The sequence below is a fragment of the Cyprinus carpio genome, unplaced genomic scaffold (genome assembly GCF_018340385.1).
Source record: "Cyprinus carpio isolate SPL01 unplaced genomic scaffold, ASM1834038v1 S000006678, whole genome shotgun sequence".
In the NCBI taxonomy this organism is placed as follows: domain Eukaryota; kingdom Metazoa; phylum Chordata; class Actinopteri; order Cypriniformes; family Cyprinidae; genus Cyprinus; species Cyprinus carpio.
In genome coordinates, this window is record NW_024879296.1 from 571,726 (window position 1) to 643,814 (window position 72,089).

At 37.6% G+C, this 72,089-nt stretch overlaps 1 protein-coding gene, 1 long non-coding RNA gene and 1 pseudogene across 2 annotated transcripts in view; 1 reads left to right on the forward strand and 2 right to left on the reverse strand.

The window, feature by feature from the left end:
• The window catches only part of LOC109079414 (E3 ubiquitin-protein ligase TRIM35-like), an 11,864-nt gene extending 9,317 nt beyond the window's left edge, over positions 1 to 2,547 (reverse strand). Inside the window, exon 1 of the mRNA XM_042755363.1 lies at positions 1,928 to 2,547. Coding sequence (XP_042611297.1) covers positions 1,928 to 2,323 — 396 coding nt within the window. The 5' untranslated portion in view covers positions 2,324 to 2,547. The remainder of the gene's footprint in view (positions 1 to 1,927) is intronic.
• A 17,481-nt stretch (positions 2,548 to 20,028) lies between these two features.
• Positions 20,029 to 22,373, forward strand: LOC122144457 (annotated as a pseudogene).
• A 749-nt stretch (positions 22,374 to 23,122) lies between these two features.
• LOC122144453 lies at positions 23,123 to 28,950 on the reverse strand. Its single transcript, XR_006159719.1, has 3 exons — positions 28,888 to 28,950; positions 23,455 to 23,535; positions 23,123 to 23,366 (listed from the first exon to the last, which is right to left on the reverse strand). It is a non-coding gene; the product is annotated as an uncharacterized LOC122144453 (long non-coding RNA).
• Positions 28,951 to 72,089: the final 43,139 nt, after the last annotated feature.

Sequence of the window (72,089 nt, forward strand, 5' to 3'; positions counted from 1 at the left end):
ATCTCAAGGAGTTTATAAGTTGAAACGGTAAAACGTCACAGTGCATGTTAAATAGCCTAAATGAACTTGTATAGTATCCGAAGACTTGAGTGCATGTTAGCATAAAACTAACAATATATTTTGATTTTTATTTTAAATGAACAATTCCTGTATAAAATGTGACAGCAACCTTTATATCAAACATTTTGAAATCATCCATTTTTAGATGCAATGGAAAAATAAAGCTGGATAAAAACATACACGGAAAACACGCTAAAAAATAAATTACATTTGTGAGAGTTGCATTTTATTACAATCAGAAATAATAACGGCAGGCCTAATAATGCTATAGACTAATGTACCAACAGGACATTTTTAGTTCCCTTCACTTTACAACAAATCCTTTAAATGTAAAAAAAATTATCAGAACATAACAAGAATTACAAATATATAATTCTTATGGATAAATATAATTGCAGCAGGCTATATAATAATATAGGCTTATAAACAACAACGAAAATAATAATAATTAAAAATAATTTAAAGCTATACAAAAGGTTGGACTTTTCTCTCTCATTCGGGACAAATCCAAACATGTTGCCCATTTGAAGCTAAACTCTTATTCATTAGGTCAAATAGGCTTTGGATTTCACACGTGTTTCAGTATCGGCGAAAAAAAAAATCATAATTAGCAAAATTATGCCAAAGTGGCCCGCTGCTCGCGCCGCATGGCTCGGTGAACAACTGCTGTTTCCAATGAAAATGTGCGCGTGAGGAACCAGCGCGATCAAAGTCACAATTCACAATTATTGGTCACACAGTAAAGGCATAATTCAAAAATGCAAAGTGTTAGGAGTTTGAAAAATCAAGAATTATAACAAAATCAAGAATAATGATTTAAAAATGCTGGACCGTTCTCATTTCGCTCTGCAAATGGAACCTGAAGATTATTATTATTATTATTTTTAAACCAAGAATGAACCGAAATTAAAACATTTTAATCCGCATATATATATATATATATATATATATATATATATATATATATATATATATATATATATATATAATGACTGTTTAAGAACAATAGCATGCATAAGAGCCTTTGTGTAAAGGCCTTTCTTTATTTTTTTGATGAGTAGACTGTAGCCTAAGACTATACTATTTTTTTAATGGCTTTTAAGGATGTTATAATGTATATTATAATGTTATTGTTGTTTAACGTCTCCCTTTCATTTTACAATTACATTCAGTTCGCAATCCGTCCCTTTGCACCACCTGGCGGTAGTTTCGCGAATGAATTTAACACGCGACTGATTTGCAGTTAACGCCGCGGCCCTGCGGCGGTATTACCCATTTTGGATGTCTACCTACTGTATATCCCCCATCCAGATTACTTCTGTTTTTTGTGTACATATCATACTAAATGTATTCCTTAATTAAAATGAATAAGCACAACTAAAGTTTTGGAGTGGCCTCATCAAAGTTTTTAATCGAACCCAATTGAGATAATGTGGCAGGGCCTTAAACAGGCAGTTTATGCTTGAAAATACTTTCAGTGTGACTGAACTAAATCAATTCTGCAAAAGACAGTGGACCAAAGTCCAACACAGAGCTTTGACAGACTGAGCTTGTTATCACAAAATATTTGGCTGCAGTTATTGCTGCTGAAGGTGGGGCGATTTTTTTTTATCACGTGACGGATGTTACAACTGGTATTCAGTGTTTACTGAGGTTGACATTGTTTTCTGTTGCGTTTATTTTGAAGATCTTACACTGTTTAGTATGAGACAAAAACAGAATAAATCAGGATAGACTTTTTCACAGCACGGTAACATGAAGTTGAGTAAAATGGCAGAGAGAAATATTGAGTGCATGAATGTGATGTTATTTGTGTTTATGAATAATTATTTTTCTTTACGTGCAAAACAAGACACATTTGTTGTACCTTATATGATGAAACCGCTTCACTGATGGGTCTGAATTTATGATTATCATGTTGTTTTTTTCTGATGCACACTAAACACACCGGCTGTTTGTCCTCCAGACAGAAGAGTTTGAGTTTCTCGCTGTGTAAACGGCAGATCTCCTCAGATCCTGATGAACACCTCTCATTTCTCTCCTTCAGGAACGACTCACATAAGTTTTTTAATGCAAGATTATATGGTGGTTCTTCTCTTGAGGATCTTCTCCTGCAGATGGGACACTCCTGAGTTTCCTTGGTTCTCCAGAACTGTTGAAGACACTCTTTACAGAAACTGTGACTACATGATAAAATAACAGGAGTCTTGAAGATTTCACAGCACACAGGACAAATATAATCATCTTCAGCTGATGAAGCCATTCTCACTGTTTGAGCTCCAGTGCTCTGAACTTTACTTTCCCTTTTTTTGAATGATGGTTTCAAAAATGAATCAGCATTAGTATCACAAAGATCTGCTATCTGTTCAGAAACAAATGTTTCAAAATTCCTTATTTAAAACATTTTTCTTCATCCTCCACCGATCCTTGATTCTTTATAGCTTCTGTTAAGACACGGAAGCCAGTTTGACTGAAGAATGTAATGAGATTCTCTTCCTAGAAAGTGCTGTAAGAGGGTGGAGCTTATGATCACATGGGTGTGCTGAAACAAGTCAAAGAACAACATAGGCATTTCTTCAGGTTAAAGTTTAACAAAATGCATTTGACATTAAACAGCACTGACACTAGTATAATATAATCTAAAAAACATTGGGTCAACACATGACATGGGAGAATACAAATATTCATACACTCAGGGCACTTTTATTTTTGTTTTATTTATTGCTATTCATGGCAAAATCCCTAGTGTCAAATTATCACTGTAAGTTTATAGCTCCACACTCAAGGGGCATTGACATGACACAACATTTTCAACTTAAAAACTGAAATCTTTTTTATGGGTTTTTACTGCTCATTTACATGTCAGCAGTATTTTGGAGGGCCATAAAAAAGGTTTTTTGAAAAGATTTTTTGAAAGTGATAACATCATGTTCTCCATGTAAACAACAAAAATGTGAAGTTATGAAAATGGTGATGTTATGTGCATGCATATTATTTATTCAGTCTATAGACCCTTTTCTCCAGAGAAATAAGTGGGCAGCCATCTTTATAATATTGTCTCTGAACTTAAGTTTTTGCGGTGGCTAAACAGTTAGTCAAGTGGATTTATTAATTGTAATGTAAACTAAATTTATCAAGAGCATAGCAATGTCTAAAGCAGATGACTTAAGCCATTTGAATTACGGGGGCACATTGTAATACCCATGTCAAATACACAAATGTGTGCCCGCATAAACCACATAAACATGCTCTCTCTCACACACACAGTCATACATATTTCATTAAATAAAATAAACATTACTTAAACAGTAACACATTATTATTGTTTTTTTTTGTTTGTTTGTTTTTTTTTCCTTTAATCACAAATGTATATGCAAATATGCATATTACATTGAATTTTTTCAGCTAGTAACTGGTCCACATGCCTTTTCCAGCTGAGGTGACCATCAGCGATTTCAACAGTTTAAGACACTGGCCCAGTTTGTGTAATACAACTGCTTGTAGCCATTTGACACCCTTTTCGTAGTTACAAGCTAGCACTTTGTCTCCAGGTCTGAAACAACGTTTTGCTTTTCGACGTCATTCCACATGAATGTTTTGTTGTGTTCGAATGGTCTGTTTTTTGTTTTCTGAGGTTGTTTTCTGTCTTTTGTCTTTTATCGTCACCAGTCATGTTTATTACTTCCTATTCTCTAAGAAATACACGTGAGATGGGAGTGAGTGTACAACCAGTCAATACTGCTGACCTTGTTTGATTCAGACACAGCTATGCAGATAGATAAACTCCTCGACAATTGACAGGTGTGATGTCCTTTTATTGACGTATCCTTCAATTACCGACAGAGTGAAACTACAAAGGTATTTTGGTATTTGGGTATTTTGCGGTCCTCACTGCCGAAGAGGTAGGACAGATTATCCGTGCACCAAACGATTTGGTCAATCATCATATTTGTGTCTGATGTGATTGTGACGATTTTGTATTTGTATCACACCCACTAATGTCTTTTTTTTTTCTTTTTTTTTTGGTTCGAGTCAAGGCTGAGTGTGCCGAGGAGGAGGCTAGTCACCTACGTGAACACATTTGCTGTGAGTTTTGAGCACCACAGGTTTTAAGCACCTTGTCCCATTTTGTTTGCCGTGCACACATAACTGGTTAAGAGCATAATTGTTTACAGCTAGCTTGCCACCCCTAAAGTAAGCTTTAGCCTTGCAGTTTCTGTTCTTTTTGTACAGTACAGTATTTTTCTTTTGTGATGTTTAGTTTGGTGTGATTCAGTGTTTTGAATGAGGCATGTCTGGAGGAATGTTCTTAACATTCTGATGTTATTAGTATTGTCCTAATAAATTTGCCAGTGATTTATACTATGATTAAAAGATGCCAGTGGGATATATTTCGTTTTTAAATAAAATTATTCATTTGTTTATTGGATGAAGCGACTGGGTCTTTTCACTGCACCACTGAACCTGGGTTCCTTTCATATTTCCTTGGGTGCAATTCCCAAGGTGGCGTAGTCAGTGCTATCTGGATTTAGTTATACTAAAGAGAAAAATACCACTCCGGTCACACAAGTGATGAAGGATTTTGAAAGTCAGTGTTGAGCACTACTGTAAGGTTAACCCTGCATGGTGTAAATGTTTGAAAATGATTAACAGTTAAAAAATAAACATAATTTATTTTGAGAAAACTATCATCAAAACATATACTAACAGACACAGGGTCATGGTAATTGAAATTGTTTAGAAAATTATAACTTTTAGAAAATAGTAATTTTAAATATTTAATTTTTTTTTTTTACATATTAAATTTCCAAAGTATGGTTATTGAAATAGTTACACAACTTATTACATTTTAAATAGAGTAACTTGTAATTCCATGAAAATCAGATAGTTTCTTTATAAGACACTTTCTCATGATAGCTTATATCTCATAATGAGACACTTTCTTTTAATAATGCAATACTTTTATATAATAATCAGATACTTTCTCAAAATAATTAAATACGTTCTTATAATGAGATGAAAATCATCTCATTGTTACAAAATGTATCTTTATTATGAGATATTAAGTCATCATTATGAGAATGTTTAAGACCACATTGAGCCATGACAAATGAGGGAGGCAACGAGAACAAAAGCAAATTAAAAATATTTAATCAAACAAAATAAACACCACTACAAAAAACATTTCGTTTAGAAAATCCACATAAATAAAGAAAAAGCTACATAATTAACACAATATACACTCCAAAATACAGGCCTGCAAACTACCCAAACTTAAACTAATACATAGAGCAAACGAATAATAAATAACTAAAGCAACAACCCAAAATAACAGACGACAAAGGAGTAACAAAAAACAACTGAAGTCAAACATCCATCACCTTTTATCATTCTCTGCAGGTGTTTCACATCATGATTAGCTCAAAGTCCCCCCCAACACTCATAATAATACGGGCCCAGAGGCACGTCACACACCCCCCATTAAAAGATAAACCCCTATACAACACACAAACGAAAAATTAAAACATAATTCCAATAGGGTACATCCCAACCTCCTAACTAAACATCACAAACTACCTAAAGCCTATCTAGTCTTCAGTGACTTGCCCAGCTCGGGGCGGCTTTAAAGACTAAACTCAGTATCCTCAACAATCCCATAATCAGGACTGCCAAAGCACACTGAAGTGTACCCCCACTCAGGATTACCACCCAAAACAAAAACAAGCCCCACCCCCCCTAATCTAAACTGGGATGTACACGTACCAAAAAAAAGACAAATCTTTACTAGACTAACTCCCAAATAACTCCGATGTCACAGCATCTTCCAAAATACACTCATCTCCCCCTAACACTCATCCACCTCGGCACCTAGGAGAAGAGACAGGTAGGAGAAAAAACAAAAAAAACAGAAGACACAGCCTCATAGCCACACATTATAATGTTGATAGTGCATCCTCAATCACTTTTTCGGTACCCTTGATGTGTCTTATGTCAAGATGATACCCTTGTAGGAAGATACACCATCTCATGAGTCGCTGGTTTGGATTCTGCAAGGAATGAAGGAATGTTAGAGGGTTGTGATCTGTAAAGATCACCAATGGTCCTACACCTGAACCCACATAAACTTCAAAATGGATCAATGCCCAAATCAGAGCTAATGCTTCTTTCTCAATAACTGAATAGTTAAGTTGATAAGCATTAAACTTTCTAGAGAAGTACCCCACCACACGGACGACACCATCCTCTGAGGCCTGCAGTAACACAGCTCCAGCTCCCACATTACTAGCGTCAACTTTCAATTTAAAGGGTTTATCTAGTCTAGGTGCTACCAAAATTGGAGACACAGTGAGAAAAGACTTAATATCCTCAAATCCTCTCTGACACACAGAAGTCCACTCAAATCTAATCTTATCTCGAAGCAGGTTGGTAAGAGGAGCTGCCACAGTAGAAAAGTTCTGACAGAACCCCCTATAAAACCCAACCATCCCAAGAAACCTCATCAACTCTTTTTTTAGTTGTAGGAGTAGGAAATTAATCAATTGCAGCCACTTTAGCTCCAACAGGACATACATGACCCTGACCTACAACCTTGCCAAGATAGATTACAGTGGCCTTAGCAAATTCACACTTGCTCAAATTAACAATAAGGTTAGCCCCAACCAGACGATCAAACAAAGCTCTAAGTCGACTAAGATGTTCTAACCAAGTGTCACTATAGACAACTACATCGTCTAGATAAACTGCACAACCTTCCAGGCCAGAAATAACTTGATTCATTAATCGTTGAAACGTAGCTGGAGCGTTTCTCAGGGCAAAACTCATAACCTTATAGGAAAATAGGCCTGACGGAGTAACAAATGCAGAGATCTCTTGGGCTCTAGCTGTTAAAGGCACCTGCCAATAACCCTTTAGCAGATCAAATTTGCTAACATAAGTGGCAGACCCAACCTGGTCAATGCAATCTTCAATTCATGGCAAAGGGAAGGAATCAGGTTTAGTTAGTGCATTTACCTTACTGTAGTCTGTACAAAATCTAAAAGAGCTGTTAGCTTTTCTAACCAGAATACACGGAGATGCCCAGCTGGAATAAGAAGGCTCCACTAACCCATTTTTTAACAAACACTCAACCTCATCCTATAGATGTCGCTTTTTCTCCAACGGACCACGGTAATAGTGTTGAAGAACAGGTTTTTCGCCGCCCACATCAATATCATGTTCGATTAAATTTGTCTGTGTGGGAGTAACTGGGAAAAGATAGAAATACTCATTTATTAAAACAGTCACATCAGAGGATTGAACCTCAGGGAGATGCTTCAACATCACACCCAAATTTTTAAGTGCTTCTGTGTTTTCCAAACAGCCTTGTGTAACAAATTCACCCGGATCTAGACCCTCATCATCGGAAACAGGCACCGCCTGAATGGCTCTTAAAGACGTTTCCACCCTTGCGCCAACCACAAGCACAGGTTTCACTTGGAATCCGTCTGGAGTCTCCGAACTCAAAATAGAATTAGCATCCTCTTGGGTAGCATCTTTAACAGCATCACGTACATAATAGGGTTTCAATAAATTCACATGGCAAACACGAGCCTTCTTCCTCCTATCCGGAGTTTCAATCAAATAGTTCAAGTCCGAAACCTGACGCAACACAGTATAAGGGCTGACAAATTTCGCTTGAAAAGGAGAACCCACAACTGGCACTAAAGCAAGTACCTGGTCACCAGACTTAAATATTCGAACCTCTGCCCAACGGTCAAATAACCGCTTCATTCTATCTTGTGCATGCCCCAAATTCGCTTTTGCCTGTGCACAGGATTCATACAATCTCCTATGAAAATCACTTACATAATTTAACAAATTCTTCAGTGGATTGACATCCTTCAAATCCTCAGACAAAAGTGACATTGGACTACGTACCGAATGTCCAAACACAAGCTCATTTGGACTAAACCCTGTGCTTTCCCTGACGCTTCCCTAGCGGACATAAGAAGCCAGGGCAAACCGTCTTCCCAATCACCCTTCATGTGCATGCAATAAGATCTTAGCAACAACTTCAGTGTCTGGTGGAAGCGTTCTAGCGCCCCCTGACTTTGAGCATGATAAGCGCTAGCTTTCTGATGTTTAACATGCAACTGCTTTAATATTTTAGCAAATATTTTCGAAGTAAAATTTGATCCTTGGTCCGTTTGTATGACCTTAGGAATTCCAAACAGAGCAATGAATTGCGTTAAGGCTTTTAAAGTGGTATTTGTAGTAATTGAGCATAACGAACAGGCAGCTGGAAACCTGGTTGTTTGGCACATTATCGTAAGCAAATATTCACAACCTGCCTTAGACTTGGGTAATGGGCCCACACAATCCACAATTAAATGTTCAAATGGCTGGCTTACCACGGGAATAGGAAAAAGTAGTGCTGGTCTCAGAATCTGATTGGGTTTTCCAGTCAATTGACAAGTAGGGCAGGTTTTAATGTGTGCAGAAATGTCTCGTTTAAGCTTGGACCAAAAAAACTTTTTAAAATTAATTGATACGTTTTTTTAACCCCCAAATGTCCTGAAGTATCATGAGCGGTCTTCAAAACAAGATCACAGAGAATTTTTGGAACAACAATCTGAACAATTGGGTCTCCTACAAAATCTTTACCATGGGGCACCCACTTTCTGACTAATATTTCTCCATCCAGATAATACCCTGACGCTGTATCTTGCAGGACATCTGGAGACAGAAGCCTCTCAAACAAATCAACAAGCGAGGCATCTGCCTGTTGTTCTCTCACCAAATCACTACGTGAGATAGTCAAAACTGATGGTATTTTAGTCAGTGTCTTACCATCTCCCTTAACATCTGACGGAGTCCCAGACAAAGATTTACTCCCAGCACGAGTCACAACAGAAGATACAAATACTTCTGAAAAATTCTGGGCATTTTTATCTTCTGACCCCTCTGAAATCAATAAAGAGGGAGACACTATCAAAGCTGGGGAACAAGCGGACCACACTCTACCTCCAGCTAAATTGTTCCCAAGAATAATGTCTACACCTACCATTGGTAAACAGGGATGTACCCCAAGTGTTACCTCTCCCTGAACCAAATCCGAAACTATCATCACTTTATGTAGAGGAACGGATACTACATTCAGTCCTATTCCTCTAATCAAAACATTGCTTCCAGTATAAGATTCACTGGAAAAAGACTGGACATTTTCAAAGATAAACGATTCCGTCGCACCAGTGTCTCTCAGGATTTTTACTTGTTTTTTTCTCTTTAGAACCTATTAATGAGACACAACCCTCTGTAATAAAAGGAGAAAAACTAGAATTCAAGGTTTCGCAGTCATTTTCAATGGCTGATTCGAACGATGGATGAATGGATGTTACTAGTCCAACACACCATCACACTTAACACCGGCGTACCACAGGGCTGTGTGCTGAGTCCATTCCTCTACTCCCTCTACACCCACGACTGCAAGCCTGTGCATGGATCCAACTCCATCATTAAGTTTGAAGACGACACCCACGGTGATTGGCCTCATCAGTGACAATGATGAGACTGCCTACAGGGAAGAGGTACAGCACCTGGCCACATGGTGCGCTGACAATAACCTGCTCCTTAACACCAGTAAGACAAAGGAGCTCATTGTGGACTTCAGGAAGAAGAAAGGAAGCACGCATGACCCCATCCACATTAACGGGATGGTTGTTGAACGTGTCTCCAGCTTCAAGTTCCTGGGAACCACCATCACGGAGGACCTGTCCTGGACCACAAACACCTCCAGCCTGGTCAAGAAGGCTCACCAACACCTCTTCTTCCTCAGAACACTGAAGAAGAACCAACTGTCTTCAGCCATAGAGGTAAACTTTTACCGGTGTGCGATCGAGAGCATCCTGACCAGTTGTATTACAGTCTGGTATGGGAACTGCTCAGTTGCTGACCGCAAGGCACTGCAGAGGGTGCTGAAAACTGCCCAACACATCACAGGGACACCACTTCCTGCTATTGAGGACATCCAGAGGAAACGCTGTCTACGTCGAGCTCGCAGCATTCTTAAGGACTCCTCACCCTGACCATGGACTGTTTAACATCCTGCCCTCTGGGAGGCGCTTCAGGAGCCTCCGGACAAGGACCAGCAGATTTAGGAACAGCTTTTTCCCTACAGCTGTCTCCTTGCTGAACTCTGCCCTCTGACACCCCCCACACCATACACACAGACTCCTCCCCCACTTCATCACTACATCTGACCGATTTATTTATTTATTTATTTATTTATTTACAACAAGCAAAAAACAATAAACTTGCTATTACTTGCACTACTGTCTGTTCACCCAGAAACACTGAATAATTCATTTGCACAAATATTTTCCATGCACTTTACTGACCATTGCAATAGTGTAATTATGTTCATATGTTCATAGTTCTGCCTATAGTGTACATACACTTTCACATATTCCATCTGTATAGTATGTTCATAGTACACCTATCTCTATATCATGCTGATAGTATTTAAAATCTGTAAATTATGTCCATAATACTTATCTGTATAGTTATTGTACATATTGAAGACCTTGTATATTCTGTACTTACTGCTTATTACACTTCTGGTTAGATGCTAACTGCATTTCGTTGCCTTGTACCTTACATGTGCAGTGACAATAAAGTTGAATCTAATCTAATCTAATCTAGTCCTACTGATTTTGCTCCCAAAACCACATTTTGGGGCTTTCGATTTCCTGATGAATATTGAACTTTGGCTTTTAACATTGGACATTCATTTTTCCAATGTCCTTTAGCCTGGCAATAATTGCATGCATCAACTAATTTAATGTCCCCAGGTGAATGTAACGATCTTCCTCTAAACCAGGGATAGGCAACTCTGGTCCTGGAGGGCCACTATCCTGCAGAGTTTAGCTTCAGCCCTCATAAAAACTCACCTGCCTGTATCTATCTAGTAATCCTGAAAACACTGATTGCCTTGTTCAGGTGTGTTTAATTATGGTTGGAGCTAAACTCTGCACGACAGTGGCCCTCCAGGACCGGAGTTGCCTATCCCTGCTCTAAACATACCAGGACTTTCTCTACTCTTATCATGTACAACCCAATCCGGTTTTTGTCTAATTTCTCTAAATGCCTTCTGTCCAAACTGATTTTTGTGAATTAAAGCATATTCATCTGCAAGGACTGCAGCATCATATGCCGTACGAGCTTTAGTCTCAGTTACATAAGTAGCGATACGGGGTGGCACTGAATTTTTAAAGTGCTCTAACAATACCAACTCTTTTAAATCACTTAAAGTTTCGACATTAGAAGCAGAACACCAGCGATTAAAATGAGTTTGAATTTCTCTCACAAATTCCACATGCGTTTGTCTTTCAGATTTTTGCCAACCTCTAAATCGCTGTCTATATACTTCTGGTACCAATTCATAAGCTTTCAAAACCGCTGATTTAACACATTCATACGTTTCCACATCCTGAGTACTTAACGAAGAAAAAAACTCCTGAGCTCTTCCCGTGAAAACGCATTGCAATAGCAAAACACGCTCAGAATCATACCAACGTCTAGTACCCGCTACTCGCTCAAACAGTGAAAAAAAGCAATCAGTTTCACTTTCATCAAACTTGGGCACAAGTTTTAAATGTGACAACATCAAAATCAAGCAAATCCTGGTCACTACCTTCACCAGAAGATCTTCTGGCTCCTCTAGAAATTTTCCCAGCATTTATCAAATCCAATTTATAACGCTCAAGCTCCAATCTCTTGTTTTCAATATCATGTCTTGCTTCAATTTTTTGCTGTTCAATTTTTTCCTTAAACTTCATTTCTATCAAAAGTAAATCCTTTTGTTGCTCATAAGTCAAATACATTCTGCTAGTCTGAACAGTAGACACTGTCTGTTTTTCTTCAAGAACATTCTGTTCTTTCAAAGCAGCGGTCAAGAATGATTTTAAATTTTCCTTTAACCGTTTAATCAGCAACAGAAAGCACAACATTATAATGACTCGCAAGCACCAACAACTGATCTTTTGAAAACTCATTTAAAAGATCTTCCGATGGATTAAGAATGAACTCTTCAATATTGGAAGTTAACTTTTCTGCTACCCCTAAAAAAAATTAGCAAACAAACGAAACTAATTCCTAAGCAAAACAACAACAACAAAAAACAACAAAAACTGATAAATGCATATTTTTGTACACATACAATCAGATTATTCAGTTAATTTGTAACTTACCACATTCGTCTCTTCTACATTCCAATCAATACACAACAGCAACTATATTACCTTTCACAATAAGTTTCCCAAATTCAAAATATAACCAAAACCATAGGCTTATTCTCTAATCAGTTGTTACTCGAAGTCTCCCAAACAAACTAAACAGCGCACGCTGAACACTCGCTCACAGAGTCGGAGATAATAACAAACCGGTGTTCGGCTGGACGAGCCCCCATATTTGTCACGGGCAAATGAGGGAGGCAACGAGAACAAAAGCACATTAAAAATATATATTTAATCAAACATAACAAAATAAACACCACTACGAAAAAACATTTCGTTTAAAAAAATCCACATAAATAAAAAATAAGCTACATAATTAACACAAAATATACACTCCAAAATACAGGCCTGCAAACTACCCAAACTTAAACTAATACATGGAGCAAACGAATAATAAATAACTAAAGCAACAACCCAAAATAACAGACGCCAAAGGAGTAACAAAAAACAACTGAAGTCAAACATCCATCACCTTTTATCATTCTCTGCAGGTGTTTCACATCATGATTAGCTCAAAGCCCCCCCAACACTCATTATAATAATAAGGGCCCAGAGGCACGTCACAAGATGTAAAGTTGTTTTTATGAGTAGGTATTATTATGAGAAAGTATCTCATTATTAAAAGAAATTGTCTCATTTTGTAAGTATCATTATATGAGATATGAAGGCATTATTACGAGAACATTTCTCATTATGAGATGCAACAATTAACTATTTTCTCATAATTATGTCTCACAATAATGTTAACATTTTGAAGCAGATACCAGGCAAACAACAAAATGTCCTTTAATATAATACACTCGATGCAGTGGTTAGGAAACTAATTTAGAAGAGACTTAACTGCGTTGGCATTTTGAAGAATGTAGTTTGATATAATAAACTCGATGTTTTGTATGAAAGAATAAAGAAGAGAACTGAATGAACCTCTCCTCACGTGGATCACGCTGATCTGGTTTCTCCACTGCATGGATCCTCTTGTGTCGCTTCAGGTAGTGTTTAATAGTGAAACTCTTCCCACACTGATCACAAGTGAACGGTTTCTCTCCAGTATGAATTCTCATATGGCTCATAAAATTTCCTTTTAGTGCAAAACTCTTCCCACACTGATCACATGTGTGCGGTTTCTCTCCAGTGTGGATCCTCTCATGTGTTTTCAGATTTGTTGACCGACTGAATTCCTCTGTCGCAGTGTGAACACTTGTAAGGTTTTTCTCCAGTATGAATCATCTGATGCAGTTTAAAATAGATCGCTTTCGTAAAAGTCTTGTCACACTCAAAGCACATGTAGTGGTCACATCATTATGTCTTTTTTTGATGTTCTTTCAGACGTTGTAGAAGTGAAAAACTCTTTCCACACAAAGAACATGAATGTGGCTTCTCCTTTGTATGAACTCTCAGGTGTGTCTTCAGGTATGAAGCCCACAGAAACATTTTGCCGCACTGATCACGTGTAAGGTTTCTCTCTTGTGTGAATCCTCATGTGAAGAGGAAGATATGATGAATGCGTGAAACTCTTCCCACACTGATCGCATGCATACAGCCTTTGTCCCGTGTTGAACCTCATGTGCCCCGTAAGATGTTGTTTCTGTGTGAAGCTCTTCCCGCACTGATCACATGTGTAAGGTTTCTCTCTAGAATGAACTCTCAAGTAAACATTAAGACTTTGTTTGTTTGTGAAACTCTTCTCACACTGATCACATGCATATGACTTCTCTCCAGTGTGGTTTCTCATGTGTCTTTGAAGGTGTGATTTTTGTGTGAAACTCTTCCCGCACTGATCACATGTGTAAGGTTTCTCTCTAAAATGAACTCTCAAGTAAACATTAAGACTTTGGGCCTCCTTTTTGTGCAAAACTTTTCCCACATAGAACACAAGTGTACGGTCTCTCTCCAGTGTGAACTCTCATGTGAACTTTTAATTTATGGCCTCCTTTTTGTGCAAAACTTTTCTCCACTTCACTCAGTTCGTAACTCTCCTCGCTCTCTTCCATCAGATCTGAGTTGAAAGGAAAAAAAGGCAGAATTTTATTTTCAGTACATCAAAATAATTCAAAGAGAGAAATATGAAGTGAAAGAACATAAAAGTGAGCGTTGATGTAACTGCTATAAAATATTACGATGATTTTGATGCCTTTTAATAATTATTTATACATCCCTGAAACTTTCCATGAACAAGGTACATTGATTTTCCAGTTATTTTTAAAACATTATAGGCAGTGTGCAAAGTAATTTTATTGCAATTAGGTATTTATCTGACTCTATTTTATCACCACCTTGAACCTAGGTTGGAAAACTATTGATTATTGGTCATTTATATAATAATATAAGTAGATTTTTGATTACTCTGTTTAACTCATTAATTTATATTTTACTCGTTCATTTGAATTCCAGTGTCAATTAGTCTCTCACGCCGGACATTAACAAGGATCTCACGGTCACAAACTAGTATGATTATTAGTCTGATGTTATGACTAATACTATTTAATAAACAATATTAATTTAAATAGTAGTTCCATATCACAACTTTTGCTTGCTATTATTTTATTAAATCATCTCAATCCATTGTCTCAGTTTTTAAATGAACTGTACAGTGCTGATCAAATTCATCAACCCTGTTACCAAAGTTACCTTTGTGAGAAGAAGAATCTCTTTAACTATGAATAACTGCTATAATTTATGAGAAATACAACTTCATCAGTAACTATCTATCAGATTTTGCTTAAGTCATTACTTGATACATTTTAGTATTTACTGTTTATTGAGAAAAAAAATAAACTATACTGAGAAATCTATTAAAATGTGGTTAAAATGATTGCAAAAATTGTGCTAAAGTAATATTTAGTTTGACCTGATGTTGACAACGAAAATGGAAATTTCTGAAACCTCCCCTTGACCATTTGTTGAAAACCAAAAATAAAGAAAAAAAATCTACCCATTTCATATTTTAACGTTTTACCTAAATCTGATTAAAGTTCTTCAGCATCATGAAATGAATGTGAAATCAAGAATAAACACCAACCTGTTAGTTCTTAAGTATCTTCAGTGTGTTTGATTCTGCAGGGTTCTGGATCTCTCATCTTCTTTCTGTCCTCTTTAATAAACTCAGTCTTTGCAGATTCCTGCTCTTCCTGATGCTTTGATGCTCATCTGCACTTGTAACTGATGGGAATATTCCAGCATTTATTGGTGAACTGCTGGGGGAGGAGCTTCACTAGTGATTTGATTGATGTGGGAGGAGCTTCACTGAAGGTAAATTGAAGCATGGGAGGAGCTGATCTGCCAAAATAAAAAAATATATATAATTTACTGAGATCGCTTTCACAACACAATATAAATAATGTAACTATTGTATTATGTATTGTAAATAACTTATTTTTCTCTCTTATCAAATCTCATATCGCATCAGAAAGGCATTTATTTTCAACAAAAATGAAGGAAATAATTGAAAAGTTGAAAATAAAGTGTTGGATAGAGTTAGGGTAGGTGTAGGGAGGGCTTTATTGTCACAAACAATTTGCCATCCATTTAATAATTTGAATTAGAACTAATTTACACTAGTTTTCAATACATTATTACTGCATACTGTTTTATAATGTACTACACTGAGGTGCAGATAATTGCCACTGTTTGCAGTAATTAGTAGAAATAGCAGAACATCCTGCTATTTTAACATAGTATAGAATCTATAGCTATTTGCACTTAGTGTAAATAGTTTATTGCTAAGAAAATACTGCTATTTACACTAAGTACAAACAGCTTTATTTATCAGCAATAAATGAGGTGAGAACAGGAGAACTATTGAGATGAAATAAAGAGTCTTTTCAGCAGCTCTGTTAATATTGATGAGCCTCAGATCAACACTCATTCAACAAGACATTCAGGATCATCAGCAGATCATCTCACTTGATTCTGAGTGCTTGCTGCTAGAAACTGTTTATTTGAGTCAGGATGACAAACGTCTATAAAAGTGTTTGACTGAAAGACAATTCTGTTCTTTCTAACAATGTGACATGGATAAAACATCAGTAATACAAAACACTAATTACACACAGGTAAATAACTATCCTACAAGAGCCTAACATGTCCATATTCATCTTAATAAAGTTTGGTTTACTAATAACTACATTAATTGTAATAAAGAAGGGTAATTAGTTCATTAACATTTTACAGTTTTTTTCTACAGAAACTAACACTGATCATAAAACTTTTAAAAAATAAAGAGCATCAGCAATATAATGTTCCATGTCAAACTTCATTAATATTTATCTATATTCACATTTATGAAAAGATTTGAAATTTCCAACATTCATTACTCATTACAGGGACAATAAAGTGTTTAGAATATCCATTCTATATATTTCAGTTTTAACATGGAAATATAATCTGCCTAAAATAAATGTCAAAGGAAAAATTAAGGTAATGGCCATGGATTATTAATATTTTTCTTTCTTGTTTTCTTGTAATCACGACTTAATTATCTTGTGATCTCGAAATAAGTTGTTTTTAGATTTTTTATTTTTTTATTTGTTGTTTTCTTGTGATCACGACTTTACTATGATTGTTTGATCTACTGTTGCTGTAGTAATGAATGCAACTTTGGGATGTTTGAAAAGGGTGTGTGTGTATGTGTGTGTTTTCCACAAAGAAATATAGAAAATACAAATTAGCATATATTCTCTGCATATAAATCACATTTCTTATCAACATACATTTAATGATTAATTAAAAAATAAGGAAAAGATGCACATTACAAATACATCATTGAAATGTGTTCTACTGTTGATAAACACAACATCCCTGCCTAGTTAAGAATTAACCATGTCTCATGTAGTAGGACTGATAAAGATATAGGTGCAAACAGAATACAGTGACGTCAACCTTAATAAGCAGTTATTTTATGACACAGAACTGTGATGAGTTATGAGTCATGCAGCAACTTAACGATACATAAAATAATCATACTGATTCAAACACTTAACATTTATGAATTAATTAAATGTCAGTAATGAACAATACTGCACTAATTATATCAATCACAAATAAGGTCCTTATTCTGTCCCAAACGTGTCCCAGTCAGCAAATTTCCTTTGGTTCAGAATTGGATCTGGCCCACATCAACAGCTTAAGTGTGACCCACATTAGTATGTGTTTGCTGACCCAGAACTGGTCCACACCTTTTTAGCCAGAACTTAACCAAAAAAGTGTCATGTCCCAACCAGAAGTGAGCAAAATCATATATATATATATATATATATATATATATATATATATATATATATATATATATATATTAAAAAAACAAAACAAAAAAAAAAAAAAAAAAAAAAAAAAACATTGCTGATATATGAACCTTGTGGTATTCTTGTATGGCTGAGTTCTGTAAAGGGCTGATAGACCAAAAGCCATTATTCAACCATATTTACACCACACCTATTTTTTTATTTAAAATACCCAGAAAATGTTAAACATGCAAATTGATTCACTGTCTTTTTTTATTTCAATTTTAATAACAGAAGTACAATACACAACATAACGGAAGTGTGCCTTGTTGTTAATGTCAAATGAGTGAATAAATGCACAATAATTGATACTTTTAGTAAGTCACAGTCTGTCAGGAAAAGGAGAGAAAAAGAACATTGCAAATTAGCATCATACATTAGATTATTTGAATGTTAAGGCAAGCAAATATGATTAATGACTGCAAATCAACACTGCACACATTCCCTTTTTGATTATTTCGAACCTGCAAGTGCTGCCCCCGGAGGAGGCAGACCCAGCCCTAGCTTTGCTCTGTCCCCGTCCGAGCCCTCAGATGCTACGTAGACCGGACACAAAGCTTTAGGACCTCAGACCAGCTCTTTATCTGTTATGGAGGCTGGCAGAAGGGGAATGCCATCTCTAAGCAGATGATGGCCCACTGGATAGTGGATGCCATCACCCTGGCTTATCAGGCACAGGGTGTGGGACTCGCTGAATCCTTGAGGACCGGTAGAAGGCTGGGTTCCATATGTGAGACCTAAGTGGATCCCATAAGTCCCACGATATAGCCTCAGAGTCTGTGTTTCCTCGCCAGACTTCTGCCATTTCCAAGAGAGTTACAATCACCTACAAGACGAAGGAGATTGTTGTTGACTTCAGGAGAGTGCACACTCAGCACGCTCCTCTGACCATCAACGGTGCGTCTGTGGAGAGAGTGAGCAGTACCAAGTTCTTGGGTGTGCACAACACAGAGGACCTCTCCTGGACCGACAACACTGCAGCACTGGCCAATAAAGCACAGCAGCGTCTCTACTTCCTCCGCAAACTGAGAAGAGCCAGCGCCCCGGCCCCCATCATGTGCACCTTCTACAGTAGCACCATTGAGAGCATCCTGATTGGCCAATAAAGCACAGCAGCGTCTCTACTTGCTCTCCCTCCAGGACATTTATGGATCCCGTCTCACCCGTAAAGCCCTCTGCATCGCAGGTGATCCCACCCACCCGTCACAGAGCTTCTTCAGTCTGCTGCCATCAGGGAGAAGACTGCGGAGTCTCCAGGCCAGGACCAGCAGACTGAAGGACAGCTTCATTCATCAGGCTGTCAGGAAGCTGAACTCCTTCCCAACCTTGCCCCCACTCCCCTCTTTTTCCCCATGCACCACTGAACTCTGAACCTCAGTCCCTATCCCCCGCCCCCAGCTCCCACTAACACACTGGGACATGCACCAGACACTTTGTGCAGCATTGGTTTATGATTCTAGTATTGCATTAGTATTGCATACTTTCAGAACCACCTCTTTAGTCAGTTTAAATAAAGAACTGCTCTCTGAGATTTTTGACACTTTAATCAGACTGAGTAAGCTCTTTTGCACTACAGTCATTATATCGGCACTGTTTACTTTACTGGTTGGCACTCTGTCTACAATGTGCCTTATGCTGCTTTACTTATCTTTCTTTTTTACATGATCTATTTGTATATTTGTATAGTTGTACTTTATATTTTATTATCTGTATTTAATGTTGTACTGTTAGTGATATCTGTATGCACCAAGGATCTGAGAGTAACGCAATTTAAATTCTCTGTATGTATGTACTGTACATGTGGAAGAATTGACAATAAAGCAGACTTGACTTGTTTTGATTCTCTGTATGTATGTACTGTACATGTGGAAGAATTGACAATAAAGCAGACTTGACTTGCATGTTTATTAATTTTTTTTAAGTGCAACGGGTATGTTTTCCCAGTGTTATCCAGTCTCACTGAGTGGGTAGTCCTTTGACAATGGTGAGTGGAGCTTCTTGTTGCGAGCACCGGCCTACACCAAAAAGGGGCCCAGGTGGCTCGCACAGGGCACTGGAAGGGGCAGCATCGATGGCGCTTCGGTAGGAATCCAAATTCGTTGGTCACCGACATGATGTCGACAGTGACCGACTGAAAGGGAACTACTCTGTTACATATGGTAACCTTCGTTCCCTGAAGGAGGGAATGGAGACGTCCCATTGCCACGGCTGCTGTACCACCGCTGAGTGGCCGGGTCACCAGCTCGGCTCCTCAATGAAAACCTGATATGCATTGCACCTGCTGCCTTCTTATACTCACGCTGTGATCAGCTGCAGCTGGATGCAATAATTGCATGCCAATGTATACTGGCTCATTTAGTTTACACTCAAAGTAGATTGGTCTATCGAAGTGATATCCCAATTCGCTGGTCACTGATATGACGTCTCCATTCCCTCCTTCAGGGAACGAGGTTTACCACACGTAACTGAGACGTTATGAAGTCACTGATACACTTTTTTTTAATTATTAAACAGTGGCTTGATCAAAAAATTTGTGGGTATGTATTTAAATTGATTATTTTTTTTTTTTTTTTTTCTTTTGTTTAATAAATTGTGGGTGTGTCTTTAAATAAATTCAATTATAATTATAATTTTCTTAAGGATAAAAAAATCGATCTCAGCTAACGCTAAATACAGGGAAACATTTACATTCAATTTCTATTCTATATTTATCTATTCTATTCTAATTTCTATACACTCGAAAAAGTATGCAAACATTTAAATTGCACATGGGCAGTTTTTACAAAATGTCTAAATCTAATTATAAAATTATATTTATGCTTTGTTTTCATGACAGATTTGAAACATGCACTAATTAAACATATACACTAACTAAGAAATCACTAACAGGATAAATAAATATATAATGAATATAGGCTAATATAGTGCAAATATTTAGTGAAAGGTTTTTCTCCAGAGTTCATTTTTCTAGCATTTCTCTGCGGTTACAGAACTGACTGAGAGATTACTTGACATGAGATATTCATTTGTGTTTATTTCGCATTATAGTAAAGGAGAAAAGAGAAAGGGATGATCACATTCACTCACTCTCTGCGCTGCAGCTTGTAGGCCTAAGACGTTTCCTACCTGATGTTAAACAGATGTTTAGAAAATGTCTTGAAGATATTTATGATTTAGAATGCATGTAAGACGTTTATCAGATGTTTCCCTCTGTTATATGTTCTTAAATAAATAAGGTTTTTGGTTTTAATGCCAAAAATGATGTAAGATTATGGTATTTTGGAAAGGTTGTGGAATGAAGTTTTATGTTATTTTTTGTATTAGATTTTTGTATTTTTTTGTTATTGTTTGTTTTTACAAAACTTGGTGTCATGTGTATTTTTATAGTTTCTGAATTGTGTAAATCTGAATTAAAGTGTGTCTCATTCTCTTTTTTTCTGGAAGAATTTTCATGGGTTTTAAAAAATTAACACAATGTCACAGTAAATATATTTGTAAACATTTATTTAATATTAAATGCGATCTATTCAGTGATTAACTTGACTGGTTAAGTGACGTTAAGCACATTTTATTGACTTCTTTAAACATTTTCTGAGGAGTTTTAACAGGAAAATCTCTCAGTCTCTTTAAACCTTTTGTCAGTGTCTGAAGATGACAGAGCGAAGGCTCGGAGAGCTCATTGTCTGATTGCAGCTTCAGCGGATGGACTGTTACTGACTGCACACGTACAGAGGACGGAGGAGTGACTGCAAGGCTGATACGACATTCAGCTGCAGATATAACTGCAGTTACTTATGTTACTTTATTATCTGTTTTATTACATTCTCTATGCAGTTAAAAACATAAGCAGCAATCATCAGTTCTCTGCGGATAACAGTCTGGGTTTGTCTGATGACCTCAGTCTTCTGCTTGACAGTGGAGACTTCTGAGATTTTCTGATCTCACTTTCTGAAGTCACTACACTTTGAACTAAAATTAGGTTTCTGCTGACTCTATATAAATGTTAGACATAGTATCTGAACTGTTTCTGCTCAGGTGTTTCTACACACATCAGATTGATGTTTCCATCACATGAGCTCAATGTCTTCATCAACTGGTGTTTATCTTTGGACTGACAAAGCTTCTGGAGGGTCTTCACTTCACTCATTCCTGAAGATCACACTTCCGGACGCAGGTGTGAATGTAGGAGTACGGTACACACAGGTGAGTTTGTTCTGCAGGAGAACGTCCTTCAGTTTCTCTCCTGAACGCTGAGTTTCTCATAAGATCTCAAGTGTGAAGCAGCATCTCTTTCACGTGATGGACGCTCTGCTGTGGCGCTCAGACCTGCTAGTGAAGGATGACGCTTTATTCTTGAAGCTCTGGAGAGATGATCCGAGACTAAGCTAATGAAATGAATTCAGAACAGAATCTCATCCGCTTCCTCTTGATCCCAGTGAAATGTAGTTTTCCTCAAGCATTCTCCATCAGACTCATGAGAAACTCTACCTCACTGATCTGATCAGAGGATTTTAGTTCAACGCTCTGCTCTGCTCTTATCTGAGATCAGGAATCATATGAGTAATGAGTATCTACTCAGTATCTAAACTGTAGACGAGTGAAGTGTATTTATCAATATCTCCACCTTCAAACCAAACCAAGACCAGCATCACAGAATGCAAAGCTTCTCCACTCCTACACACACTAGTCCTCTTTACAGAGAGCAGAAGCTGCAGTGGAAAGCCCATGTTTCTCTCAGTGATCAGGAATGATCTAACAATGCTGTTTCATGTCCTTCTCCTGTCACAAGGTTCCTCTCCAACAGCAATCACAACAGGACCTGGAAGATTTTTCTGAAGAACAGAGCTCAGTTTAACTGTTCAGAACAAACAAGGGACTCATGAACAACTATCAAAAAAAAAAAAAAAAAAAAAGTAATGGATCCTCCAGGTAACCACACACAGTATTAAGAACCAAGGGTTCCCAAACTTTTGAATGTTTTATTTTTTTTATTATTATTAATAATTGTAGTTTTTTTTTTTTTTTTGTGGACTAAATGCAAACATCTTTTATGTAAAATATCTTACTCAGGACAGTACTAAATAAAAAATAACATGGAGTTTGTATGATGTCTCTTATTTTGTTAAAATTATTTATATTTTCACAGATTCTGCAAGGGGTTCAAGGGGGAACTTTTGCATGCCACTGTATTTGAAGACCAAAAAAAAAAAAAAAGTAGTTTGTAAATTGTGACATTATATTTCTGCATATTTGTCATAAAAACATGCTGAAGCATGATGTACGTGCAGATCATTCTTATATTTTCATAAGTAAGGATTTTGCATTGAAATGATCAGTGAATGAATAAAAAACATCAAAATAAATCTGTGAATATGTCGTATATGATATTTAACAGACATTTGTAGAATTATCAGCTAAAATGGACTATTACAACATTTAGAAAGCCTTCTGTAAAAAGTTTATTGTAATGATCAGATGAATCAAGATTAGAAAATGACCATGTGTTTATATTATGATTTCTGTAACAATCACTTATGTTCATTAGAGGTACCTTTTTGCTCTGTTGATCACTGTATTTAATATTATATTTAAAGGATTCAGTACAGTATGGAAAATATTCCTGAAAGTTGCATACAAACATCCGTAATAGCATTGACATGAAGATAAATCTTGCAGTATTCTGTTATTTGTGGAGTATTTTACTCTAATATTGTATTCATTTCTATTTCCTCTGGGTGCTGCGAGTCCTTCCTCTCTGCAAAATAATTCAACACAAAAGCATTGACTGAGCTCTCATGAGTGCAGATCGTTCCAGATCAATGTGAATCATCTCAAAAACTCACCAGCTCTTCTTGCACAGATGATCTGAAGAAGAATCACAGTAGGAGCAGCAAACACTGCAAACTCTACAATAATCACCATCACTGCAGGACAGATGAGAGAAAGGAAGAAGAGAAACTGTAAATGACTGAAGTCAAGGCTATTAAACTATTGTTTTTGTTTGTTTAGTTTATTTATATAGCACGATAGAACTGCAGTCGTTGACCATTGTGCTTTACAAAAAATTTTAAAATCAAAATAATAAAACTACACACAATGACAAAGTATATACAGAGGGAACACAAGCTCAGGACAACTCAAATATAATAAGCCTTGTCTAAAAGGTGGGTTTTAAGTTTTACGTTAAACAGAGATTCTGTAGTGATTATACTAATAGATAAAGGAAGGCTGTTCCATGATTTGGGGCCAGCTATGGAAAAATCCCAGTCTCCCTTTCTTTTTAACTGTGACCTGGGAACCTTTAACAGTTTCAGATTTGATGACCTTAAACATCTAGCTGTCACAAGTTTAGACCATTTAAAACCTTAAAAACAAAGAGTAAAATCTTAAAGTCTCTTCTAAAGCCCGAGACACACTTCACGATTTTCGGCTGGCCCAGATGAAAGACTGGCATTGTGAAACAATCGTGGCGATTTCTGTGATCGTGGCTCCTAATCGGTGGTCCTATGTGGTACAGTGAGAGAGGTTCAAAGATGGTCGTTGTCACAGTCTTGCGACCAAAGATAGCCTACGATAATTTTCTGGTAGTGTCAGAAATTCAACATGACCACCGCACAGTAAGTTTGCAGTTATGACCCACGTTTACTGACCAACCAGTAAAAATGCGACATGAAATCAACACAATTGGTGCTAAAACATAAAACGTCTCAGGTTACGAATGTAACCATGGTTCCCTGAGTAGGGAACGAGACACTGCGTCCTCTAGGGGTCACTATGGGGAACACCTCGTCGTGACCCGTGTCTGAAGCATACAATGAAAAAACACCAACGAGTTGGCTGGCGACAGCCTCTGATGTCACTACCGGTGCGACTATAAAACAGGCACCGGGAAAACACGTCATTCACTTCTTCGTCTGAAGCTTGCGTCCGAAGCATGGCAGGGAGCTAGAGGACGCAGTGTCTCATTCCCTACTCAGGGAACCATGGTTACATTCGTAACCTGAGACGTTCCCTTTCAAGGGAACTTCGAACTGCGTCCTCTAGTGGTCGCTATGGGGAACAGTATACCCACGCCGCCATGCTGAGGGGAGTGCAGGCCAGAATCATGGCGAACACTAAGTACCAACTCTACCATTTCAATGGGAGTTGCCCCCGGGACGTTTAGACGGCTGTCTGTGACAATACCCCTTACGGCCAAAGGCCTAAGCTACATACACAACTTAATTGTTAGGGCCTCGGCCCGGTGGTAGAGCTAAAGGCTTGGAATCAGGAAAGATTCCTTTAAAGGGATACGGCTAGGAACCTAGCATTTTAGTCCTGCCTGTCACACAGGGGCTACAGCTTGCTTCCGCAAAAGCTTGCTGAAGGAGCTGTCTCAACAGATCTCCAGTAGCAACACCCTGTTTAGATAGGTATCCGAGGATACATGGGTGGAGTGGCGCCCAAGATGAACGGGGCTTTTACCAACTCAAGAAAGGGCACGAAGCAACCGCGCAAAGCCCTCACCATATAGGATTTTAGAAAGAACGCAGAGTACTAGCGTGCGAACTTACCACTGTGTGGATTTCAGAAAGTGTGCAAAGACTTTACGTGCACACTTACCATAGCATGGATTTTCGAATACTGTTCTAAGGAAGGGCTCTCGTGGCACTCTGATAGAGCAGCTCATAGATGGAATGGTGCATCTCAAAAAAGTATGTTTGAGAGTCATCAACTCGATCTGTGGAAATAATGCTGGAGCGCTTTGGGAAAAACAGTGAACTCAGTCTCATATGAGAGGAGAACTCCTGAATCCAGAGTCGCACGCTCATAGGCGACCCTTCTTGGAAAAGGGGAGCGCTGCTAAACTACCACAAGAATCGCCCGAATAGCCTCTCATGTTGAGGGAAGCAATGCTTGAAGTGTATAAACAAATACACACTGGCTGAATGGAGCCCAAGGAACCAAGGTCTAATCATCTCAAGAAAGGGAACGAGGCGGAGCGCATAACCCTTACCATACAGGATTTCAGAAAGTGCGCAGAGTCTTGCGTGCACACTTACCAATATGTGGATTTTTAGAAAGTGTGCAAAGTGTTCACGTGCACACTGACCACCATGTGGTTTTCAGAAAGTACACAGAGCTTAGCCTGTGTACATAAAGGTTCCTAAGCATCGCAGAGGCGCTGAACCACACGGGAGAGACAAGCTCAAATTTTACAAACCTCTAGCGAGGGGAGCATCACCAGAGGCAGCATATACAAGAAGACTTCTGTAACTGCCACCTTCACTTCCCGCTGGATGAGACAGCACCTAAGCGGCCAGGAGACCCCTCAGGGTGACCTGGCCGGACATCCATGAAATTCCCTGCAGTGCTGTGCCAGGCCTGATGATCAAGGAGGCTCCCGCAGAAACCTGTGATCTCAGCTGCTTAACACCGGAACATGAAGCCGGATGGCTGGTGCTGACGAGTGTTTAGTAAACACTGTAACTGAGCACTGCAAAGGAAACTCACAGAGTTTATTAGTAGACACATAACCACCAGCAATTTACACAAGTATATACAGATAGGGTTATTTTTATACTTCAACCCTCCTGCACTGGAGCCCCGCTCAAGGGGCACCTCCTTTTAGTCCTGACCATCAGTTAGGTGGTTGCTATGAACATAGAACCAGACAAAAACATTATAGGTCCAGCATAGGAGACTGTTATGCGTTAGAGGTTTCCACCTAACCTCGATCAGGTGGAGAGCTGGTGGTTACAGGGGAATTAGGAAGGGGAGGATAAAAGCAGAAGTTAAAAATCCCTAAAGGGAACGAGTAGGTACCTCAGTATCACTCTGACTCAGACGAGAACGCTGCCTCGTCCGGATCACATCCCTTATGCTCTCTGCTTACCCCCTTGTGACCCACAATTCCTCTTACCCCTGCCCGGCAGGTGGGGGAGGAGCGCGAGTCGCGACACTAGCCTTCTGTGCCCGTCTTTGATCCTCAGATCGAGACAGGCCAGGACCCCTATGTTGTTCGGGCTCAGACCTGGACCTTCGTGGGACGAAGGATCTGAAAGCAGCGGAGTGCGCCTTCGTCTCCCCGAACTTCTCAATCACCGTCTCAACGGAAATACCGAAAAGTTCAGAAGGCGAAACCTGAGCATTGAGAAGAAAGCCTTTTCTTTCTTCCCGATGTCTGCCAGGTTCATCCACAGATGTCTCTCCACCACCACCATGGCCGCCATAGTCCTGCGCTTGGCAGAGGCGGCCTGCTTGGTAGCCTGGGAGAGAGGCCTGTGGTGCGGCGCAGCTCGGCTACCTGATCAGGAAAAAGGCCTTCGTCTCTATCCAGGTCTCTTAGCAGATTAGTCTGATATGCTTGAAGCATTTATTTTGTAATAAAGCCACAGCCTGACCTGCTGCTGCGTATGCCTTGCCATTTATGCAAGATGCATTGCTTGAAGGGGCTTAGATGGCAAGGAGGGAGATTAAGAGAGGATGTCTCCCCCGCAGAATGAAAGCTCTTTCTACAGGGGGCAGCCTCTCATAGCCGTTTTCGCGTATCGCCTCGATGTCGGCAAAACTCTTATGCTGAAACCGATGGATGCGAGAAGAAAACGGCCTCTTTCATTTCCTTTCGATCTCTGTATGGAGATCAGGCAGAAATGGAAGGCTCACCTGAGCTGGAGGGCTATGGTCGGAAAGATAACGCTCATCGAGGCGCGATCCATAAACTCCAACAGCTCTACATACGCAGGGCAGGAGAATTGAGAGGGCTCAGCCTCAGCTTCTTCACCATCCTCAAATATCTCCTGCTTTTCCTGGGTACAAACCCAGCAGAGCACTAACCTCAGTATCAGAAAGTGTTAAAGATATAACATCATCCTCCCGAGGCTCTCTCTCGTCCGCCGCCATTATGAACGCGAAAGGGAAAGTTCCTCTTTTAAACCATTCAGACAGATCCACCTGAAATTCTCACGAGCTCATTCTCTTCCGTGCCTCAGCAGCAGCGGGTCCTGAACCGCGGGAAGCAGATGGCTGCCTTTTTTATCGGAAAGAGAGACGAACGAGAGCAGAGCTTTTTCCTTGAAAAAACGCTCGCAATGCATGCAGATTGCCTCCTCAAAGACATCGCGTGCGTGCTCTTTACCCAAACAAATGACGTAAAGATTGTGTGTGTCATCGGGTGTCAAATAACGCAGACACGGATGCATACATTGTCTAAACGCTTGCTAGTAGTCGCCATGATAGACAGAGAAAGAGCGCTCTTACCGGTTCTTTCAGATGCACTCTTCAAACAAAACGGTCAGTTTTGAAGACGAAGAAGAGAATGACGTGTTTTCCCAGTGCCTGTTTTATAGTCACACCGGTAGTGACATCAGAGGCTGTCGCCGGTCAACTCGTTGGTGTTTTTTCATTGTATGCTTCAGACACGGGTCACGACGAGGTGTTCCCCATAGCGACCCCTAGAGGATGCAGTTCAAAGTTCCCTTGAAAGGGAACTGCTTATCTCAAGCTCTTATTTCTTCCACTTTCGCCGCTTCCACTTTTTTTTCAGCACACATAAAAACTACAACTGTCAAAGTGTGATTCATTATACTCTTTTTTGTTTACCACAAGCGCATGCTAATGATGTTTTATTCTTCTATAGAAATGTGCACAGTAGCCTATGAGTCAATAGGTGTCATCATCGTACAGTCTACATGCATGTCGTACTCAAGTTTATTAGATCCATGTCACACAGTGTGACCAGCAATGATCTTATAGGATTGCTAAAACCGTGCAGTGTGTAGAAGGCTTGAAATGTACCGGCAGTCACTGCAGAGAGAGTAAGACAGGGACAAGGTGCTCAAATTTGTGTGCCAGAAAAAGTCTACCAGCTGCATTTCGGACTATGAATGATTATGGCATGTTAAAGCATTTACAGATTTACTGACAGTTTCAGTGGTGTAAAATTATTGGCATAAATGAACTGCATTCAAAGACGTTTCATTCCATTTTTTTTTTCATTTTTTGCTTCAGAGATTCAAATCTCATGATCAGCAGCTCTAACATCTCTAGATCAGACACAGTTTACATCTAGATACTGATTCTAGAAGAAACCACGGGAGGATGGATTTGAGTTTAAATTGTGGAAATGCGATAATATTTGAATGCATGAAAACATCACCTTATACACATTCTTTCTACAAACTATAAGTTTATTTCAAATGCAGTTGTCCTAAACAAGGTTTGTGAAAAGCTGGACATTAGTAGATTAGTTTCTACAGTTATACTGTAAATGTCACTGTAAAGACATGCATAAATACCCTTCTGTGGAGTAACTGCAGGTCTGTGAGCAGCTGTAGTCGTCTCAGAGTTTGAGGTAATGATCTGTTTATCTGTAGAAGTCGGAGAATTTTAGTTCAGATGCATATTTTCGAAAACATTAAATAAACATTCATCTCAAACAGTCTGGTTGGCAAAAAGAGCCCTGTATCCCCTCAGATGCTACAGACAGCAGACTATACCATGATGCATTTCTATCAGAGCCCTGCACTGAAGTGAGAGACTGCTGGTGTGTGAGAGTGATCATGAACCTTGTGTAGGAGCTGCTGCTGTAGTTCGGCTTGATGTCGTCTCAGAGTTTGAGCTGCTGACTGGAATCAGTGTTGAACCTGGAGCTGCAGAAAATGAACGTTCAGATGCATCTTCAGACTGTAGAAAATTTCCATACTTGGTCATTATATGACATGCAATATTAGAGATTTTTCAAAGCTTTGTGTTCCATCATCAGGTGAAGAAAAGAATATAGATTGGTGTTTCTATCAAGGCTCATTCTATCTATATAAACACATTTTAGTTGTCCAAAAGCAGTGTTGAAGTTCAACTAAAGTTGTGTTAAATATACTTGTTTGTGCTGAATTCTGAGATCAGGAATCATATGAGTAATGAGTATCTACTCAGTATCTAAACTGTAGACGAGTGAAGTGTATTTATCAATATCTCCACCTTCAAACCAAACCATGACCAGCATCACAGAATGCAAAGCTTCTCCACTCCTACACACACTAGTCCTCTTTACAGAGAGCAGAAGCTGCAGTGGAAAGCCCATGCTTCTCTCAGTGATCAGGAATGATCTAACAATGCTGTTTCATGTCCTTCTTTAATATCCACACTTGTATTTAAGTTTTGAAATGCAGAATTCACTCAGCATACACTTCAAATATTTTTTGGTGACATTACAATTACAATTTAGTTACAATGTAAGATAGTTGAACATACATTAATATTATACTAACAAACTGATGTCAAGCTATCCTTTACTTTTAGTGACTTGAAAACACATTGCAATATCATTCCAAGTAAACTTGAAGTGTGCTGTTGGCATCATTATGCCATTATAACTGAGCACCACACAGACATGCACCGTTCAAATATGGGCTTATTTTGTTTTCTTTATGTACTGTGACAAGTACTGCTATAAGCAAACAAATTTGTATTTAATTTTTTTTTCTATCAGAGACAGCACAAATATGGATTTAAAGATTGCTAATCGCAGAGAAAATTCTTAATATAGGTGCAGTAAGCAGTGCTTGAAAATAAACATGAAGCGGCATTAAACTTGAAGCTGTTACAGAAATAAATCCAGCAAACACAATATTAAATATCATCTGACTATCATCTCGCATTACACTGTATTTATATGTGACGCATGAATTGAAATTCTTTTAATACATTTTATGTTCTTACTATTCATGAAGTTAACGTCTCTGAAATTATTTAACATTTGTGTAATTTTGAGGGCTGTTCATAATTTTTTAATAGTCCAATTAATAGTAAATGTGCAGTTTCAAAGTACAGCGGGCCATTAAAAAAACATTAATAGAAAAAGTGTACTAGTACAGGTGCACTGAAATGTATTAGCAATATACTGACACTTCTGATCAATACGTGAACTTCTTTCACCATTTCAAACGTTTATTTATTTATTTATTTCAGTCAATTATCACAGACAAATTTGTAAATTTTTACAGTTAGTGCTTGGTGAAATATGAAATAACTACATTTACATTGTATTTTCAGTTAGTACATAGACATGTTAGTCTATTTTTAGTATACTTATTAAATAAATATATTTTAAATACAATTTAGTATATTTATTTTTTCAGTAGGTTGCAAGTAAAGCTCAGGCAGAGGGTCCTTATGGCACCATTAAACAGTTATAGGGTCCTTTTGTGGCCGAGACAGAAGGGAGAATGATACTGAAACCCATAAACCTATAGTTTGTCTTGAATGGATGACATTATGATTCCTCGTGCCATGTTTCTGTATCAGAGAGTCTTCTGAAATTTAGTTAGGAAAGTTTCTCACCTGAACTCTTGACAGTGTATGTGACTGAGGTCTTGACTTGATCTCTGTGAGAAACTTCACATCTCCACTCTCTGTTGTGATCTTCATTCAGGAGTGTTATATTCTGAGTGATGATACAGTGTCCTGATGAGGATAATGCCTTACATTTGGATTCTGATATCGTCAGATTAACACCAGTCTCATTCACCCAGAACAGCTGAATTCCCTCACAACCGACCGAATCATCACAAGAGACTCCAGCATATGAATACAGCTGACAGAATAGAGTCACAGAGAGACCTGCACTGATCTCAGTCTGTGAGACTGAAACACACAATAACACACACATCACACACTCTTCAATCATCAGGAGAGTTTAAATGAAGAATTTGTCATTTTTAAATGTGACCACATAATTGTAAAATTACCATGAAGAACATGCAGAAAAACACGAGCATCAGATCCTTGTTTTTGGTCTCTATTCACACCAGTCCATTGTTGGCAGGTGTAAAATCCATAATCTTCTTTTGAGATGTTGTTGATGTTCAGAGAGCAGTCAGACCCCAGACTCAGTCTCTCATGTCTCTCTATGTCTTTCTTCTTTTCCCCTAAACAAATCAGTTCAACTGCTGCTGAATCTTTATTATAGATCCATGTAGTTGATCTGCAGTCATGAAGAGCATTATTACAGGGCAGACTGACATTTTCACCAGAACTGATGAACACATGAGTCTCATCCTCTCCACTGGTACCTGAAACACAAGAACATCTGAGTGATTATTGTGTTATATATTAATAAATGGAGCTTCATAAACGAACCCCTGTGACAGCAGGTAATTCTCAGGGTCAGATATCAGTGCATTCAGGAATAAAACAGTATTTGCAAATGTGAGATCAGAACAACGTCAGGAAGAATCAACCATGTTCAAACCAACTCAATCCCAGACTCCAGGCCAGACCAGCTCTAGTAAAACACTTGAATATATATTAATATAATAATGTGTTTACCTGTGAGAAGTGAAGAGAGAATAGCCAGTCCCAGCAGAAACAAATGACACATATCAGCCATTTCTCTTTCTCTCAGTCTTTCCAGATCCTCAGCAGCTTCTGCAGTTGAGATGTTGAGACTGACAAAAAAAATTCAACCAACTAAATGAAAGAAGCAGAAAGACTAAAAGAGTTCATTCCCATCAGTCTATCTCAGTCTTTGGAAATGATCACAGTAACACGTTTCCAAACCTCAACAGTGAGATCACAGCTCTGAAAATACTACAGGAAACATGTAATGTCACACTAGATGCAAGGCTTACTACCCAGAGCAAACGGTTCTGCAAAGAAAGTGAATACAACACACGGACTGACAAAAGTGTTTGGGAAAAATATTTTTTTTTTATAAATTGTCTTAAACAGAGTTTAGAAGGAAACAGTACAGACTTGTTTTCTCTGCACTGAAATGATCGTAAAAAAAAAAAAAAAAATCTGATGTTCACACATGACATGTAATGTGATAATACCCCAACCAGTGCAATTATACTAAACATTATTCAAACTGTCAGTGAAAACTGACTGGATGGATTTCCTCTCCCCTCCTCCTATATTAATCAAGAGGTGATCATAGTCTTCAATCTAGTGCATCTCTTCTGAGTTATTAATGTTAAAGGCGATGTGTGCGTTTGCTGTCTGAGAGGTGAGTGATGGTCTGACACATGTCAGGAACACATTAACAGGGTTTAGTCATTTAGCTTTCAGCGGAGGATACTGGGATAGACTCCTGCCCTATGACCCTTCAGAGGGTCCTGTAAGGATAAGAGAGTGAGAGAGACCCATTTAGCCCAGCATACAAATAAAAGTTATGAAGTTATGAAATTTGGCACACATATAGAGGATAGGCTGAACATTAAACACAACAACTTTGGAGTCTCTAATACTAACAGTTTAAAGTTGCACTCATATTTATGCTACTAACTTTTGAACTGTAAGAGCTAGAAACAAAAATGTTTTAACAATATAGATTTTTCTGAAAGACCTATTTTTTCATCCACTGCTCTAATTTTCATTAAAATCAAATAATATGTTGTTGTGGTGTTATTGATTTTATATTGTAAAAAAATAAATTTTTTATAAATGTTTTGTGGCGAAATTTTTAATTTATGAATATGTTTGTAGGCTATTTTCAAAACGTTAGTTGGTACATAAGAAATGTACACCTGATCCATGCCATGTATAAATGGTGCATAAATCATAGGTTGATGCAACTGATGTCAATGTTGTGGATGTTGGGGTTGAAGGGGTGGTAAGTGGTGTGTGAATAAAGGCTTTTATTGGAAAAAAATACAACAAAACAGGGCTTTTATTAGCTAAAATAAAACAAGGGCTTTTATTAGCTAAAATAAAACATGTACAAAAAAAAACTGACACGTGGGGGGAGACACAAGGAGAACAAATAGGGAGAAAATTATGAGGATAATGAGGGAAACACAGGTGGGGCTAATTAACCAATAATCAGGTAACAAGATGGGTGGGGTTAGACAATTGACATGAGAGCACATGGCACACAGGAAACAAAGACAAAAGCCGTGTGCTCACACAAAACAAAAAACACAAGCACATGGCCAGTAAAACAATCACAAGCCATGTGCTTGAGCAAAACAAGACATTAACACGCAGCTAATGAGAATACTCATATGCCGTGTGTTCACACAAAACATAACAACATTAAAGCACGCAGACAATGAAAAACAGAAGCTGCGTGTGTAACCGGTGTAGTCTGCGTTGTTTTCTTCATGAAATGACCAGACAGACATCAGATGACAGCTCGACTTTTCTTTTATTCTCTGATAGGCCTGATGAGACACAATGTTATTTTTAGACTGTGTGAATTCGCCCTCTTTCGTTTCTGTAAGATGAATGTAGAGTGCAATGCAATTAACACGTGCTTAAAGTTCACATCGGACAGAAAAGTGATTTAACTTAATGAAAATACGAAAATAATCATATACATGAAAAATAATGTCCCATATATGATGTATATGACAGATTTAAATACAGAAGTACTTTAAAATAAAAAGATGTAATTGGATTAATTAGAGCTCATTAGTTTTACTCATGTACTTTGTTTGTGTAGTTCGTAAAGGGATGAGGAGGTTAGAAGACAGGATATTAAGTGCAGAGTTGGTGTAGGAAATTTAAAGGGGAAGGTACACACAAAGGCATATCAGGTACACGTTTGAACATTTTGTGTAATTCTACATATGATGAAAATACTTTCTCTACCCGTTACACGTGCTTCACAGCACAAGACAGAACATGACATGAAGCACGCAGCTGTAAACACGAGCTCACGGGGACAGAAGAGCACACGGCCCGAGCAAACTCGAGACAGAACGCTCCCACAGCAAAACAGAACATGGAGTGTGAGTGTCCGAACCCTGACACCAAACCGAAACTGAATCTGACCAAAACATGAGTGCCAGGATCTGAACACCATGCTCCAACACGAAACAAAGCACACAGACAACATGAAAACAAGACAAGACAGGAGTGTCAGGGCTCATAATATTTTATCATAATTATAATATTTTACAAGTTTGTTTGCTCTGTCTTTTTTTAAGCTGAGAGTTGATCACTGTTTAACTTTGGGTAAAAAAAAAGCTCATTACTGTCACTTTTTACCCAGCTGTTACACCGACACATCCTACTTGAACAACGACTGCACAACAATGGAGAAGTTAATATTATTAGTTACTGCATTTTTATACTCAGTAATGTTCTTACAAATGGGATACTAGCTGTCAGGATCCCAGTCTATGTTTCCCTGTCTTTGGTTTTGTGGACTCTTATTTTGAAATGTTCTTGTTCCCCATTGTTTCTGTGTTCCCTTGTTCCTTTGCCTATCTTGTTAGTTTCTATAATAATTGATTAGCTCCTCCCTCCTTGTTACCCTCATTATCCTGTCAGTATATAAATCGCTAAAGAACGCATATTGAGAAACAGCTATTGTTTAGCTCATGTTGTCTCGTTTCCTGCCTTGTCTTGCCTTCATGTTTTGTTCTTGGATTGTTTACCTGGTTTTTTGATTCTTACTTTTGTATTTTTGGATTACCCTGTCTGGATATTGTTCGCTCATCGAAGACCCACGCTTGCCCTTGGATTATTCTTGCGTCTTGCTCTCTATATATCTGTTTGCCGTTGTTTGACCTATGCCTGTTATGACCACGTCTTTGTTCAATAAAAGCTTGCACATGGATCTGCACGTCTCACGTCTCGTCAGCTCTGTGATTCTAGCTATATGTTAATGCATATTTCAAATCATAGCAGCCAAAGTGTCTGGAAAAGCTGGAAACTGGAAAAATGCTGTGCCACCAAAGCGTTCTCAAGCTAGAGTGCCTGCCATTTTTCAGCTGGCTAAAAACGCTTTGTTGGAAACGTTTATTGTTAGGCATATAGCTCATATAGTCTCTTTTGCATTTATGAAATATACTGGGGCCAAACCTGAGAAAGGAGTACAGAATATTCCACATTCCTGAACACATAACTTATGTAGTTGTGGTTCATAGGTAGGGATGCTAATTGTGAATGAGCATGCACACAAGCCCCATTTACGAATTATTGGAATTCATTAACATACACGTTTAACTATCAAATCTGATGTTTATGAAGCATTTGTGAATCCGCAGGAGGGTTTTTGGGAAGGTCTGTTTTACGCGCAAATTACTCTGATTTTACTCGTATATTTACACAAGTTTCATGAATGAGGCCCATTGTGCACATTATGACATTATTTAATATTATTATTATTATTGTACAAAAGAATATGTACAATATTTAATGTGTCAAACACAGAATCACTTGGACTAACAAACAATATACTGATAATCAACATTACAAGTCCATTCTGATAACTCATGTAGACTATATGCATTCATGTCTGTGAGCATGTGTGTGTGTGTGCGTGCATGTGTCATTGTATCTAGTTGTGGGGGAGGAAGCATAAAAATAAACAAGCGGAGATAACAAATAATATAAGCATTAATAATGACAACAATAACTACAGCAACAACAACATGACATTGGTCTAGACTAGTCATACTGAGAACAAAGATACCAATTATGTCATAGTTGGTCTTTAGGATATTGACACCAAACAACAACATGACATTGTTATAGTATACCAGGGGTGGCAACGTTGGTCCTGGAGTGCCACTGTCCTGCAGAGTTTAGCTCTAACCCTAATCATACACACCTCAACAAGCTAATCAAGGTCTTCATGATCAAATCTACAGACAAGTGAGGTTTTTTCTCAGGGTTAGAGCTAAACTCTGCAGGACATCGGCACTCCAGGACCGACATTGCTGACCCCTGCCCTATACTGATCACAATTTCATCACAGCGCCACCTATTGGTCAAAAGTGATAAGCAAGTAAATCATATGCGTTTTTTTGCCCGTTTTGCCTAAAATCATCTACATATGTATTTATTTTACTCATTCTTGCAGTTGGTCTATAGCTCATTCTTGTTTAGCTCCTCATTTTGCCTAATCGCTGCTTGAAACCTGTTGTCAAAAGTTTTCACTTTCAGGCCCCCAAAACACTGTTGTCATGCAAATGAATGAGAATTTACACCCATCAGTCCAAACTGGGTTCAGAGATCAGCAGTTGTGTGTGAGTTAAGGTGCCAGTTCCTGTTCTTTCTTAAAGTGTGTGTGTGTGTAGGTGTGTTTTTTTTTTTTTAAATAACCTCTCCGGTCAAGCAAACTTTTCACAGCCAGCAATAACATTTCCAAACCTCAACAGTGAGATCACTACTATAGAAATAGTACAGAAAACATGTAATGCAACACTGAGCGCATAGCTTACACCTTGATCAATCAAAACTAGACAAAAGTTCATGAAAACAGTTTAAAAAATAAAATAAAATAAAAAACCCACACACACACACACACACTAGAACTCAAAGCTAGAACATAAAGAGGACAAAAGACAACTTTTTGAGTTGAGAAGGAAAAAAATGTGTGTTAGTTTAACCACGCTGATTTTAGACATGGAGAAAGTCATAGTGTAATGGAGCCGATGAGACATGAGGCGTCCGGATCCATGTGTAAGCTTTATTTAAGGATGTGGTCAAAACTAGGGATGGCTGACGCGAAACAGACATTCCGAAGCTTTGTGAGATCCTGAAGCGCAGATGTTTCGAAACACTGATCTGAAGCGTGATTCAAAACACCCATGTCACGTGACTACGGCTAAATGAAGGCTCAAAGTGTTTCGACAGGTGGCATGGTCCGCTGAATCAGCGTTTGATTGACACAGTCAGGTACAGACCACACAATCGCACATCTGTTAAAAAGTGAAGTCAACGCATCTTGACCTCGTGGGTTTTTGTGAGAGAATTTTTTTCAAAGGCTGGAGAAATTATCTGTAAAAAAAGAAGTAGGCTACATCCTTCCAAAGCAGAGAAATTAATATTTTTTTTTAAAAAAAATCTCTCAATGTGGCTTGATTTCTTTTATTAATATTCATTTTTCATGACCAAAATAACATTATGCACAGTGAGAAGCCTACAGGTTACAAGCTTCACATATAAGAAAAATACAATAATAAAAAAAACAAACACATTTTTTAATGGCTTGTTGTCCAGGTTTTTTCAGATCAACTGCTGGTGGTGACTAGGTGTCACCGTTTAGACGGGTGTCGGATTGATTCGAAGCCTCGACACAATATGGCACATTGGCTTCAACTGTTTCATTGCTTCTCAAAGCCTCGATCTGCCCACCACTAGTCAAAACAGGTGAGAGTCATACAAATGGGAAACAGGCATATTGTCCAAACAGGATAATATCCAAACAGGGTAATCCAAAGGGTAATCCACTCTTTCTCTCTCTCACTCTTTCTCTCCCTCTCTATCTCATTACTATTTTCGTTCGATTATCTTGTTTAAATTGTACTGTTTGTTTTGCTATATACTCATATTTACTCTGTGTAAATTGTAGTTATGTACTCTTTAGTCCGCTTTTATTAAATACCATAATTTGCTTGAATTGAAACCGTTTTATTGCTCATCAAGATCGAAGTCCCTGAATCGTGTGATCTAAGCTACAAGCTTTGTTTTCTAGGAATTAATTTAGTAATCTAAATACTACAGACACAGAGAATATTGGTCTTCCTGATCAGAAGATTAATATTTCTTGGAGTTTGTGTAAGAAGGGTATTTTTATTGATATTTGATAAGGGAGTCTAGCATCCAGTTTGCGGGACGAACATATTGTCTAGATAACTTTACATTAATTCTAGTAAAGATTACCTTTAAATTATTAAATATTCCCTCTTTGGGTTAATTTAATATTTGTAAGCAATAAGCACATCATATTCATAGACTCATGAATATTCACTTCATTTGAGTTAATTATTCCCCAGAAAGTGATTGTTGCTACATATTTTATTATTTAATATTTGTAAGCAATAAGCACATCATGTGTTTGGTGAGCAATATTCATATTCATATTCATGCGTATTTTTGGATGTTAATATTATGCATGCGCATTTTTGAATTGTGAGTTAAGTTGCACTTCGAGAGAACTCCTTCGGCACAAAAGCCAGCTGTTCAGCACATTAACAGTTTCTAAAAAGAAAACCTAACAGTATAGTCACTGTTATTTTTAATGAAAGTACACTGCAGTATAATGTTAAAAGTCACCTGTTAAGAGAAGACCAAGATCTCTCTGCAGTGAGAACATTTTAATATTAATAACCCGCCTATTAAAAAACGAAGAAATCTCTTTTTTTAGTTGCAATACGTAAATCTGATCAGAGCGACGTTCCTCTGATTCAATTGTAAAAGGCCTTGTAATTACATATCGTTATTGAATTCGTGGTGAACCACAGTGATATTCAAAAATAAACGATAAATCTCCTGGTCTAAAAATTGGCTTAGCTACCCGATTTTAAAACCTAAAACATTTAAATCATAAGTGCTATTTTGATAAATGTGTATGGGAGTGCAACAGATGGACAATTCCTGTTGTTCACATTTGCGTGTTTTTTGCAGTGAAGAAATCCTGCCTCACGCTCTTGTGTAATATAGCACCGCAAAGGTCCTAAAACCTTTGTCTGTTTGTTAAGCTGTGATTTTGGCGCAGAAAATCAGCCTGACAAACGCTCAGATTCTAAATCACATTGAAGTTGTCTGTAATTCCGCTGACTAAACACCAGAGGGCGTCCTTTAAGTGTTTAGAAGTCTCAAATTATGCCTCGCCTTCTGATTTCAGCCTGCATGAGTGCAATTACGCCATCTCATGGCCGTTTCAGATAATGCTCTCTTAATGTTAATTTTTATTTCCCTGTGGTTGTTGAATTAGCCCGTCTAAATTCTCAATAATTATTTGCATTTACAGCTTTGCTCGTGCGAATATTATTTTATGTTAGACAAATTTTCCTGCCTTTGACTGTTTACATTTACTTTGAGTTTGGTTCGAACATGATTTTGAATTAAAATTTAATTGTTTAATAGTGTAAATTAAATGTCTCAGGTCAAACCACTGATTGACCTACTTAGAAGAAAGTGAGCCATCTAGTGGCCGTCTCCTGTTAAGTCGGTTCACAGCGTTCAGCTCTCTGATCTCTCTCTTTTTAATTCTGTTTTGAATTGCATATTTCTACTCTTGCCCTTTTGATTATTTCATAATTATTAATGATACCTTACTGTTATCATTGGTTATTATAGGATATTATTCAGATTTTCCTTTTAATTCTTCTTACATGCTTATTTGAAATTTCATTTAAACCAGTTTTGAATTTTTAATTTGAATTAAGTTTTCTGCTCACCTGGTGAAGCACAGAGAGGGAGTACGCCCCCTTGTGGTGAAAACCAGCTACTGCGTCCTCCTCCCGTGTTCCATACTGTCTTTTCCTCTTTTTGATTTTTATTCTTTTTCTTCTCTCTCTCTTGGATTAGGTTATTTTGGATAATTACCATCATTATCATAATTCCCTTTTTTGTTTTATCATAATTAGGTACAGCTGTTGCCTTTAATTTCTACATATATATTCACTCAGTTGATGTTAAACAAAAACAAATCTTAATTCACTTTAAGTTTCCTTTGTTCATCCTTTGTGTATTTGATTGTGGAACTCCCTTAGTGATTGGACAGTCATCTCAGGTTTGAGCAAGGGGGCCGACCAGCGTTAGCGACACTGGCTGTGAGTGAAACTCGGTTTCTCTTATCTCTGTCCGTCGTTGCGGCCCGCAGTAGAGACATCAGCAATTTGGCACTCCAAAAGTAGTCAATCAGTCCAGCCGACACAAACAACGCAATTTCTGGGACCAGTACCTAAACCGGTGCCTAAAAAGGGGGCCACTCTCTTTCGAGAGGGTTCTAGGGAACAGCCCAATTTTGCAGTGCTGTCTGGCGGTTGACACCTTGGTGTTGCCAGGTTGTGTTAAAAGTCACAAGCTGTTTGAAAGGGCGCAGCGTGACACAGAGTAACAGAGGGCCGGGGACACTCCAGTTGAGTGTTTGGGAGCACCAGGGAGACTGTCCGCGCCGCTGGTTTCCACCTGAGTGACATCAGTTCACCCAGATGAACCAAATGTGATAAAACCCATCCACTTATTATAAGGCACAGAATATTAGATATTCCCCCGGATATATGTTAAGTGTTTGGTCCACTTTTTCCTCTCTAAGCCACACCCTCTTCCTAGGTCTCTTACTCCCATAGCCACACGTGCTGTAGGCCCTAGCAGAAACTCTTGCGAAAGGTAGTAGGCTTAGCCCCTTTATTCTCTTCCTAACACTTCCAGTGTTCGTATTCATTCCATTTCATTGCAGACCAATTTATTTGGTGTTTTGTTTTCCTATCTTCATTTTTTTTTTGTTTCTCTTTTCATGCTGTTGTGATTTTGTTTCTTACAGTTCACCGAGAGACCCCAAGGAGAGCTAAGTAGTAGAGCGACAACCGAGCAGCCGGTGTCACCAGGTGACCCATGAGGCTACCACCTGTCAAAGTCTCTATTTTGGGCCGACCCGTAATTGAACCCGCCTAACTGTCTAACTGTCTGCATCAGCTAGCCGAAATTCTTATAGACGGCATAGCCCGTACGATAGCTCGTTAGCCAGAAAACAAACTTGCATTGGCCTCTTTGTGTGTGTGCTGTGTTTCTCTAGTCCGCAGTGAGCCAGGATGTCCTGTTCATCCAGTCCCTCAGTCCCCTTGGGATCACCTAGCGACATGGCTGGAAACGATGACGACCCCCTTCCTGCCCACGGACACCAGTGACCTGCAGCACTTGAGCCAAAGACAACTGGACACTGAGATGGACCAGCTGATGGCACATGATCCGATGCAGAGTTACCCCAACAAAGAACTCGCCAGGATCACCGGGACCCTAGCTCACCTCCTCATCGCCCAGGCACGGCTCAGCGAAAAGAGCTATCTTGACCTAGAGCAGGAAGCTGCAACTCTAAGACTTCAAGCGGAGGAAGCCCGGAAGCATCAGGCTCACACCCAGAGCCATCTAGATAAGCTACTTCCCGAGACCCAAGACCAGCGTGAGAAAGAGGATGCCACAGACCCAGGGCTACAGGAGGAAGTAGACAGACTTCAAAATGCCCTGGAGAATCTTCGTCTGGACACAGACCAAAGAGAACATTTGGAGAGAGAAAAGCCCGAGAGGGACTCGAGGCAAAGCTCCTCCGACAAGCTGAAGCCCTTCTTGAAAGGGTCCAAAAATATACCTGATAGCTAGCGCATTGACCCTGCCCTTGATAAAACACTACTGGACCACACACCAGCAAGCTCTGACATGGCACCCAGACCATCATCGACTGGGGTACTTGACAACTGGACTTCAGGCATTTTTGGGCATTTCCTTCTACCAGTCTTCCTCAGATCTGGCAACTTGAGTTCCGAATGACATGCAAAATTTGCTTTCATCCGACAAAAAAGTACTTTGGACCACTGAGCCACAGTCCCCGTGCGCTTCTCTGTAGCCCAGGTCAGGACGCTTCTGCCGCGATGTTTCTGGTTCACAAAAGCACCCGTCGCCTGTGAACACGAGGTGGGTCTGATGTTTTTATCCAGGACTTCCAAGTCCACTGCTTCCACAGGTCCCCCAAAGTCTGGAATCGGTCCTTCTCACAATCTTCCTCAGGGTACCGGTCACTTCTTCTCGTTGTGCAGCATTTTTGCCCAGACTTTTTCCTTCCCACAGACTTCCCATGAGGGTGCCTTGAGACAGCACTCTGGGAACAGTCCTATTCGTTCAGAAAGTTCTTTCTGTGGTTCTTACCCTGTCTCGCTTGAGCGGTTGTCAATGATGGCCTTACTGGACAGCAGTCAGGTCGGCAGTCTTACCCATGATTGCGGGTTTGAGTAATGAACCCAGGCTGGGAGTTATTTTTTAAAAGCCTCAGGCAATCTTTTGCAGGTCGGTGTTAGCGTTAATTAGTTGATTCAGATGATTAGGTTAATAGCTCGTTTAGAGAGAACCTTTTCATGATTATGCTAATTTTTGTGAGAGATAGGAATTTTGGGTTTCCATGAGCATGTGTATGCCAAAACATAGTCAGTATTTTAAAACAATAAAAGACCTGACATATTTCAGTTGGTGTGCAATGAATCTAAAATATATGAAAGTTTAATTTTATCATTACATTATGGAAAATAATGAACTTTTATCACAATATGCTAATTTTTTGAGAAGGACCTGTATATATATATATATAAGGCAGAAAGCCATATGACAGAAAAGATTCAGATTCAGAGTTTTCCTCTTGAAGTCTGGACCATTTTTATATTTTACTTAAAACAAACACATTCAAAACACTCTCATCATGAGCAGAAAACAAAGTTAACTAGTAATTTCAAAGTTTCTGTTGTCTTTCCTTGCCATGTGCAAATGATTTTCCCAGTTTTAACAATTATGTTTAGTTTTAAATCCTTTTAAAAATGCTCTTAACATACTGATTAATAATGCTAAAATTGTGCAAAAGTTAAAAGTGAATAAGAAAAAAAAAGATTTTTTTAAATGCATTTTCCCATGACAATGCACGACATTGATCGTAAGGAGTCTTACAAAAACTGTAACTCTTGCATAGTATCTCCAGTTGCAATAACCGTGGTATTTGTGGTAAGACCATAAGCAGCCAATGTGCAGCTCCTCATTACCTACTCATGGTTAGATCAATATTGGTGTTTTCTGTAAAGTACTGTGAAAATTGTGTTCTGACATCATTTAGAAACTATATCTGCCACATTTGTTTCATTTACATAATTTGGGATTACTCTAATTGTTCATAGTACCCCCCCCCCCCCCAAAAAAAAGCGATTTCAGTTAAGTGACAAAGTAAAATGTGTATTTGTTCAACAGTTACTCTGCTGCATTTTTAGTCGATTATTATAGGTGTGTTTGCTACAAAATCCCACTTTTTCTCACGTATCATCTTGAGTAAGGGAAGCCCAATGCATTCAAAACATCCTCTTTGTCCTTTAGTGTTGTAATGAGATGTGAGACATGAGCAGATGGGTTATGACAGCTCTGTGTCAATCATTTGTGAAATGGACCAGAATAGATCTGTTTTGAAACTGTTTCTTGTCCATGTTTTTCAACACTGAATGTCTTCAGAGCTTATTTTTAAAGATTATTATTGGTGATCTGAGTAATTGCTTGAGTTAATTATGATGAAATACAAAGGTCCATTAGAACCAAAAATGACCCTAAAATGTACTTTACTTTAGTTTTAATACAGTACATGATGAATCTGCAAAAAAGCCCAATGATTAGCTTAAGCTATAAAACCTGCTATTCTTGCAGATTCATCATGTACTAAAACTAAGCTAAAATAATGAACTAGCTCTATAAACAAACCTGTTTCTTTTGGGGAAGTATGCCATGTAAAAAAAGCTACATTACACAAAATGTATATACATGCTTTCATCATCACTCAATGAGATTCACAGCTGTGTGGTTCGTAGGCTTCTGAGGCAATATATTTCAAAACCATTAATTTGGATTCATGCAACGGGAAACCATTAAACCAGATGCAACAAAATAATTTGCAATCTGGTTCCCATCACTATACGGTGTGGTACTGATCAACTGCCTGTTATTTCTCGGCATTGAAGCCATGTGTGTGCAGCCATTGTCTTAGTTACTCGTCTAATTTTGGGGTTGAATTCCAGTTGTTGAGGTCCCATGAAGAAATAAATACACCCTAGACAAAGATAAAGAAAATGAATTTAGTCGAAAGTGTGAAAAATATGGCTTAAAATTGATTTAATGAAGCAATGTTTGGTTATATTTAAATTCTCTTGGTTTTCCCCTGGTGAAAAAAGATACCAGGGGAAAATGAGTCTCATTATTCGCGATTTTGGGTCATATTTTTTTTTAGAAAGTTGTACTAACATGATGTATTTTAAACAATTGAATGATACCAAAAATATCTTCAAAAGACCTACTGTATATTGCATAAACAAAACCCCTTTTTTTTAAATGTTTTAAATGATTTTTCAGTTAAAAACTAAAAAGCCTAGCCATTCGTGTGCAATAGGTTTGGGAAAACCTTTCATTATCCTTGAAAACTAATATGCTGTTTTTGTTTGTGCTCTCATAAGCAGCATCTATATGTGCTGGGAAGTCAGGCCACAAACTTGTTATTAGTGTGATTCCTATTTTCTCAAAACTGAGATGTACCCGCCAAATAAACCTGCAACATCTGTCAAGTTAGGCACTGTAGTGCAACTATTATTAGTGATACTCAAGTCAAAGTACACACAAAGAGCCAGACTCCCTGTCTTTAAAGAAAACCAACTCCAGTTGCAAGCCTGTCGCCGCGTCAAATGACAATGTAGGATCACATTTATCGTGTTTTCGGAGGAAGTGTGTCCAGACTTATTTCCCTCTTGGAAGAAAAACAAAAGGTAGCTAGTGTTGGTTCCCAGAGAATGCGTTTTTCTATTCCACTGTGCTACTTTTCTATTGTTTTTCTATGTAAACAAGTGCGTGTGTGAATGGCTAAGCTATTTTTTTCCCCAAGAATAGCGATGTAAGGACAAAATGTTATTGCTTTATTTAACATACGAGGGAATAATCACACGCTCTCCTCAACAGTAGTGTTTTTCATGTTTGAATGAATCTTTTAAGTGAACTAATCGTTGTAGTTCACTTCCATGCACATATTCATGTTTTGTTAACCAAAGTCGCTTGGTTAGTGCAAGGTTGTTGGTACACAATTTAAAACAATATTATTTATTTAGGGTATTTTTTATAAAGTTTCATCAACTTTTTTTTTTAAGAATCAGTTGAGTGATTCAGTGACTCATTCATATCACTCCGTATCAGACTATCGCATGACGCCACCTACTGGCATAATGAAAGTAAATGAGTCGTTTGAATGAATCAAAATTCTCTCCGATGTAAGAATCGATTCGCTCAGACAGTTTCATGTCAGTTGGAGTCCCTGCTCTACTGTTTTTGATTCAGGCCATTGTTATAAGTTATATCATTAAACAATAATGCATTTTATTGCCCCTTAAATCTAGTTTGCTAATTTGTTTTAACCTTAGTGTTGCTAACTAAATTTCAAAACAGAAGCTTTAATCTAACTTGTACATATGTATCTTAACATTACAGTTTCCCAACACTTAAACTAGAGAAACAAGTGATGTGTGGGCGGAATATTCATGGACATACCATAGCATACATTTCCTGTATATCTTTGACGTCCTGGAAAGACAGTTGCAAAACAGTGTGCAAGCCAAAATTATAGGCTGGGAAAATGATGGCTCCAGGATCTGATGAATGCGTGTCCAAACTCATGCACCACCACAGCAAGGAGGTTATAGCCTTAAGGAGATGCACAGGTATTATCACCCATCATGTGTTATGTCACTTCAGCACAGAAAATATTTTAAGTGTGTATTTAGAGTAGAAACCCTTCAATGTAGAGTCTTTAAGGTGTTGCTCACATCTGTAAGATAAGTAAATACATTTTCAGATTTTCATTAAAACATGATTGTGTCTGTCATGTGAAAGGGCATTAAACCTTTACTGCTATCAGTGAACAAAAACTGTTGCAGCTGTCTTCTTCCTTTTTATATATATTATATACATTTAAACAATTTATTAATGTTTTGGTTGAAAAGAGTTTCTGCTTCTATTTTATTTATTATTTTGTAATATTAATTCATTAATATTAAATGCGTGCACGCACGCACGCATGCGCGCACACACACACACACACACACTTGCTAGGTAACACAAATTGCTAATCAGCCAATCACATGGCAGCAACTCAATGCATTTAGGCATCTAGATGTGGTGAAGACGACTTGCTGAAGTTCAAATCGAGCATCAGAATGGGGAAGAAAGGGGATTTAAGTGACTTTGAACGTGGAATGGTTGTTGGTGCCAGATTGGCTGGGCTGAGTATTTCAAAAAAACTGCTGATCTATAGCACACTTTAAGGCCCCATAATTTACTAACTAGACATAGTTTTGTCACCACAGCCCTACCTATAGTGTTGTTGCTGACCATGTCCATCCTTTTATGACTACAGTGTACCCATCTTCTGATGGCTACTTCCAGCAGGATAATGTACCATGTCACAAAGCTCAAATCATCTCAGACTGGTTTCTTGAACATGACAATGGGTTCACTTTACTCAAATGGTCTCCACAGTCACCAGATCTCAATCAATAGAGCAGCTTTGTGATGTGGTGGAAGCAGGAGATTCGCATCATGGATGTGCAGCCGACAAAATCTCTGCAGCAACTGCGTGATGCTATCATGTCAATATGGACCAAAATCTCTGAGGAATGTTTTCCAACACCTTGTTGAATCTATGCCACGAAAAATTAAGGCAGTTCTGAAGGCAAGGGTCCAGCGGTACTAGCAAGGTGCACCGCCTAATAAAAGTGGCCAGTGAGTGGATTTATGGTACCATCAAAGACTATCCAACAAACGAGATCATTAATAAATGGGGTGGAGACAGAATAGACCTATTCAAACAACACAGGAAAACTAGAGTCCAAAGGCAGGTAGAATAAAACACTGGGAAATCTAAAACCATGAACATAAGCGTGACATCTGGCTGAAAGTAAATTTATGGGGCTTCTCCCAAAATTTTAAGTATATCGGTTTAATTAAATGTTCTATTCATTTTAGTAGAGACTATATTAGTATATTCATACTTTAACTTCATAAAATTTTTCTTTGGACTTTCCTAATGATGGGTTTAATGCATTTCATTGTCCAACTGATAAATTCCCTAAATCCCTTAATTTTATTTTGTATAATTTATTTCAAGATCCTCTATATACACTATAACACAACCTGTTATAAATGCTTTTAACAGTCTCCCAGAGCAGTCCTAGTGATGTCTCTGGCTGTCAAAAAAAACAGTCTCCCAGAGCAGTCCTAGTGATGTCTCTGGCTGTCACTCCGGGGAATGTGATCGCTGTGAGATTGATGAGATCGGGCTTGCCTGGTCCCTGACAATCAGAGAGCTGTTCAAATCACAAACACACTCTTCATATGAGAATAATTCAGAGATGTTTGAGAGTGAAACTGTCTAGTTTTAGTGCGTTCAGGAATAATGCAGTCTGTTCTGTATCAAACACAAGAATAAACTGATCGTGTTTAGATGAACTCTTTCTCAGACTGAGTCCACTGAATGTCTTGAAGAGAAAACACAGATTTCTTTACCTGTGAGAAGTGAAGAGAGAGCGATCAGTCCCAGCAGACACAGATGACACTCAGACATTTTCTCTTTCTCTGTCTTTCTCTTCATTATTTGCTCTCAACTCTTTCTTTAAATACTCTCAGCTGCTCCTGTGGTTGTTAAGTTCCTCTGATCTGACTGACCGAGTGTTTAGAGACTGCTAGAGCTGCACTATATGTCTGTGCGTAATGAAGACGTGCTGCTTTACATTGTGTGAAACATGTTCTTCAGTGTGATAAAGTCCATTCTGTCAAACACACATCTGCTCTGAACACAGTTTATAAGCTATTCTTTCCTTTTGCACACGAGTGTTTCACTGATAGTTTTTCTTCTTTCTTTGAGCAGTTTCCTGCATGCTGTTAAAATCTAGAAATAAGAGTGGGTAGACCCTGGTAAACCCATCACCCTTTTCCACTCTCCCTCCAGAATGAGTGCAAGAATTACAGCCATGTGCCCCATTAAACTGGTTGATATTTTGCACTGGAGCGCTTGCAACGGAGTCAACTGTGCATAGAATCTCCGCAACTTTTGAACATTCATAAGTTTTTGTCACAGTGTTGTGCCACACAACACCTGCAGATTCTAAAGAGTGCTTCACATATTTGTGAATATATTACCTTTCCGTATGGGATGGCTTGGTTTGCCCAAACCAGAGTGCAGGCACCAACACAAAGTTTTTTCGTTCAGAAGGAGGGACTTGGTTTATGGTACACTGAATTGGCCACATTGAATAGCTTGAAGAGTTAAACACTGGGACACCATCTGTATTCCATGTCAAGATATTGCCTAGTCTGTCAGCATTAGTTCTCTTATACAGTGTACCATCACTGATATCTTGGATACAATCAGAGTTGTTTTCTTTGATAGTTTCTCATTAAGGTTGTGATTTTTCAAAGATTTTAATTTCATCTCAGGGGGTGTACATCAAATATGCTTTACTCAGATGCTCTGATACTGCATTCTGTATCACACATTAGACATAGTACCTCTTCGACATCTAGTATGTCAATGTAAGCCTCCACCGTCAGGATTCAGACAATAGTGATGTAACTGCCAGCTGGATTTGTGTCAAAAGCACACTTGAACAGGTAGTTGGTGGAGGGTAAGCTATTTTCAGGGCTATCTGCAGCAGATGCAGTAAATCTTGACTTCCTGCCTTGGTCACATGATGGCATAGCATGTAGCCCAGAAGTGCAGTCAGACTTTCCCCTTTTGAAAGTTTGGCTCCAGGATCACAAAGAGCTGGTCTCCATCCCAATAGCCGTGTTTCCTTTTCTTCGAGACCATAAGCGGGCGTCTTCGTGCGTGCCAGAGCGTGCTAGGTTCAGTCGTATTTCCACTGTCACTTCCGGGGCTTGATCGTGCCTACGCTCGGGGCTTTCCTGCAGGGCCAACGGCCAGGGTTTTTCAGCCCGAACGAAAACCTTCTAGGCCAGCAGACTAGCTAGGGCTAGAAGGAGTGGATTTATGAACAAAAGCGGAGTTCCTCCAGCGTCTACCAGACATAGAGCTGGATCATTTCCTAAAGCTACAGCTGGCAGCATTAAACGCTTTTCCGTCAGTTAGAGCTCAAAACTCACTTTCAGTCAGCAGCGAGTGTTTGGAAATAACTTGATCTGAATACGATGGTGGATTATAATGCACCATAAAGGCGGAAATATCGGTATATAGCGATGCAAAAGTCAGCGCACACTAGGCATTAGTGTTTTCATATTAAGCAGGCAAAATGGCGGCCGCTTGAAGGAAATCAGGCGTCAGATAAACGATACTCCATCACGGTGGCGGCATTATGTTTTGCTCTAATCATAAGTCTGTCTCGAGAGTTTACAGCTCTCGCGTGCTTATGCCAGAAATCATAATAATGGTTTTACGGGGAGACTTTAGCAAAGGCAGAAAGTATAAGTCTTTCATCACTTAGCGTGTATGGCGTTCCGATAAGCAGAAGCAATTCTCTCGACTGAATAAGCAGGCTATTTTTCATAAGCTTCCAGCGTTAAGAATAAATAAAATCGAAATACATTTTATTTCTGTGACAAATCGCTTTCAAGGCCTGATAAATTAATTCATTATGCTCAATGTATCACTTATAGTAAGCACATCGATGCTTTTGAATTTAAATATTTAACAAAGCAATACCACAAACAAAAAGGCGCTGGTATAGATGTTTCGTTTTGTGATGGCCGCATGTTCCAGTGACTTATTTCTTATTAGTTTTCTGTACTTCTCTTTGTTGGTGAATCGATGGGGTTGCATGGCGTTGTTTCTGAGAGGCGTGTAAAGGCGGGTTTAGTGGCGCGAAACTACAACTGACGATTGAAGCCTGCGCTATTATTCTGGCCTGGTGCTGGGTCAGCTATTAGCCCCTGGCGGCCTGTTTTAAGCCTGGCTGCGCTGTGACAGTAGGCGGATATTGATACAGTGGTGGTTCTGATATTTCTATCCTCAAAGTTGGAACTGCTTTGCTAGAGATGAAAAATGAGAAGGAAATAAATGTATGGTAATTTGTGTTTTACATTCCATTTTGTCCACATTACTCATGCACAACTTTCAAAAAACAGTGCTGCCAGTGGTTTACTGTAAAATCAAATGTTCTGTGAATTGAATTGTACAGCGATGTACTGTTAAATAGTGTTTGGTGTAGAGTTGTATTTGGATGTGTGGTTGGTTGGTGGGGTAATGAATACTATGTAGAAAAATAGTTATGTGTGAACTCAATTGATCAGGAGAGTTGAACTGAAGTGTTATTTTATGATTAATTGATTGCTTTATTTATACTTAAATGTAATAAATTTAAAGTAATAATATCATATAAATATTAGTTGTTAAATTTAAATGGTTGTCGCAATCAGTTTTCCCAAATTAAATGTTATCCTCCATGGTATTATTTTGGTAACAGATTTTTTTTTCAACTTTTTATTCATCTGTATTACTGTAAATACATATTAATAAAGGATAACTTCATCATAAAAAGTAAGGCTTAAAAAATATTTTTTTCATTTAGACTGTCCATGGATGTGTTTGATCAGTTGGCTATATGTACATTATAGCACATTTGCATAACAAGCAAACATGTCCTTTATTAGACTATACCCTACAAAATGTACCTCTTCATTGCTCAACCATTGTGTGTTATGCTCTTCATCTTCTATATCACCACCAGATATGTCATCTGGCTGAAGAAAAATGTAAATGACCATCAGGCTTACAAAAAATATAAAATAAAAAAAAAAATGGTACACTGTAAAAGGATTGGTAACACTTAACAGTAAGATCTAATTTGTTAACTAACCATGAGCAATACATTTGTTTATTAGTTAATACAAATATAGCGGTTAATTGTTTGTTCAGTGTATTAACTAATGGTAATAAATACAACATTTGATTTTAATAATGTATTAGTAAATGTTGAAATTAACTTTAACTAAGATTATTACAGTACATGCTGCAGAAGTATATTGCTCATTCTTAGTTCATGTTAACTAATAAAACCTTATTGTAAAGTGCTCCCAATTGATTGACTGCATGCTTAGCATACAATCAAAATGAAATAAATATGATAAAAATAATAAAGGAATATATGTAAAATCAAGAGCAAACTAAATATTTTGTAATACCTCAGTGAGTTGCCTAGCTGCCTCTTCTCTGCAGAGCAGTTGTGTGTCTTCTTCAGAGTCAGCATCAACTCGGTTCTCTGTGTGTGTCTAAAGTAAAAAACAAAATTACCTTTAAGCCAGTTGTGTAATATCTCCATGTATTGCAAAATGTGTATTATTATAATGAATAATAATTAAAAATACTAGAGGTTATATTGGCTGAGATGTATTTATTTAATTGAACTTGATTTTACCTGAGATGACAGGCTTGCAACATCACCTTTCCTGCTATTTCTCCGTACACTTGTGCTCCTGTGAGGTTCTTCTTCATCATCTTCCAGATATATTTTGTACTTGTTACTTCTGGGAATTTTTTTTTTTTTTTTTTGTGAATATAGTCGTCATCTAAAAAAGATTTGTATTTTTTTCGCCTGTTGGACATTTCACCCTCATAGATAATTAGCACGCGCGTGACTAGATCTTCTAGCGACTAGCGTCAGCGTCTTCGTTAGTTCAGGATGGACATAAAATACGTTTTGGTAGATTTTTTCACAGACAACACCGTTCATGTATGTGAACTTTCACAAATAAAACACAAAAATATGTCAAAACTACACCCCGAGGCCATTCACAAGTGGAACAAAGAAGAGGAAGCATATGTTTACTGGAAGAAAACTTCGTCAGGCGAGCTGCAGCGTTGGCCTTGTCGAGTCATCCAGTTTAGTGATGAGTAGGCTATAACGTCTAATGTCCTCATATTAGATTAGATTAGATTAGATTAGATTCAACTTTATTGTCACTGCACATGTAAGGTACAAGGCAACGAAATGCAGTTAGCATCTAACCAGAAGTGCAATAAGCAGTAAGTACAGAATATACAAAGGTCTACAATATGTACAATAACTATACAGATAAGTATTATGGACAAAATTTACAGATTTTAAACTATCAGCATGATATACAGATAGGTGTATATGAATATACTATACAGATGAAATATAGCCAGAGTGTATGTACACTATGAGCAGAACTATGAACATATGAACAATTTACACTATTGCAATGGAAAGTAAAGTGCATAGAAAATATTCCAGTGTGCAAATGGGTTATTCAGTGTTCTATGGATGAACAGACAGTAGTGCAAGTAATAGCAAGTTTGCTGTTTTTGCTTGTTGTAAAATAAATAAATAAATAAATCAGTCGAAGATGTAGTGATGGAGGTGGGGAGAGTCTGTGTGTATGGTGTGGGGGGTGTCAGAGGCAGAGTTCAGTAGGGAGACCTTTGTAGGGAAAAAGCTGTTCCCCACCGGATCTACTGGTCCTTGCGGAGGCTCCTGAGCGCCTCCGGAGAGTCAGGAGGTTAAGCAGTCCATGGTCCAGGGTGAGGAGGGAGTCCTTAGAATGCTCGCGAGGCTCGGCGTGAGCAGGCGTTTCCTCTGGATGTCCTCAATAGCAGGAAGTGGTGTCCCTGTGATGGGTGGGCAGTTTCACCACCCTCTGCGGTGCTTGGGTGCGCTTCACGAGCAGTTCCCATACCAGGCTATGGTGGCGTGGGATATTCTCGATGGCACACGGTAAAAGTTCACCACTATGGCTGAAGACGGCTGGACGTTCTTCTTCAGTGTTCTGAGGGAAGAGTGTTAGTGAGCCTTCTGGCCAGAGCTACACAAGTGTTGTAGTCCAGGACAGGTCCTCCGTGATGGTGGTTCCCAGGGAACTTGAAGCTGGAACCACGTTCAACAACCATCCCGTTAATGTGGATAGAGGTCATCGATCACTTCCTTTCTTCTTCCTAGAAGTCCCACAAGCTAGGCTCCTTTAATCTGCACTGGTGTTCTAGGGCAGGTTATTGTCATGCTGTCTGGCCCAGGTGCTGTACCTCTTCCCCTGTAGGCGGTCTCGTAAGTGGTCTGATGGGGCCAATCACCGTGGTGTCGTGCAAACTTAACAATGGAGTTGGATCCATGCACGAGGCTTGCAGTCGTGGGTGTAGAGGAGTAGGAATGGGCTCAGCACACAGCCCTGTGATGCGCCCGGTGTTGAGTGTGATGGTGGTGGAGCAGGTGTGGCCTGACTAACATGCGAGGTCTGCTGGTCAGAGAGGAGATCCATGATCCAGTTGCAGAGGGAGTGTGTGTCAAGGTCCAAGTTTTGTGGTCAGCTTGGAGGGAATGTGAGCAGGGTTAAAATGCTGAACTGAAGTCCAGCAAACAGCATCGTACATAGCATGTGTTGTTATTGATGTCCAGAATGTGTGAGGGTGCAGAGTGCGGCACTGTGCATACTGCATCCTCTGTGCTCCCCTGTTTCTCGCGATGAAGCAAATTGATGTAGGGTCCAGTGTGGGTGGGAGGCAGTCTTTGAGGTGTGCTAGGACCAATGGCTCAAAGCACTTCATAATGATGGGTGTGGAGGTGCTGCAGAGAGCGGTAGTCATTTAAGCACATCGAGGGAGGATGTTTCGATTGCTGGCGCGATGGATGTGGACTTAAAACATGTTGGCTCAGTTGCTTGGGTGAGGACAGGTTTAAGAAAATGTCTGTGAAGAACCCTGTAATCTGCTGCTCTGCACATGCTCTAAGCACCGTTTGCGATCCAGGAATGCAGGTCAGGGCCAGCAGCCTTTGGCCAATCGATTGATCCGACTTTCAATGCAGTGTGGACATCTGTGGAGGTGGAGTTTGAGGAGGTTGGTGAGGTCTGCTGAGTGTGTGTGGTTTGGTGGCCATCTCCTTGCCATAAGCTGTTGGAAAGCCGAGCATAAGAAATCATTTATTTCGTTAAGGAAGGAGCGTCCGTGACCCGTTGGTGGAGTTGCTTGGCTTGTAGTCACTGATGACCTGGATGCCCTGCCACATGCGTCGGGGGTCAGAGTTGGAAAAGTGATCAGACTGTCCGAGGTGGGGGAGGGGGGTCGCGGTGTAAGCTCCATCAATGTTTGTGTAAACATGATCCAAAGTTTTGTCTCCTCTGGTGTGGCAGGAAACATGCTGATGGAATTAGGGGAGCACTGTCTTTTGTTTGCGGTGATTAAAATCACCCGCGACAAGCAAAGCAGCCTCGGGTGAGCAGTCTATTTGTTTACCAATGGCTGCATGAAGTTACGTTCAAAGCAAAAGCTTGGCATTAGCATCCGGTGGAATATAGACTGCAGTTATTATGGTGGAAGTGAACTCATGCGGCAGATAAAAGGTCTACATTTAACCATGAGAAACTCTAGGTTAGCTGAGCAGTGTCTCCCAACAATGACAGTGTTCGTGCATCAAGCTTTGTTAACATAAATGCACAATCCACCACCTCTTGTCTTGCGGAGTCATCTGCTGTTCTATCTGCCTGGAGGCGTGTAGCGTCCGAGCCCCAGCTCAATATGCTTTGCTCGAAGTACGTCGTTGTGTAGCCATGTTTCTGTGAAAACCATGACATTTGCAGTCCAAAAAGTCTCTTACTGTGTGGGTGATGCCCGAAGTAAATGTAACTCATCCGTTTTGTTCACCAGTGACCGCACATTAGTGAGAAAAATGCTTTCGATAAAGAGGCAAGCGGTGTTAAGCTTTAAGCAGCTCTGGAGACCTCAACTTCCCGCCTTTCTGTTTCACGATCTAGGCGCTTGCGCCTGCGGTACTTTCCATGCGGCGGGAAGAGTCGTAGCCTCGGGTATTCTGGAGATCTCAGGGATGAAGTCGAAGATTGTTGATAAAACTATTGGAAAAAGTCCTCACCGATGTCAAAAGCTCCCATCGGTGTATGATGTTAAAGCAAAGCTGTTCGAAATGCGAACAGACCCGAGATGAGCAGGAAAAATGCTACTGCAAGACGCCAAAAAAACTGGAAGAGCGGCTGAGCCTCTCTGATGATATTACAGCGCCCGCCATCTTGAGTCAAACTTACATCTTTTGGTTATTTAAGATATCTTTGCTTATTTAAAATACTTTTATTTATCTTTTATTCAAACACAGTTGAGAAAATAGGGGGGAACGCTGCTTACATACTGATTTGTAGCGCCTGGCGCATGTCGCTATTTAAGGCTTCGAGCACAGAGCCTCGCTGAGGACTGATCAACACAGAACTCAAGTCTGATAGAAAGACAAAACAATGTTGTTTTTTGGAGGTGATACATTGACTGTCATGTTTTAGTAATACAGTTACCAGAAGTAAACTGACCCTTTATGGGATCCATTTTATTGCATTGTAAAGATATTAATTTCAATATGATGATAAAGTGAGACTGATTAATCGTAGGCTATCATTAAAATCTCACTCCAACCAGTTAACGTTACAATCCTTTGTGAATAGACAAATGTATTATGCTATCATTGAAGCTCAACAATTAAAATATAAGTAAAACTTATGAAAAAAAACATTTATAACAATGGAATAAACAGAACTGCACTGAATGTGTCTTTGTTTGTTTTTAGGAGAGCGATCAGCCCCTAATTGACTTGAGAAAAAAATTTGAAAATGGCTGTGACTTTGACAGTAGGCTATACCCCTCTTTGCAACAGAGGAAGCATTAGGAAAGGGTAGAAGAGAGAAAGTAAAAGGGTCCTCAAGAGATGTTGGTGAGACTTCATTTATAGACCTGGTAAATGGATAAAATCTCATTCACATTCTACCTCAAATGTCAACCTGATTTTTAGATAGTATTTAAATGAGATCAAGAAATCCAGTTACATGTAGGCCTACTAAAGTACTGTATATTTTATACATGTACTAAATGAACTGTAGACAAGCATTTATGTTTAATAGTTAAATTTTTTGGTTATTTTTTATTGTGTGATTTCTATTTTCAGGAAAATGCATCGGTAGCAAAAAAAACAAAAAAAAACAAAAACATCATTCAGCAGAAGATTATGGCTGCGGTGAAACAAAGCTGCACTCAAATAAAGGTGAGCAGGAAGCTACTTTATTTAATCTTTTATAAACTAGAACTTTACAGCTAGAATACATAATATAATCAGGAACCAAGACCTGCTGTGGGGGTGCTGGAAATGGATATTGTAAGAGGTCAGACATGGCTGAAGAAAAGTTTAAAAGAGTTAAAAAATGAAATTAAAGAGCTTAAAGAAGATTTGTAAATATGAGCTGAGCTTTCAGGAAAAAAAGCAGAGAGAGAGAGCTGAAGGGAGTGGAAATGTAATGAAATCTAGCTATAGCACAGCAATTGTTCTCAATTTTCACCCTCAACCTAAGAACTATATTCTTCAGTATATTATACCATGTTCTTTTGAAGTTACAAGTCAGTTGAATCCACGGTTCTAAATTAATGTGCTGCTTTTTATTGTAGGACACACACATGAGCAGTCATCACCGAAACAGAGATCTTGCAGCGCCTCTCATACGCATGAAATATTAAATTTCTAATATATGTATTTGTTTAATATCAAAAGTAACCTAAAAGTAACCTGGTCTGTCCTGTCTTCAGCGCGTTGTCAGTCTCTCTCTGCTCCACAATGTATTTCCCTTGCGTGAGAACATGGAGTGGCATGAGAGCAGCCGTAGCTTGTCGGGCATAGCGCACAGTAACTAAGTGGGGCAGGTCTTTGAGAACTGGACAATGAAAGTGACAGCTTCATTAGAAAAAATGCTGTGCCTGATGAAAAGGAACACTACCACTTTTTTTTTTTTGGAAATAGGCTAATTTTCCAACTCCCATTTATCCTGACCACGACTGTATTTATCAATTCATATTCATATTTTTCTCAATTATTTTATTTTGATTTTAAATTAGAATTTTGAATGAAAGACAAAGAAGATAAATGGTGCCAATAGATGTGGAGGGCACTGTAAAGGTTTTGTGGATTGTGAACATGATTGTGTCGCTCTGCTTTTTTCCAGAAATGCATGCTGTTGTGCAGGAGCTAAAAGGCACAGTAGGAGAAATAAAGATGATGTGCATTTCAAAGCAGAAGCCTGACACTCTGCAGACCTCATCTTCTCAGAACATCGGTTCTCAAATTCAAGAACCATGCTCTGCTCAAGGAAGTGAGCAGGTAAGTAGGTCCCAGTTATACAGTTATTGTATTATATTCCATTTTCTCTCAGAATTTTCAATTCTGGTTAGAAGGTGTGTTAAAATCTACCTATTTTACATAACACAACTTGTGGTTGCTGATGTTGTTTTTAACTCTGTACCGGGCAAACCAAAAGTATTTGGATTTTGCTCTGTAGCTTTATAATTTTTTCTAAAAGGCATTTCTGAGCCATTTTGTTTTAGATTGTAGTCTGTCACTATGGTGGCAACTTTTTTTTTTTTTTTCAGAAAAGAAAAGAAAACAATCTGTTCTCTGCTGTTCCCCACTAGATAGAGCGATTACATCAATTTGGGGAGAGGGGTTGCGGATCAGAGAGAAGCCAGTTTGATAGGACCAACACCTAAGATTTAAAAAAATTTACCAGTGAGCTTTTCCTTTGTAACCTTTGGGCGAGAAACTCTTGCCACTCACTTTCTAAACGGAAGAAAGGCACCCAATGCAGAGACCAGCAAGGAACCTTTGGGCGAGAAACTCTTGCCACTCACTTTCTAAACGGAAGAAAGGCGAAAGAGAATTTGGGATTTTTATCAGTTGCTTTATTATTTTTTTATTTGTCAAATAATTTAGTTTTATTTCAGCCCATGTATATAATTAGTTGTTTATAGTTTGTATGATTAGAGGAAGTGACTCAATTAGGTCAACGATCTAATTTTTAAGTATTTTCAATTGTTATATTAATAGCTTTCAGAATTAGGTGAGTATTAAATCAAGGATTTATCTCCCATTTAAATAGCATGTGATCTTTTGTCATCAAATGATAATTAAAAGACTTATTTAATTGCAAATGTAAAAACTCTGGAGTGGAATTAAAACACCTTTTATACTCACATGTTCTTAAGCCCCCCTATGCCTTTTTTACATGTAAATTCTTAACATTTCAAAAAAAAAATACATTAAAAAAAAGAAACACTTTAATTCAGATTTTTTACAATCATTAAAGAAATTGTTGATAAACTGTATATATGGAAAACTGTTTTTTAACATAATATCCAACTATTTTCAGCCAAAAAAGATAAATCATATCAGTTAGCATATGATTTAAGTTTTACTACTTTCTCCAGTGACTGCTGGATATTATCCCAGATAACTTAAGAACAACATATTTACCTTGCCTAATAAAAAGTCAAGTTTCAACAACAGAAATCATGATCATGATTGAGCTTAATGAGACCACTTCCCCGTGTGTTTTTCATTGTATTAGTGCAATAGATTTGGGTAACAATAACTATGAAGCCTGTACTTATAATGCAGCATTATAAGGATATTCTTAATGCATTATAATACATGCATAATGCATTTTAAACAAGCTTATAACATGTTGTTTCATCTTATAAAAAATCATAACAACAGTAACAATACATTCTAATGCTTACCTATTTGTGGTCATAATATTTAAGAGTGCATAACACCAGGTGAAGCCTTTATAATGCATTATGTAAACATATAAACAAATAAACATATAAACAACCTTTTCTTATGTTTGCCTGTTTTTATATTGTTATGGTTTTTTCGTAACAATAGTAATAATACTTACTTATTTGTGATAATAACTATTAAGAGTAAGATGGTTTAATTAATTCGGTTTATAACACACAATGATCACTTATGTTATAAATAGATAAAAATTATCCCATAGTTTCATATATCTTGCCACCAAATATCTCATATATCACCGACCTTGTTGACATTAAAGAGTCTGGGCCCGGTTTCCCTCGCGCAACGCTTAATTCTTAGTAACGTGTAAGAAGACTCAAAGATATATCTTACCAAAGTTGTTTATGTTCCCTAAGTGTGTACCTCCGAAGCGTCCCTAAAGGAAGCTTCTTAACCACACTGCCTCTTACGATCTGGCGCTACAAAGGCGCTTATCCCAAGTGAAGGTGCTTGAATTAGATGGCATCAGGTGCTTCAGGAGTCGGTGCATTGAACTCCACGTGACGGTGCATTACGGCGTGCTAAGATAGACCATCACGTTCCTATGCAAATTAAGTATTCCTCAAATTTTTCCAGTAATATTTATTTTAACATAGTTATCCATGAAATATGTATCATTCATTAATTAAATTATCAAATTGTCAGTAACCATGTTCCTGCGGTGATATATTTATGATCGGTAAAGGCGAACGGCCATCCTAAGCTAATCATCCACCCTCCTTATCCCAAGCAGCCACTTGTGTCGGCTTTACGTGACGGGCTTCAAACCACTTCTTCTGTACATTATGGAATACACTTTATATACCAGTGGTAGGGTAATTTCTTCGGATCGTGGAAATCCCCCTGCATGGCGCAGAAGGAAGTTGGTGACAGTGTGGGCCTTACCTCCACACCCCAGGTCTTCTGCTTGGGCCATTAGCTCCTCTCCATCTACCTCCGATGAGACTCCCTGTAACAAAAAACCTCAGCGCTTGTGGGCAGCTGGACTTCAGGGGCTTAAAGGCAAAATTCGCGGCGTTAGCCCGGCAGCCTTATAATTGAGAAGGTCCAGCAGCTCCATAATGAGTTGTCTTGGGAGGCCGATTTTTTTTTAATATAGCGCGTCAGGCAAAATGTCAGAGGGCTTTAAGTTTTGCTGTGAATAAAAAAAATTGATATGGATCAACGGCTTCAGCGGCGCGCAGCCGCCTTTGATTCAATACAAGGATTACCGCTGGATCGCTACCATAGTTGGTCGCCATTGACACCACCATGCTTACCCATTTATAGATCTTTTAATATTTAGAGCCAAATTGTTTGCTTTGATTTTAATTTATCAAAAGTGATTGCCAATTTAAACGCTTTTTAATGACATTATGAAATAGCCTAGGCTAATTACCACCATATTAGTTCTGATACCAAATAAAGTCAACTTCCAACATCGGCCTGTACAGAGGCGTGTCTACTCGAAATTTGAGCATAGCTTAATTCCCAGAGTGCCCCCTATCCAATTTCTAACTGCATCTGGCAGTGGCGAGGATCCTAGCATATGTAGCTGCCTCTGGCCGCTTTCATTCTCCTCTTTACTTAATTTTTGGCTGTTTCTATAAGCATTGATAATTGATTGTATCGAGGCGCTATAATGTTACATTGATCCATGTATGCAGCGAAAGTACGGAATCTCCACTCGCATGTGGATTTCCTTCACTCACACACAAAACTGGATGTGTGCTTTTAAATATGCATTGTTCTTTTTATGAATTGGCTCTGCTTTTGCTCAAAGATTACGTGTATGCTCAAAGCGTTCTTGCATCACTGAAGACTAGAAAGTGCATTTTTTCTAATTCAGATGAGGAGTACGGCTTATCTCATTAAATGGAAACAAGCTGATTATAGTCAGCCTTAGTTATTTATCTTTATTAATAGGCGCTTCTTATTTCTACTTAAGTGCTTAACTTATAAATATGCATTTATTCAATTGTTTTATTAAGTGCATTTGTATTTTGTTGTTTTTGTATATAGTTTTGCAATAAAAGCGTATTAACTAGGTTCAGAAATAATTACTGATGGTGCTTCTAAAATTAGTGAGGGTGCTCTAGTCTTAATGCCCATTTTCACATATTTTCTCTCGTCTATTGCTTTGGTCATCATTGTGTCAATTCACGGCTACTGTAGTGAATCCCACGCCAAATATGCAGATGTCCCCCCGCCAACCTCTTTTGAGCCAGTGCCCCAGACTGGCCACCCCGGTACAAAATGCTGCTTTCTAGACCAGTGGTTCCCCAAACTGGAATTAAGCGCACCCCTAGAGATAGTCTCTGCCAGACTGACCACCCGGGGAATTAAGCCAGAAGGAGAATGTTTAATGATAAGGGGAAAAAAGATTGTCTCTTTATTATTTTTTACACTACGTATTTAACTGAGGTAAAAACTTCACATGCGAAAGTTTATTAAGAAATAAAAATTTCACATTACTAGCTTCCTCAATTACTCATGATTTAATTTCATTTTACAAACCGCGTCACAATGGCCCAGCCCTGTTCATATTAAGAAACTAACTGATAGTGGTTCATTTATTTTTTTTCACTTACTACATTCATCAAAATGGACACATGGTTAAAAACGGGCACTTTAAAGAACTCAAGGGACAGGAATGAGCCATCTACTGTCATGATCCTGGCTCTTCTCTTTCTCTGTCTCCCTCTTGTGGTCACACTATCAAACATTTTTACATCCACTCCTCCGCTCATTATCTCTTTCAGCTGGTTTCCCTTCGTTCCCTTCTCCTCACCTGGCTCCCCTTTTTTCCCTCTTGATTGTCTCTGCTTCTTATTCCCCTTCCTAACCCTGTCTTGGTGTAGGATTATTCCATGACCTCTAGTGAGAGAGAAGCGTCTGTTCTCTCGTCCTGTCCTGTGCTCTGCTCTGTGGAAAGTGAAATCCATATTATTTATGCTGTGAGGTTATACTGCCATTTTGGACTGTGTATTATCCAGTTGTGCCTGTTTGCAGAATTACCTGTTCAGCCTTTCATATGGCTGTTCACCCTAATCTGCTGTCTTCACTATTTCTGACTGGCTAGATGCATCTCGGAGTCCCTGCCTATCTGTCTTCGTGGAAGTTTATGCAGATTTTTCTTTGTTCCGTTATCCTGGCAGTTTTCTGTTCTGAAGCTCCCTGATTAATGCCTGTGATTTGTGTTCTAATTACTCAGTGAATATTTGCTTTATCATTAAAGACTAACTGCATCCACCCTGGTCTTCATTAGTTCTTACTAACATCTACATCGGCCTCTTGTGTGGAGATGTGCACCGATGCAGCTGAATATATTGAAAAACCGATCAAAACAGACTCAGATGATAATGAGCGAGGAGTGAAGAAATGGGGAACAGAGAAACCTAACAAGTGTATTGGTCAGAAATAGTACCATGCAGAGGAAAATGTCAAGTAAGCATAAATACGGTAACAGTTACATTGCTTTTCGAGGTATGCTTAACTTATAAATATGCATTTATTCAATTGTTTTATTAAGTGCATTTGTATTTTGTTGTTTTTGTATATAGTTCTACATAAAAGTGTATTAACCAGGTTCCAGAAATAATTACTGATGTTGCTTCTAAAATTAGTGAGGGTGCCTCTCTAGTCTAATGCCCATTTTCATATTTTCTCCCCGCCTACTGTTTTTGGTCATCATTGTGTCAATTCACTGCTACTGAGAGTGAATCCCACACATAAATATGCAGATGTCCCCCCGCCAACCCTTGAGCCAGTGCCCCCAGACTGGCTACCCCATTTAAAATGCTCTAGACACACCCTGGGCCTGTATCCATTGCTAACATATTTTATTATTAGTCTAAAATGTCCATAACATAAAATCATTTTTGAGCCATAACATTGTCAACATACCATAGTTGACTTGTACCTGCACTGCTTGATTTCTAAAGACTGTTGCGAAAGTGGGCGGCCACTACGCCTAAGAGAGAGCTTACTTAATGGTCCAGACCAACCCACGAAAGTGTGACTTACAGAGGTTTTACCGATGTACGAACGCGGTCGGGAATCGTGCCATAACATTAAGAAAGAGGTTAAGGAATAGGTTAAGAACTACTTAGCGATAAGAACGTTTTGGGGAACCGGGCCCTGCACAGTATCACTTTACATCTTATGAGTCTCTTTTACTGCTTAAAGTAAAAGGACAATAACAGTCTTCTTTTAAACATCTAAAGCACTTAACAATGTGCTCATGATATTTATAAGTGGTCTTTGTCTGCTTTAACAAAAGTGAAGTTTTCTTTTAAACAGCCATAAGATATCATGTGGTTATAAGACATTTGCTTTTTACATTTTTATTTCAATACATAGAAAATAAAACATGTTCCATATGTGCAATCAACAAAACAATATTTTATTGTTTTAAATGTAAAAGAGTTTCCAGTGAGTTAAAGGGATAGTTCACCCAAAAAGAAAAATTATATCATCATTTATTTACCCTCATGACATTCCAAACCTGTATAAGTTTGAAAAAAAAAAAAAAAAAAAAACATTTGTAAACCAATACAGGTTTAGTCACAACAACATGAGGGTGAATGAATTATTATAAAATTATTTTTTTATTTTTGGGTGAACTATCCCTTTAAACTCACTGGAAACTCTTTTACATTTAAAAATACAATATTGTATCTTAAGTCAACAATGTCAAGATACAGTATGAGTCTTGGGTAAGCAAAATATATGAAACTATGGGATATATAATCCATTATTACATAAGTGAATCAAATTATAAATCATCATACTCTTAATACTTATAACCACAAATAAGTATTATTACTATTGTTACGATTATCAATGAGACGATATTACACATTATAAGGTTTTTTATAAGGCATTATGCATGCATTATAATACAGTAAAAATACCATTATAATGCATTATAAGTACAGGCTTCATAAAAAAGTGTTATGCTATGTCTTCATAATGTGTAATGCATTAAAACACATGACACACAACCAATTTCAGATGTAACAACCAATCTGCAAATATAATGCATTTTAACTTTAGTAACAATTATTTATGAAAAGATACAATGCAATATAATATGCATTATGAACACCTTAATTATGTATTATACATAAATGCTTTAAGAAGTAAAGTGTTACCTTAACTTTTTTTACTTGAAATGTTCATAGCCATTAATCCTGACCAATATGCCATTACAAATGAACTGGGAGCAGTATGAATACTTACCCCAAACATTTGGTGACACCACAATGCAAGATTCAGTTTAAGCATACTATATGCCTGTGTTGTAGACTGTAACTGAAACTTGAGAGTTTTTCTGAATCTTTTTTTCTTTTCTTTTTCAGACTATATCCGAAAGAAATTCAGTGTGTCTTCATCTGATGTAAAGGCAGTCATAAGAACCAAGCTTAACAATGAGGATAAGCTATTAAAAAAACGAAACCTTCCTGAGTAATGGAAATAGACTATAAAGTGTTTATTTGCAAATGATTAATTTATTCATTTATTTCCTAACTCTCTTAAAGTTTAAATTAAAATTAAAAAAAAAAAAATTATTGTTACATTGCAGTTTCACTGCTGTTTTGTACATAAATTCCTATATGTGTGAAAATAAAACAGAATTTCCTGGATAATCCGGTTGTATCTGTACAGCATTTTATTAATACTTGTACTTTAGTTGTATTCTGTATTTTAGTACTACTGCAGTTGTATTTTAGAAATACTTCAGCTGTACTGCATCTGTATCGCAGTATTATTTTACTAGTACTTTAGATGTATTGGAGCAGTAATACTGCATTTGTACTACAGTAAAACTTCAGACACCTTTTTTTTGTCAGTATTAGTGCAATATTGCTGTTTTTGTGTCCAAAAAACTGCATTTTTCTACATGTAACAAAAACTGTAGTATTACTTATTTATTTTTTTTGTAAGAGAATAAAAGTGGACTTATTCTTATTCATCTTCAATCCAGATATCCGGAAAATTCTTCAATACATTTAATAACTTCATCCATTTCTTCACTATTTTTGACAAAAAATTGTTTAATCTCTTTATCAAACACTGAAATTCCTTGAAAACTTGCTTTTTTGATCTAAGCAGCCATGACTTAAGTAACCAGTATGAAGAGAAAGGGTGATTTAGGACATCCTTGTCTTATCAAATCTCTGACAGACAGGTACCGAGAGACAGCTGGACTGAACTATTAGAATCATTATAAAGCAATCAAATTGCCTTTTGAAAAAAATGGCCAAAACCAAAGAAGTCAATAACATTGAACATAAATGGATGTTCAATAGTGTCAAACACTTTATAAAAATCAATCAATACTATAAAACAATCATCTGAGATAAGGTGTCTATAAATCAATTAAATCTGATATTATTTCCAATATAACAGCCTTTCAGAACACCTGACTGCTCTTCATCAATTATTGTATTTAATTTTTTCTTAAGTCGTTTTGCAAAGATTAATTTAAAGATTTTAGTATCATTATTTAATAAACTAATTGGTCTTCGATTTTCTAAGAACAATTTGTCTTTGTTAGGCTTGGGTAGAAGTGTTTTACTCCTTGTTTTAGTGATGCGGGCATTTCTCCCAAATCAGTTGATTCTTTAAAGACTGCCAATAAAAAGGGAGCAAGGTCATTACAGAAAGTTTTATAAAACTCCCGTCAAGCCATCATTTCAGGAGACTTATTTTCTTTAAGAGTATTTATAAAATTAGTGATTTCCTGAATATTAAATTCATCACATACATTTTTGTAATCTGAAGTAATCCTATTAATATCGGTTGATAAATTATTTAGAAAAAAATCTGCATCTAGTTGATTATTTGGACTATACAGTTTACTATAAAATTGATTAACAAACGAGATATATCCTCTGGATTATCACTAGTAAGCCCATTTAATATTAATTTGTTTACAGAAGTTATTTCTCTATTTTCTTTTTCTAAACCGAAGAAATATTTAGTATTTTTTTTCTCCTGCTTCCATCCATTTTTGTCTTGACCTAACGATAGCTGTCTCTTCATAAATATTATCCAGCTCATTCTGCAGTGTAGCAACTTCTAATAATTCAGTGCTCGACATATTTTGGTAATTTCTACAAGTGATGGATATAATTTCATTAATTATATTGTTTTCATTTTCTTTTTTGTTTTTCTTAATAGATTTTCCATACGATATTGCAAATTTCCTTATTTCAAATTTTGTTTGTTCCCATAACTTCCCATAAGTTTGACTCAAAGAAGCCAATATATAACAAATGTGTTCACAAAAATCATTGTTTCAATAAACTATTATTTAACTTCCAATATCCTCTCTTAACTCTACTTGATTGACAAGCTAACACATTAATTTGAATAGATATGCCTTTGTGATCTGTTAAAACTGATGGTTCAATAGTAACAAATTCAACTCTCTCTTTTATTTGTTCTGAAATGAGCCAAAAATCAATATGTGACTGTTGAGATCTGTCCCTATTACTCCATGTTTACAAAAGTGACTGTGGATTGTTATATCTCCATATCATAAACAAACATTGCTTAATTCACTTGCCATATTGTCAATTCTAGGTGGCCATCGATCTTGTTTTCCATCAAACACCGTATTAAAGTCACCACCCCAAATTACTTCAGCAGAGGGGAATTTTGAATGTAAATGATTAATATGGCCTTCAATATCTAGAAATATTAACTTGTTTTTTTTTTATTATTATTGGTGGCATATATATTTATAATAATAATATCAGCAAGTAGAGCAATCCAATGACCTTGATCATCTGTTTTGTGACTTAGAACTTTGCCTGAAATCCTGTCCTTTAAAATGGCGACATCTGCTGTTCTATTTGAGGCACCAAAAGAGAACCAGACATCACAACCCCACTGATTCTTCCAAAAAAGCACATCATCTTTGCAGACATGAGCGGGTAAAATTTACACATCTACTGTTTTGATATGGCTAAAAACTTATGCCACTGTCTTCACAATGTATAGCATTATAAAATGATTATTTTTAGTCATCAACTATGTTTTTTGTCCTGTTGTTTTTAGTTCAGGTCTATTTTTAAGCAGGTTACACAAATCACTTTTCTTAATGATGAATATAAACCAGCCTGCAATCACAACGAGAATTACAAGGAAATAAATACATATTTTGGTGGTTTAATATTATAATAAAATGTTTTAAGATATCCCATGTTATTTAAATTACTAAAATACCCTAAATAGACTACAGATGGTAGACAACCAAAATGGGTACTACCGCCGCGTGTACCACCGCCGCAGGGCCGCGGTGTTAACTGCAAGTCGCATGTTAAATTAATTCATGAAACTCGCGAAAAGTGGCGCAAAGGGACGGATTGCGAACTGAATGTAATTGTAAAATGAGATAAAAGGAGGAGGTAAAACAACAATAACATTATGATATAACATTGTAACATCTTTAAAAACCATTAAAACATGTACAGTGAGTTAATTTCGAAATGTAGGATAGTCTTAGGCTACAGTCTACTCATCAAAAATTAAAAGAAAGACCTTTACACAAAGGATCTTATGCTTGCTATTGTTATTAAACAGTCATTAAATATAAGGCCTATATATATGGATAAAAAGCTAAATGTTTTCATTTCGGTTCATGCTTGGTTTAAAAAAAAATCCTTCAGGTTCCATTTGCAGATAGAAATGAGAACGGTCCAGCATTTAGCAATAATTATGATTAATTCTGTTATTATTCTTGATTTTTCAAACTGCTGACACTTTGCATTTTTGAATTATGCCTTTACTGTCTGACCAAAAATTTTGTATTTTCTGTTTCAGCTGTTTGATCGCATGGTGCCTCTCGCGCACATTCATTGGAAACAGTAGCCGCTTCACCGTGCCATCCGGCGCGAAACGTGCCATCCGGTGTGAGCAGCGGTTTTGTTTGTTATGATTTTTTGTTTTTTTTTTTTGTTTGTTTTTTTTTCATTCGTTAATTAAAAATGCTTGAACTACAAAGCCTATTTTTCTAAGCTTTGAAATAGGCAACATCACGCGAATATGGAAACGCTTGGATTTCTCCTCCCGAATGAGAGCCCAACCTTACCTTATGGTTCGCTTTAAATTATTATTCATTTATTTATTTTTTTGTTTGTTTATAGCTAAGCCTATATTATTATATACTGCAATTTTATTTATCCATTAGAATTATATATTTGGAATTATTGTTCTGTTCTGAATAATTTGTTAAATTTAAAGGATTTGTTGTGAAGTGAAGAGAACTAAAAATATCCTGTTGGCACATTATAACATTATTAGGCCAGCCGTTATAATTTCTGAATGTAATAAAATGCAACTTATACATGACTTTTTTATATTTTTTTCCCTCTCACAAACTTAATTTATTTTTTAGCCTGTTTTAAAAAATAAAAAAATAAAAAAATAAATAAAATAACATGCAGCAAAAGAAAATAGGCGATTAATCGGTAAAAAATTTTTTACTGTGGGGTAATTATAATTATTATATACTTAGGAACAGAGTCTGGGCCTAATCTAGGCTATCCAGGTTTTTTTTTTTTTTTTATTTTTTCATTGCATCTGAAAATGACTTTCTGCAGCACATTCACTTCACACACTCAACCTGCCTCTTCACAATTGCTCAGCTGTGGACGATTTAAAAATGTTTGATATAAAGGTTGCTGTCCCATTTTATACAGGAATTGTTCATTTTAAAAAAATCGAATTATATTGTTAGTTCTAATTATATTGTTAACACAAGTTCATTTAGGCTACTTAACATGCACATTTGACATTTTACCCTTTTTAACTTATAAACTCCTTGATCATGTTTAAAGTCAGTTTAATAGTATTGAAGTTCAAGGGAAAAATAAAAGGGAGGTTTTAAATATTAAATTTATCTATTTAATAATATGTTATCAAAAATTTTAAATGCTTAAATTATATCTATGAATTAATAATAGCCTATGTTATCATGTTTATTCTTGTAGAAAATAAGTGTTTATTCTTTAAAGCAAGGCACTTAAAGTTTTGATAAAATATTATTTCAACCATATAGGGAAAAAATAAGGGACGATCCACATATTATTCATATTTGTTTTGCTTCACCTATTTATGTAAGCTACACTTATTCTAAAATAAATAAATAAATAAAAAAGAAACATAATGTAATTAAAAGTGCCATCGGCCTGAGTAAATTTTACCATTATAGAATTTTTCGTGACTTTAAAGGTTAGTGATAATTTGTTATTTAGGAGGTGAAAACAATAATATGGGCACTGTGAAATTACAAATTTTATGGGCATTTTAAAGCATAAACACAACAGCCAACAAACAAGGTCTATGAAACGTTAGGGGTTGACAATAAATCTCTTGGTCTTTCATATGGACGAGGAGTGTCTTCTGAAAAACTTGTAGAACAGGTTTAGATAGGATCTACTGTCTGCCATTTTGGTTTTAGGGCACTTTTTTTTGATCCACTTCAAATGTTGACTAATGTATAGCTTCACTATAACTTCAGAGGAAGTTGCCTTAACTCAAAAAATTAATAAATAAGTCCCAAACGACATCCAGACCAGTCCAGACATCAGTATGATCCGCCATACTTTTTTAATTGGAATAGAACACTGAGAGTTTGTTTCTGGTGTTTTAGATTTGTACTTCAATAATGAGCTCCAAGTTTAGAATAGCTTCAATTTTCGTTTTGTGTTTCAGGAGGAAAAATCAGTGTTAAGGCATTCTCCATTACAGACCGTTCTGAAAAAGAAGAATTTATGCAAACGCTTGATCTTTAAAAACTCTCTGTCTAGAGGCTAAATAGGTCTGCTCCCTATTTTACAGCTCCCGTCATTTTTCAACTAATTGCAATTATATCATTTACATCTATAATCATAAATGAGCCTTAATATATTTCTCGCGCTTCAAGCACACGCATTAAGTTTGCTCCCAAAGCACGGGCAGAAGTTAGCAATAATTGTCAAAAGGAGACATTTTATTTTTATTAATAAACGTTTTCTTGTCTTCCCGCAAGGCGTCAGCAGGGATTCCACTGTACAAGCACTTGAGATTCTATGTAATGGCTACAGTGAATTTGTGCAAGTAACGGGCGGCCAGCTGAAGGTTTTTTTGGGCGCATGTGAAATAACATAAAGCATGTCTCAACTTTTGACTAAAAAATAACGCCTATATACAACCTTCACAGATTACATTGTCTGAATTGATTAAAAGACATGAAGCTTCTGTAGATATATTTACATTGTATTTGCACTTTTAAGTTATTTCATTATCAGATTATAATGATCTAGAGGAACCCTCTCCTGTCCTGCATGCATTAATAATTTCACGCACAAACACTTAAATATGAATAATTATCACATTTTGCATATGCATTACAACGTAAATTATTTTTTACATGCAATTATCCAAAATAAAACCAAAACAAGATTAAAAACAAATAAGAAGTAAAATGCTGCGCATGCACTCAACATCACTTTAGACATTTTCCACACCTGCATTTAAATCGGCTTCAATTTTATTTTTTCTAACTTAAATTCCTATATAAGCAAGTAAATGCGGCTCCCTTAAAAATCACTGAAGTTTGTCTATTAATGAAGCTCTTAATTTATTTGCAACTTGGTTTATAATGTTTTTAATCGTGAGGACGCTTTTATAATCAGTCCATTCTTAGAATTTTAGAGATTTAGCTAAATCGTTTTATTTGTATGTTTTAATTAGGCCTAAATAATGAAACGCCAATTATACAGTGCCTCACGTTTACTAAAATAAAGAAAATAATTTATAAAACACGCAACAATTTCTTACAGACAAATAAATTTTCCCAAGAAGTTGTCTGTCAAAATAAAGGACAGGTAACGAATAACATGTAGCATGTTGTTTTATTAAAGGAATTTTAAAATATAAATTAAAATATAGGCCTTATATATGAGAATATTGACATTTTGCATATAAATCCATGTAGCCTAGCTCACTAAAAATAGGCTACCACTTTTAATGCTCTGATGCAAAGTAAACCACAATTTCTTTTGAATAATATAACACATAATTCATATTATATAAATAATACTGCACACCTATTAAATGTGTCAAATCTAAAATATGGTGTAATACTGTGTAGCTTAGAGAAAATATAAGCACAGGCTCAGGGACAGGCTTGACATTTATCCTGCTTGAATTCGTTCTAAGAAATGCACATAACTTCATAATTACCAAACTTTCATCTGTGAATATTAAATATTTTAACTATAGTGTTTTTCTTTCATTTTCCCCGACTGCAGTCAAATATAACACTTCGGTGAGGCAAAACTGACGTCTATTTGCGAAAATGTGCTTTGATGCGCTTGTTTGAAAACTTGTGATTGAAGCGCCACTCAGCGGTCAAAAGCTGCAAATGCACTTTGCAGACGCCGCGGTGGCGGTACGAGCGGCGGTAGAAGTAACGTTTTGGATGTCCACCTACTGTATAATAAGCTGCAAAGGATGTATGATACAATGAGAAATTCAAGCACAGTTTCTCCTAATTAATTATTAATTTGTTTAGTTATATAATTTATACTTTGCATAAGAGAACAACACCAATAAACTTTAATAAATAAACCCCATGGCAGTTTTAGTGTATAATAATTTATTGATGTAGTAATTATTTTATGTAAAGTTTCTTAATTTAAAATAAAATATTAATAAATACTGATAATCCCAGGTTGATATGGCCATGCGGGTTTGTTTACACATTAAATTTAGGAGAAATTTAAAGAATTTTAAACCAAAAAGACTAAGCTTTTTTTTTTTTTATCTTACAGTGACAGTCATTTCTTAATTTATGCCAGGAGTTATGTAAATGAAAAACGAAGTCGAGATCAATATGAAACTTGAGTCGTAGGCCTTTTTTAATGATGTAAGTTATAGTTTATGAAGTTAATTTACATTTACATTTAATCTTTTAGCAGACACTTTCATCCAAAGCGACTTACAAATGAGAACAGTAGAAACAATCAGATCAACAAGAGAACAACAACGGTATACAAGTGCTATGACAAGTCTCAGTTAGTCTAGTACAGAACACGCAGCTAGGGTCCAGGGTTTTTTTTTTTCTTTTTTTTTTTTTTTTTTTTTTATGATAGACAAGAAAAAGAAACGGTAAGTACGAGTATTAGTTGGTTAAGTGCATGCTAAAAAAGATGTGTCTTTTGATGTTTTTTTTTGAAAATGAGTAAAGACTCAGCTGTTTGAATTGAGATCGGGAGGTCATTCCACCAGCTGGGCGCAGTCCAGGAAAAAGTCTGTGAGAGTGATTTTGAACCTCTCTGGGATGGCACCACAAGGTGTCGTTCACTTGCAGAGTGCAAACTTTTGGAGGGCGCATAAGATTGAGCGAATGAGCTTAGGTATGTTGGCGC